Below are 67,473 nucleotides of genomic sequence, written 5' to 3'. Positions count from 1 at the left end.
AATTTTGAATTTGGTTTTGCTCTACCAGATCTTAGAATTCGGGTGTTCCCTGAACAATCCTGGTAAGATGTCAGCAGTGATACTGTCACTTCCTTTTATGTACATAATCTCAAACTCATATGAGTGAGAAAACATTGTCCAACAGGCAAGACAATTGTGTAACAGTTTACGTGAGGCTCGATGATCACTGTAAACTTTAACATTTCTCCCAAACAATTGATAGTAAACTTTTTTTAAAAATCTATATAATAGCCAAAGACTCTAGTTCAGCTCCAGATTATCCCCATTTGCATTCATATAAGGTCTGAATGCCTGACTGTCAAAGCTGATAAGCTGATCATCTTTACTTCATCTTTTTCTTTATTGTGTATAAATTGAAAGAGGCATGCTCCCAGGCCAGAATATAAGGCATCAGAGGCAAGTCAAAAATCTTTCGACATGTCTAGATGATACAATATATTGGAATGTACTAACATATGCTTTATAGCCTCAAAATTTTTCTTACAATGCTCTGTCCAGTTCCATGAACTATTGTTCTGTAAACGGTCTAATAAGGCATTGATATTTCACAACTGATGGAGCACAAATCGCCTAAAAATGAACGTCACCCTACAAAAGCCTTCAGTTGCCATTTCTTCTTTGGAAATGGAAAGTTCTTAACAGCATACAGTTTCTCAGGATCGAGTGTTATACCCTCAGATGAAATTACATGACCAAGGAATTTGATCTGGTTTTGCACAAACTTGAATTTTGATAAATTTGCAGTAACACCAATAAAAAATAAAAAAGATAAAAATTTCTACAATGTTTTTTCTAACAATTCAATAGGTTCTTGCCATGTAGGTGTACAGTTAGGATGTTTTCTCCACATACACAGTTAAGTGACAATTGTTCTGGTAGCAGCAGCAGCAGTGCATCAGAGTACTGCAAGTTGATGCAGCACATCATAAAGAGTGACTTATATCACATTTTGTCAGCGCTCTTTAGCTTCAACTCCTATATTTCGCTCATGTCTGTGTATTTATTAAGACATATTTAGTGTGGATAGAAACTGTGATTGCTATATTCAGATGCGAGCCCAGATGGTAATCCTTCCCCCACAGCTCCAGGTGGTGCTGGCTTCAGCCATGCAGCTTGAGTCTGGTGCCAGTGGGTATCAATACGGGGGGCTGGATGAGGAGATCCAAGGTACATCCAGCATGACCCTGATCAGTCCACTACTGTGGCCACCCTAGGCAATGCCCAGACTGAGTCTGATGTCTCACCCATGGATGAGGTCATTCTTAGGTGTGGCCAGCAGTGAGGGACTTTCAAAGGGGCAGGCTAGAAGACCTCCCAGGTTTTTTTTGATGAACAGCTTTCAGGCAGTATCTGTGACTGACGAAGTCCCTTAGCCAGATGAAGTCGCTCACTCTGTTCCAGAGGAATCCTCTAGGCCTCCAAGGTCTGGGCATTAACAGAGGGTGGGATTACTGGTAGTTGGGAGCTCCAACATAAGGTGCATAATGGGGCCCTTTAGGGATATGTCTACAAAGGAGGGAAAGTAATCTAATATGCACTCTGTGTACATACTGAGAGGAGTCATTCCAGATGTGAAGCTGGTGCTTCCAGATGCCATGAAAGCACAGGGTAGGTGGTGACTCATTTTGGTACTAACGATGTGTGCCCCTCTGGATCAGACGAGATTATCTCTGGTTTTGGGGGCTAACTGAAGTAGTAAAAACTGCCAGTCTTGCTTGTGATATGAAGGAGAAGCTTACTGTCTATAGCATTGTTGACAGAACCATTTGTGGTCCTTTGGTACAGAGTAGAGTGCAATGTCTAAATGAGAGGCTCAGAGGGTTCTGCGACTGTGTAGGCTGTAGGTTCCTTGACCTGTGTCATAGAGTGGTACCAGGGGCTTTGTGGAGGGGACATGGCAGTTTTTTAGGTTAGAGGGTCTCAGGAAAGTGCAAGAAAAAGGCTCAGTTTCAAAAGACTCAGGATGAATACAGGAAGACGGTAGACACAGGAACAATCAATATTGCATTTGTAAATTGTTGCAGCTATGTTGGAAAAGGACCAGAGCTCCAAGCCCTAATAAAAAGTACTGAATCTCAAATCTTTATAGGTATGGAAAGCTGGTTAAATTCAGAAATAAGTTCAGTCGAAATTATTACAAAGGACCTGATGATATTCATGAAGAACCGATTAAATAAAGTTGGTGATGGAGAGAGTGATGCTGTCAGAAGCAGTTTGCCTTGTAATGAAATTAAAGTAGATAGTTTCTGTAATATACTATGGGTAGCTACATTTGACAACAGAAAAAAATTAATAATTGGTTCCTTTTACTGACTCCCGGATTTAGATTACGCAGTTGCTGGACAGTTCAAAGAAAACTTAAGTGTCATTTCAAATAGGTTCCCCACTCATACAATTATAGTTGGTGGTGACTTCAATCTACCCTCGATATGTTGCCAAAACTACACGTTTAAAGTAGGTGGTAGGCACAAAACGTCGCCCGAAATCATACTGAATGACTTCTCAGAAAATTATTTTGAACAGGTAGTTCAGGGGCCCACTCTAAGTGTAAATTGTTGCGAAAACATATTTGACCTCTTAGCAACAAATAATTCTGAGAAAATAAGGAGCATCATGACAGATCCAGGGATTAAAGAACCACTGGGTTGTTGTAGCTAGACAGAATACTAACATCCAAACCCACCAAAAATTAACACAAAATAAATTTATCTAAAAAAGGAGATAAATATTTGCTTGCCACCTTCCTAAGAAACAGTCTCCACTAGCTCCAATCTGACTATGTAAGCTTAAATTCAAAGAAATAGTATTTACAGCAACTGAGAGATATATACCGAATAAATTAATAATGGATGGTCCTGGTATACCATGGTACACAAAAAAGGTCAGAACACTATTACAGAAACAACGAAAATAGATGCAAAGTTTACAAGAATACAATATCCCAAAGACTTGCGAAGTTTTACAGAAGTTCAAAATTTAGTGCGAACTTCAATGCGGGATGCTGTTAACAGTTTCCACGACGAAACTCTGTCCCTAAATCTGGCAGAAAACGCAAAGAGATTCTGGTTGTATATAAAGTACACCAGTGGCAAGACGTAATCAGCATCTTCGCTGCAGGAACAGTGATGTTACTAATGACAGCGCCACTAAAGCAGAGTTACTACATACAGTTTTCTGAAATCTCTTCGCAAAACAAAACAAAGTAAAAATACTCCAGAATTCAGATCAAGAACAACTGCCTACACGAGTAACTTAGAAACAGATATCTTCAGTGTAGCGAAGCTGTTTAAAACACTTGCAAGGCTTCCGGTCCACATCGTATACCAGTCAGGTTCCTTTCAAAGTATGCTGATACAATAGCTCCATACCATATGCAACCACTCGCTCATAGAAAGATCTGTACCCAAGGATTGGAAAGTTGCGCGAGTAACACCAATACCCAAGAAAAGAAATGGGAGTAACCCACTGAATTACATGCCCATAACACTAATGTCTATTTTCAGTAGGATTTTGGAACATATACTGTGCTCAAACATTATGAATCACCTCAAAGAAAACGACTAATTAACAAACAGCCAACATGGCTTGTGAAACACAACTAGTTCTTTATTCTCATAATGTAATGAGTGGTATCAACAGGGAATGTCACATTAATAACATATTTTTGATTTCCAGAATGATTTTGACACTGTTCCTCAAAATGTCTTCTAATTAAATTTTATCCCTACGGAGTATCATCTGTGCTGCATGGCTGGATTCGTGATTTCCTGCCACAAAGGTCACAATTCATAGTAACTGACAGTTACTAGTAAAACAGAAGTAATATCTGGCGTCTCCCAATGAAGTGTTATAGACCCTCTGTAGTTCCTGATCTACATAAACGACTTTAGGAGGCAATCTGAGAAGTCCTCGTAGATTTTTTGCAGTTGATACTGTCATTTAACGTCATGTAAAGTCATCAGACGATCAAAAAGGATTGCCAAATGATTTAAGCAAGATATCTGTATGCTGCAAAAAGTGGCAGTTGACTCTAAATCACGAAAACATGAAGTCATTCACATGAGCACTAAAAAAAATCTTCTAAATTTCAGTTACACGATAAATCACACAAATCTAGCAGCTGTATTGGTTAGAACTTCTAGCACACATGAACACAGTATATTTCCTCGAATATTCTGAGAGAAAAATCTGCCAGTAAGAATACCGTATGACGATGCTAGATAAATACTTAACACTGAAAAACTCCTCTAGTTGATCCTCCAAGTTTTCAGGATGCCTTTGAATAAACATAGTTATGCGATATAGCGTCGAGTATGAGGTATACTTTCCCATCAGGCTTGGCCACAGCAAGAAGCTGACTACAGTAAGAAGAGAAAGAAGGCTCGATGACCCTCCACTCTAACATACGTCATATTTCTAGAATCACATCCTCTCTCTCTTAGACCACGGATTTGAATAGGTGTTTTTACAAAAAGTTTCATGGGGCTGCATCTCCATGCAGTATTCATTGGTTTTACTTACTCATGGCTTTATGTCAAACACCCAAATATACTTTGACAGTAAATCTTTCAACTGCTCCTGTTGTTGGAGAGTAACACTGGTAGACTCTAAGGCTTTACCATGAACTAATTTTTCATCTTCACAATTCAGAGTACTATGATGAAAAAAATCATCAACCAATAGCCATCTCTGTTTGACAAGCTGTAATTGAATGTTTTGACAATACTTACATTATCATTATACCTGAATAGGTGACTATAGAAATCAGTTTCAACCGAAATCCATCCTATAGCCGGAATTGAAGGGTTAAATGTGGCTGACACTAGTTTGTTGAACACTACAGAATGAGTCCCATTTGTGACTTTGTCAATACTCACTGTGCGATTCTGGTTACTCCAGCAGCGGGGCAACAAATCCGACGCAGGTGTCAACTGGTTGGTCGAGGTTGTTCCCATATTGCTGACATGGTGGCGTTCCCTATTCGTTCCATTCCCATTATTATTTCTATTACTATTAGCCCTTGTAAGTTCGTTTATCAAATTGTATTCAGGTACCTGCAATAGCTTCACGATTTACTTCAGGATTTTATTGCAGGTAAGTGTTACTGTTTCCATTGAAGGGTATCTGATTCTGCCACTGGTTGTTTATATTACTTTGTTTTGCAATAAATTATTCCAATGATGTCGTCCATTATTTTGATAAACGAGATGGTGTCTATTATTGTTCTTCCTCCTCCTCTTATGATCTGCGAAGTCAACATTTACATACCCATAGCTGGAGTCACGAATGATGGTAGTTTTTCTGCACACCTATGTCACACATTCTTTGGCTGCCAATGGGTACTCAGTAGTGTTTGGAGTGCTCTGCTGTGAATGTCGCAGCCAAGGCTAGTATAAAACGTGATAGCAGCGAGTTTTACGGTGAATTTCTATTCCATTTGTTGCGAGCTGTCTTCGCTGATGGTGGTGGTAAGTGATAAATTCTTCATACGTATGCGAGTGACATAATTTGCTGGACGCAAGGTTTTTCAGGTGAACTGTCGTTTGGTATCGTCAACAATGTAATCACCATCCGTGCCCCTACATGCGCGAGGCGCTAGCAGCGGGGCAACAAATCCGACGCAGGTGTCAACTGGTTGGTCGAGGTTGTTCCCATATTGCTGACATGGTGGCGTTCCCTATTCATTCCATTCCCATGATTATTTCTATTACTATTAGCCCTTGAAAGTTCGTTTATCAAATTGTATTCAGGTACCTGCAATAGTTTTTCTGTGATGGAATAGGCAGCTTGCCTTTCGAATTACATAACACATCTTTATTGGATGTAGAGTCACCCCATAAGTGAGTTTTGTTCAAATATTTTCAAAATACTTTCTTATGCTTCCTTGTCTAGGATTGTATAATTTCAGATTAAAGAGTTCCGTTCTTATTTTTTCTTGAACGCGTTTTGACTAATACTTTTCCAAAAGGGCATTTTCGAGTTGTTCATACTAGTGACAATGTTCCTCATGGCAGTAGCCCATGGGGCAGCCTAGCTGTGGACAAAGTCTGTGATGAAATGAATCTTTTGTGTGTCATACCTCGTTTTAAACAATACATTTCCATTAGTTTTACGAAAATGAAAGGAACATCTGAAACTATGTTTGAGGAGACATTCCATTCAAATACTAGGTAGGTTCTTCCACAAAACTCCTACTGATAAAACTTTGTGAAAGTCGTCTACCTGAACTTGAGTTAGTTGAGCTTGATCCTCTTGTTGCCAGGTGGGCTGATCTTGAGTCAACGTTTTTCTCACGATACTAAGTTCACCTTTTACAGTTTGCACTACGGTGCCCAGTTCAGTACATACCTCAGTAGAAGTCTGATCTATCGCTTCCTTTAGCTCTACTTCGAATTTTTCAGTAATCTGACTACCGTTTTCTTTTAGAAATTCCTTCATTTTTCTTTCGGGCTTGGCAGATAGGTTTCCTACATACGAAACTATTTATCCCACTGTGATATTCAGATCATATTGACATAGCTACAAAAACTTTTGACAAATCTTTTACCTCATCAGAAAGGCTCTTAATGGGTTAATATAAACTTGAATTTCAGTACCTTAATACTTCTGTTACACAGTTAACCACTTCTACTTTCAAATGTTTGGTTTGATTCTTAAGGTACATTCACACTGAAAACCAGCTCCAACAAAGCCAAACACACAACTGTTGTAAGTTTGGGAAAATTGCAATTGTTGTGAGTTCAGTAAATTTAAATCTGTTATCAATTGTTGGAAAATGTTGACAACAGTTTCAAACTGTTGCAACCACACACATTCTGTGTTTTTTGTTGTTGTTTGTTATTACAGAAAAGAAAATTGAGTCTGTCTCTGAAGATGCATGAGCACTTTGATCTAAAATTCTTAGTATAATTGTTTGTCACAAAAATCAACCCAAAAAGACGCATGTTGTCCAGACCAGAAAGTTTTTCTTACAAAGAGAAACCTATGGGACTTATAATCCCTTCTTGAAGGAGCTCTACATTGAAGACAAGCAATTTTAAGAATTTCGTCAGGATGATATGTGGAAAATTCAAAGTACTCTTAAGGCTAGTAGCTCCAAGTGTTCAACAGAAAGAAACAAGTTTTACAATTATAGTATCATCACCAGAACAACCTCTTGTAATCCTTCGATTTTGCAAAGGTGATAGTTATAAAAGTTTAATGTAGTCTCATCGAATGTCACTTGCCAAGATTAGTGAAGCTGTGCCATGGGCGAGCAGGGTTATTAGAAAACACTCAAGGATTTTGTAAAAGTAACTATTGGTATTTTATTTTCTATACATTGTTAACTCATTAATACATGCACTTATTAGCACATACCACATATTCAATTCCTTCCAAATATTCCACTATCTGAAGGTAAGGGACTGAAAGTTATTATTATGGTCATATAACCATTCTTTGTCAATTTTGATTCATTCATCTCATAAAATACGTATGGTAATTATTTGATTGGACTACAGGAGACACGTCAGAATGTAGTCAATACAATTTCACTAAAATAACGTATAGTCAGTAAGATGGAGTTGTATTTAAACAGTAATGCAACTTTTTTATGGAAAGGTACCTTCACATATTCACATAACAAGATAATTTATGAACAACATCGCGCTTAAATATTCAGATCATTCTCCATAAAATCTTAAACTGAGTAGTAGCATCACTGAAGCAGAGTATCATGTAGCTTTCATTTCTGTGAAACTAGGTTCACACTCAAAATGTTCTTGGCTTTTAATAGTTGTTGGCAGATATTTAAACCTTTAACTAAAAGTAAAAGCGGTCAGAAAGACTTTAAATACATGCACCTATACTCAGGTACACTATATCTTGCTAGCATTTCCCTCTGAAAGGAAGCAACCAAAATAATATTGTAATATCAACAACGAACATAGTAGATGACAATACCTCAAACTTAAAGTAAAGTGATTGTTAAATTGAAATAATTTATTCATAAAAGTATTGAATCAGAAGGATCCCATAGAGGTTTCCTAACTTCAGTTTCTAATAAAAACTGAGTAAACTTCTGTGGATCATTGTGTAAACACAAGACAGAAAAAAGCAGATGACACAGCAATGCACATGAGACCGTAACTCAACATAGTCGCACTTTTGCTCACTCATCATAAACTACAAATTCGAAACAAAACTTCCCTCGACTAATATTTCAAACTCGCGACTTCAAACAACTGTGGACAACACTTGAAAACTAAGTAAAACTTCGAGCTGAAAACAATTGTCAATCAAGTTTGTTGAAGTTGGTTTTCGATATGAAGGCTCTTTTAAGCAGTTTACAAACTTGCTCCACTTGTTGTTTCAAAGCATAAAAATCATTAGACATAGTGTCTTGCTTCATCATCATCATCTTGGACAGTTTCCAGCCACTGGCTGGGTCTGTCGGGAACACAAGCCTCTCCATCGTGTTCTGTCTTTCCACCATTCCCCCTCTTCCACCTTCGTCCAGTTCTCTCCTCTTCTCGTCACACATTCCTTCACTCCCTTCACCCATCTATCTCTTGGTCTTCCCCTGGGCCTCTTCCCCTCCAGTTGCAGATCAAACATCCTCTTTGGAATTCTTCCCTCATCCATTCTCTTCATGTGTCCATACCACTGCAATCTTGATTTTTCTATCCTGTCCTGTACTGGTTCCTCCTTTAGTCTTTCCCTCACATACACATTTCGCAATCTGTCTCGTCTTGTTACACTCAACCTGCTCCTCTGGAACTTCATTTCACTAGCTTGTATTCTACTTTTGTCGCTTTTGTGCATTACCCATGTCTCACTTCCGTATGCCAATATGGGGACAAAGTAGGTTTGGTATATAATTCCCTTGGATTTCTGTGGCACCTCCTTGCTCCAAATAAGCCCCCTAATGCATTTGAAGAACTGCCCTGCTTTTCTGCACCTTTCATTTATTTCAATTGCGTTTCCCCCCTTACTTTCAATCATGCTTCCCAGGTACTTGAAGTTCTCTACCACTTGTAGTTTTTCCCCTCCACAAGTTATATCCACATTTGGCCTATTCTTCTTCCTTGTTGTGACAATTATTTCACTTTTCTTTGCAGAGAAATGCATTCCTTATTGTGTTGCCGTTGCCTCCCATACATCTAACTGCTCTTGCACCTCCTTCTCGCAATTTCCCCATATCATCAGGTCATCGGCAAAAAGCACTGCTTTCATTTTATGATCTCCAATTGCATCTGATACTTGCTGTAGGATTTCATCCATAACAATAATAAACAATAAAGGCGAAAGTGCACTTCCCTGTCGCAGCCCATTTTCCAGCTTGAACCATGCAGTACGTTCCCTCCCCACTTTCACACAACTCTCACTTCCCTCATACATTTTTCTGACTTTTCGTGTTATCTCTTCATCTATCCCTTTTGCGTTCAGCACATCCCAGAGCTTGTCCCTATAGATACTGTCATACACCTTCTCAATATCTAAAAAGGCAATGATTAAGTCCTTCCCGTACTCATAGTGCCTTTCCTGCAGTTGCCTTACCGCAAATATGAGGTCTGTTGTTGATCTTCCCGGTCTGAAACCATACTGCTCCTCTTGCAGTCTTCTTTCAATATTGCTTCTTATTCTCGTCTCCAGGATCTTTTCATAGATTTTTCCACAGTGGCATAGCAGGGTGATTCCTCTGTAGTTCTCACATCTCCTTTTATCCCCTTTCTTGAAGATTGGGACTATAATTCCTTTCTTCCAATCCTCAGGAATTCTGTTCTCCTTCCACATCACCCTCAGCACTCTGTATAGCCACTGGGTTCCTACTTCTCCTGCTGCTCGTATCATATCCACTGTTACTTCGTCCCAACCTGGTGCCTTGCCCCCTTTCATCCTCTTTATGGCTTCTTCCACTTCATTCCAAGTTAGATCATCAATTTCCCCACTATTATAATCGTCTGCTGCCTTAGGCTCTCCATCGCTGTTAGTTGCCCACTTGATGGCATTCAACAGATCTTCAAAGTACTCCTTCCAAATCTTTTTGAGCTCATGCATTTCCTCCACAACTCTTCCATTATTATCCCTGATCCTCAGGCACTCGCTTCTGTCGTTCCTCTTATTTCTTACCATGGTGTAAAGTACTTTTTTGTTCCCTTCACTGTCCTCTTCTAACATTCTTGTCCATTTTTCCATCCACTTCTTCTTCTCCGCCCTTACTATGGTCTGTGCCGCTTTCTTGCTTTCCTTATATTTTACCCTAGCTTCCTCTGTTCGGGTCTGGAACCATTCTCTGAAGGCTTTGTTCTTTCGAAGTACTGCCTCTTTACATATGTTGTTCCACCATGGGGTTTCCTTACTTCTCCTCTTTGTGCTAGTTCTTCCGCACACAGTCTCAGCTGCCTCAACTAGAGCCCTCTTAAAATCTCCCCATTCTTCTTCCACTGTTCTCTGATCTTCCTTTGGCAGCTTCTTCCTGATCAGTGTCTGGTACTGGGTCCTCCGTTCATCCTCTTTCAGCATCCATGTCTTCAACCTTTTCTCCTGTATGTCTGTTGCCCTCCTATCTTTTTTCTCTCTCAGGGTGGCTACCAACAGCCGATGGTCACTGTCTAAGGCCTCAGATGGAATGACCTTAACATCTGTGAGGCTGCTCATCATCTGCCTATCCACTAGTACATAGTCTACTACTGAAGTTTGGGACCAGTCTCCACTGTACCAAGTTATTTTGTGGCTACCTCTCTTCTTGTACCAGGAATTTGCGATCGCCAACCCATTCCTCTTGCAGAATTCCAGCAACAATTTTCCTTCTCTATTTCGGTTCCCCCAGCCCTCTGGTCCCATTATCTCCTCGAATCCTTTCCTGTCTGTGCCAACATATGCATTGAGGTCCCCTATTATAATCTGATTACCTCCATTTAGCTGCTTTTGCATGTCATCTTCAAATTCCTCCTTCTCCTTTTTTGTACACCCCACCTGTGGGGCATATGCTTGGATGATTTCAATGCTTTTTCCTTTCACTTGTACTCTGGCTTTTATCATTCGATCATTGATACCTTCCACCTCCTCCTCCAGACCCTCTCTGACCACTATTGCCACTCCATTTCTTCCCCTCTCATTCCCTATCCAGTACAGTTTACATCCTTTACTTAGTGGTTTTTCACCAACTCCTCTCCACCTAGTCTCAGCAAGTCCCAAGATGCCCAATTTCCTCCTTTCCATCATTTCTACAATTTCTTCTAACTTCACAGTTACAGTCCTTAGGTTTAAGGTGCCCAGTCGTAAACCATCTCGTAATCCTTTTCCATTGCTTGGTCGGTTTCCTTTAAATCCGTTCCGTGATCCGAGGCATGTTCCCTTTTTGAAAGCAGTTGATTTATCCACTACTGGCTTGCTAGGCCTATCGCAGCTTCACCAGAGCCCCATTAGCCGTCACGTTTCAGGGTTCCCATAGGGCCTTCCCAGCTACCGTAGCGGTCCTGGGGCACACGAAGTCCCCGCTGTACATCGCCCCTATAGGCAGTCCCCTACTTTGTGCCGTTGCCCATCTCCCACGACTTGGACGAGGGGATGGACTTATGGGAGTCTTGCTTATTATTTGTAATTCATGGAAGATAGGTAACTATTCATGACTTATTGTTCTTGATTCATGCCTTCTAATTTTTGACAAAACAGTGCAAGTGGATCTTGTGTGGTCGTAATGGATTCAGTTGTGAGGATTGATGTTACATTATCTACTCCAACAATGGGGCTAGAAATCATTACATCTGATCAATTGCTGGATTAACTTCAGCAATAGAACCAGTGGTCATGATATTGGATCCTGCATATATGTCGTTTTCAGCTGGCGATGTAATCCTACTCTCTGCAGCTGGATCGGCAGTTGTGCTTACAATGGCTAACCTGCTGTTAACCATATGAGTATTTTCATTTGCTGTAATAATGTGTGTCATTTTCAGCGATTGCTGCCGTGTTAGCACCATAACAAGGGATAGTCTGCAGCTGGATCAGCAGTTGTGGTTACAATGGCTAACCTGCTGTTAACCATATGAATATTTTCATTTGCTGTAATAATGTGTGTCATTTTCAGCGATTGCTGCCGTGTTAGCACCATAACAAGGGATAGTAACTTTCTAAAACGTTAAAACTTCTACATAATACAACATGTTAATGCACATTGCAAATGTATCTTTGGTAACAGATGTCGATCACACTGGTCAGTGGCACGCTCTTAAGTAAACAATACACTGTCTTGCTAAATTTCTACAGATTGTGATTTCAATTATAAGAAATTCTAAAAATCTAAAAGAAGAAAAAGAACAAGTCTCAACGGCCAGGAAATTTATTTCTACTAAAGTGTACCTACTGAATTCAAAAGCACTGAGTGATTCTGTTTCGTTACCTGGTGCTGTATATGCCAACAATCATTATGATAACAAACTCATCATTACTTAATTTCAGATTATTTTCCTTCTTGCTTTTTACAGAGTTTAATACAAGCTTTCTTTCTCATTTGATCTCTCAGTATATTCAATCAATGGCTCATCGATTTATTTTCATAGTACATTGTATGTAACAGAAAATAATAAAATTATTAATGTATACGGCATAAAATTCAAGTCCTGCTTACAGTGTCACCAGTATAACTCTCGCTTTCAGACCAAGAAAATAAGAATTATATGTGCAAAACAACAGATGTTAATTATTGTGGTTTTGAGACTGAGATATGTAGAACCACTGATCACTGCCGGGATAACACGTTCCACATTTCAAGTCTGCAACCACACGAAATGTAATTATTATAGGCATGCCTATTTGATTCTACTAAGGCATGAAGCTTTATAGAGAATTAATAGCTGCAGGCTCTCTAAAAGTTTGCTACCATTAATAGCGGTCTGCATGAGATGTAAAAAAAGATTGCTAATTGTTCATCAGAAAGTTGTTATTCTGGAAAATATTAGAAGTACGTACAAAAACTCAACACTTGGTCTGTCAGATGTGCAAATGGTGATTATTACTCTTTGAAATAAGCACATGTACACAATTTCTTGTTAGCATGTTTTTTATTTACGAAAATTACAAATGCTTACATAGGCAGTGCCCACAACATGAGAGAGAGAGAGAGAGAGAAAAATGTCTGTCTCTAAATAACAAGAAAGGGAGAGTGTGATAAAAACATGTGATCAGTAACTTACAAAAATTCAGAGATAGCACTTAGTTCATTTTCACTGCAATCACTGATGTACAATAAGTCTGTAGTGTCCAGCCATAGACAATCACTGGATTATGTATTGTAAATGGCATGTACAGGGTGATCAAAAAGTCAGTATAAATTTGAAAACTTAATAAACCACGGAATAATGCAGGTAGAGAGGTAAAAGTTGACACAAATGCTTCGAATGACATGGGGTCATTACCAAAAATAAAACAAAAACAAAGTTCACAAAATGTCCGACAAATGGCGCTGGACAGCAAAACTGCTACAGTTACGGGTGAGAGGTACGCCAATATGTTGCAGAATAGCATCATCCCCAGCCTGGCTGATAAACACCTGCTGGAATGTACGATGTTTATGCAGAGTGGCGCTCCACCCCGTATTGCTAGACGCGCGAAAGATCTCTTACGCGCATCGTTTGGTGATGATCGTGTGCTCAGCCGCCACTTTCGTCATGCTTGGCCTCCCAGGTCCCCAGACCTCAGTCCGTGCGATTATTTGCTTTGGGGTTACCTGAAGTCGCAAGTGTATCGTGATCGACCGACATCTCTAGGGATGCTGAAAGACAACATCCGACGCCAATGCCTCACCATAACTCCGGACATGCTTTACGTGCTGTTCACAGCATTATTCCTCGACTACAGCTACTGCTGAGGAATGATGGTGGACATATTGAGCATTTCCTGTAAAGAACATCATCTTCGCTTTGTCTTACTTTGTTATGCTAATTATTGCTATTCTGATCAGATGAAGCGCCATCTGTCGGACATTTTTTGAACGTTCGTATTTTTTTTTTATCTAATAAAACCCCATGTCATTCCAAGCATGTGTGTCAATTTGTACCTCTCTATCTACATTGTTCCGTGATTTATTCAGTTTTCAAATTTATACTGACTTTTTGATCACCCGTTATAACACAAAATACAGATCACATGATGTATCCTTTCCAAATCACTTTCTTTTTTGGAAAAAAACTATATCAAAGTTACGCTTGAAACGGTTCAAAAAATTTTGCCACCTTTTCGTTTTTCACTGATTAGATAGCTGGCCGCTATGGCCGAGCGGTTCTAGGGGTTTCAGTTCGGAACCGCGCTGCTGCTACAGACGCAGGTTCGAATCCTGCCTCGAGCATGGATGTGTGTGATGTCCTTAGGTTAGTTAGGCTTAGGTAGTTCAAAGTTCTAGGGGACTGATGACCTCAGATGTTAAGTCCCATAGTACTTAGAGCCATGTGAACCATTTGAACTGATTAAATACTGGAAGTTTTCAATATTTTTCTGACTATAGCTTCTTTTATGGGTAACATTTTGCACACTGGTCGAAATGTGAACTACAAGTATGATTAGTAATTGCAGAAGGTGGTCACTGTAGCCAGCATGAGTTTTCTGATGTACACTTGACCATGTTTACACACACCTGGTCAACGAGAGTGACACTATCATCCGTTCATCGTAAGAATAAACCGGATGTAAACATTGCACTATGTATTCTTCCGCATTTGCTGGAACCTCATTGAATTTCTGTTTCACGTGGGACTGCAGCCAAGCTATCTCGAGTACTGTCAGGTACGATAATAAGGGTACGTTTCGTGCTTTGCGTTACGCGCACATCGACTTAGCGATAATACAGGACAACAGCTTTACCAGTGCATTTAGCTTGGAGAGCACTGGGCAGTCAGCTGGTAAAGCTAGCCTGCTGTGACGAGGTCACCTGCAGTTCACACGTAAAAAGAGACGAGCAGAGGAGCAATACGGCTTCGAATGTCATTTCATTTTTAAGCAGAATGAAATAATACACTGCAAATCCCCCACAATACGCTCATTAGACAACTAGCCGAAAACCGCTACACGTTATAGTTTTTAGTTAACGTACTACTGTAATTAAAAACAAGAATGATGAAAATTCCTGACTTAACCACAGGGTAATTTTCCTGCATAAGCTGTGTGTAACGTATGAGAGTATTGAAGGATTTCACCATTAGTTAAATATTGAAGCCACTGAAGGTATTACCTGCAGTCAGTCGTCTGATAATCTCTTAGCTCCTTCTTTATCCGAATCCGAGAAATACATCTCAGTTCTGCAAGTGTCACGTGCTACGTTGATAACGAGCCTATCAACAACAGAATCCACGAAGCCAACCAGGTGCAGCATTTTCTTTTCTTTTATGACGAGCCGTTGTATATCCCGCCAGCGTTCGGCAGTGACGTGTGGAAAATCTGCGTGCGTTAATTCCGGTACGACTAGCAGTGTAACTGTCTTGTTACTTCTCGGGGCAAATCCCGCAGCATGGCTCCAGATCAGTTCTGTTCATATTGTAATGGCACAGTAGCAAATGTAAAAATGCAGCATTAGTATGACGTGCTCGATGGTGTGAAAATGATTGTTTTTCTTGTTTCTACGATACTTATTTACCTCTGTGGTATAAAACAAAATTGTTATATTTTCTTAATTTAAGTAACTTTTATTAACAGTGTTACATAAAGCATCGATGATTAAGAATTTGTATTTGAAATGGAAACAGGAATTTCCCGTCCAATATGTAATTAGAAACAAGAAGACGTGCATTATTCTTTAAAAAACGATTAGTTTTATAATTACGAGATGTAGGTATCTCAAATTGTACAAGAAAAAGGACACCTGAGAGATTTGAACCAACGCACAAATATCCGCCTATTGATGTCTATACGCTACCGAATGCCCTATCCGACCAATCTCAGTGTGGAAACGATTGCCTTGTATATAACTCTGGGAAAACGCCAAAGCCGACTATCTCCATAAATTTATGAAAATCATTAAGAACAGCCTATTTCTCGGCACTTTTTGGCCTTGTGCCACGCTCGTGTTTCACTACGGAACTGAAAGTAGCCTCAGCCGTTTTCATATTGCGCATTAACAGCGCAACAGTCAGAGCACAACGCTGCAGAGGCTGTGACTGTACACGATTTTTGATATAAGAACTACATAGCTAAAGCGTAATTAACAAAAACGTTGATGGCTGTTATAAATTTGAATATCTTAAAGTTTAATTTAATTTAGCTTAGTAATAAGACATCTAATGCATAAGCTTGATCTACTTCCAAGAGCGTGACAACACCAGTGTGCGTGTGCTACGACTCCTGACCAATCATCGCATTTGTGTTTGTTTACATCAGGTTTATTCTTATGATGAACGGATTATACACTACTGGCCATTAAAATTGCTACACCAAGAAGAAACGGAGATGATAAATGGGTATTCATTGGACAAATATATTACACTGGAACTGACATGTGATTACATTTTCACGCAATTTGGGTGCATAGGTCCTGAGAAATCAGTACCCAGAACAACCATCTCTCGCCGTAATAACGGCCTTGATACGCCTGGGCATTGAGTCAAACAGAGCTTGGATGGAATGTATAGGTACAGCTGCCCACGCAGCTTCTACACGATACTACAGTTCATCAAGAGTAGTGACTGGCATATTGTGACGAGCCAGTTGCTCGGCCACCATTGACCAGACGTTTTCAATTGGTGAGAGATCTGGAGAATATGACGGACAGGGCAGCAGTCGAACATTTTCTGTATCCAGAAAGGCCCATATAGGACCTGCAACATGCGGTCGTGCATTATCCTGCTGAAATGTAGGGTTTCGCAGGGATCGAATGAAGGGTAGAGCCACGCGTCGTAACACATCTGAAATGTAACGTCCACTGTTCAAAGTGCCGTCAATGCGAACAAGAGGTGATCGAGATGTGTTACCAATGGCACCCCATACCATCACGCCGGGTGATGCGCCAGTATGGCGATGACGAATACACGCTTCCAATGTGCGTTCACCGTAATGTCGCCAAACACGGATGCGTCCATCATGATGCTGTAAACAGAACCTAGATTAATCCAAAAAAATGACGTTTTGCCATTCGTGCACCCAGGTTCGTCGTTGAGTGCACCGTCGCAGGCGCTCCTGTCTGTGATGCAGTGTCAAGGGTAACCGCAGCTATGGTCTCCGAGCTGGTAGTCCATGCTGCTGTAAACGTCGTCGAACTGTTCGTGCAGATGGTTGTTGTCTTGCAAACGTCCTCATCTGTTGACTCAGGGATCGAGACGTGGCTGCACGATCCGTTACAGATATGCAGATAAGATGTCTGTCATCTCGACTGCTAGTGATGCGAGGCCGTTGGGATCCAGCACGGCGTTCCGTATTACCCTCCTGAACCCACCGATTCTATATTCTGCTAACAGTCATTGGATGTCGACCAACGCGAGCAGCAATGTCGCGATACGATAAACTGCAATCGCGATAGGCTATAATCCGACCTTTATCAAAGTCGGAAACGTGATGATACGCATTTCTCCTCCTTACACGAGGCATCACAACAACGTTTCACCAGGCAACGCCGGTCAACTGCTGTTTGTGAATGAGAAATCGGTTGGAAACTTTCCTCATGTCAGCACGTTGTAGGTGTCGCCACCGGCGCCTACCTTGTGTGAATGCTCTGAAAAGCTTTCTGACGGTTGAATTTCGCGTCTGTAGCACGTCATCTTCGTGGTGTAGCAATTTTAATGGCCAATAGTGTAGTTTCTGTTATATGTGTTGGAGAGCTAACAATTACACACAGATTGTAGGCTTTTATAATGTTTAAGAATTGTTCTGTTTGAGAGATATGGTTCAGAAAATCAGTAGTAAAATCTCCACACAGTATGACTGTTTTCTCAATTATCTTGAGTTTGCCTAAAGCAAGATCCAGTTGCTTGAGGCAAAAACACTTATGTTGCTAATAGGAGATCTGTACAAACGTAAAATAATTTTTTTGGGAGCTCTAACTCAACAGCTGAGATTTCAAAGTCTCTTTCACAAGCTAATTTGCGTGTAGAGGTTACAGGCCGAAAATCTACATTTTCTTTTCCATATATACAAGTTACTCAATGTTTTGATTCCACTCTACAACTACCGAGCTAGCTACTAATGAGTTTGATGGTAGGCTTTATACATCACATAAACTAAAGGACAAAGAATTGAAGTTCGGAGAATAACAAACACATTCGTGAGCGGAAACCGATATCTTAGATACTGAGAGTAGGTGGAATGTAAGGAAATTTAATCTTTATTGCTTACTGGCTCTTATGTGGAATGCTGGCCATAGTGTTGGTGAATCTTCTGGTTGCTGTGTGGTAATAGTGTGGCAGCTGGTTGATGGACGTGGGAAGTAGTAGCTGCAGGTAAGGTCAGTACAGGTGTCTCCAGGCGTGATGAGGCTTGTGTCGTCGGCAAAGATTGGACCCACGTTGGCCTAACTTGCTTGGTAGAAGTCTTTGTGGTTTTCCCATTTTGCATGATCTCCATGGTGTGGTCTTCTCGTTGTAACAGTGGGAAGGGACTGATTTAGAGTAGTAAGAGCCACAATTTGATAAGACTAGTGCCGAGCATTCGAGTATGTTGTGGACGAAAATGGGGTTTTCTCCATGACACGAAACAGGTGGAATCTTGGATACATGTACTTGGCGCTGTTCTACCAGCTGTGGCAGTTCGTGTGTGGAAGGTAAAGCTGCAGTTGTGAAAAACAAGGGGCATTCAATAAGTTATGTAACACATTTTTTCCTCAGCTAATTTCGATAAAAATGCCTAATTTGCTGTGGAACATAGTTGAATATTTCGGCTTCAAACCCCATACATTCATGAAGATCCAACAAGTAGTGGCACTACATGTAGCCTTCAAAATGGCAGTGCATTCCAAGCAGGGAGCTACCATTCTGTTTAATTTGGTGAAAAACTTGAGCATTGCAGACAGTCGAGACGCTTGCAGAATGTTTGCAGAAACCTGGCAGTGGACAAAAGCACAGTGAGTCATTGGGTGGGGCCTCTGTCATCTCACAACAGGGTCACGCAAATCTGTCTGATTTCCCACCTGCCAGCTGGCCACAAACAGCTGTGATTCCCGCGATGTTCGAACGTGTGGATATTCTCATTCGCTGGCCGGAGTGGCCGTGCGGTTCTAGGCGCTACAGTCTGAAACCGCGAGACCGCTATGGTCGCAGGTTCGAATCCTGCCTCGGGCATGGATGTGTGTGATGTCCTTAGGTTAGTTAGGTTTAAGTAGTTCTAAGTTCTAGGGGACTGATAACCTCAGAAGTTAAGTCCCATAGTTCTCAGTGCCATTTGAACCATTTTTGATATTCTCATTCGAGGTGTTCGATACCACAATCTAGCACCTTGTTGCTCAACTGGACGTCTCTGTTGGTAGTGCTGACACACTAGTCCACTAATTGGGGTACTCAAAGGTATGTGCCTGATGGATATATTGCCACCAGCTAACAGAAGATCGTGTAGAGCAAAAAGGACCATTTGTGTCGAGTTGTTTGCGCGTTATGAGACCGATTGTGATAATTTTTTGCCTAACATCGTGAGACGCGATGAAACATTGGTTCATCATTTTGAACCAGAAACAAAATAGCAATCCATGGAATGGCGCCACACCACCCCTCCTCCGAAGAGAAATTCAAAGTCACACCTTCAGCCACTAAACTCCTGGGGACGGACTTCTGGGACTCTGAAGGGATTATTCTGTTTGATGTCCTCTCACACGGTGCAACATTCAACTCCGAAGTGTATTGCACTACCCTCAGGAAATTGAAGAAACGACTTCGGCGTGTTCATGTAAACGAACTTCTTCATCCCGATGATGGTGCAAGGACTGACATAAGCTTGCGCAGTCAAGAGAACTCACAACTGTTTTTCATAATCGACCCTACATGGACTTCCATTTGTTTGGCCCAATGAAGGATGCACGCTGTGGGAAGCAGTACAAGGATGACGGGTCGTTTATTGATTCAGCGAGACGTTGGCTCCAACGTCAATCATTAGAGTGGTACCACATGGGCATTAATGCGTTGTATTGAACAAATGCTGTAGTCATGGATCTGCAGTGTGAGTGGTGTTAAGTTCCTTATAGTCCATGGGATTCGACAAACCACATATTCACGAAATGGAATCAGCCATGATGTTTTCTGTTCCTGTTATGTGACACACATCCATCGTTAACTGGCTGACAAACTCGGTATACGTCTGAGCATCTGTTACTAATATTCTGGGAAGCGAAGACTACAGCGTATTTTGGGTTGGTGTAAATTGCTACAGAACGAACTTCATTCAGTTTGTGAAGGAAATATTTAACAGTTCCGTAAAGTGCAAGCAATTTTCTGCCATATGTGTTCTATCCCTACTGCACTTGTTGCATACTTTTTGAAAAAAAATTAAACTATTGTCAATGTTGATCAAACTGTTGGCATAGAGCTGCATCTGCTGCTGTTCGGCTAGTGTCTACAGCTTTTGTCAGGGGAGCAGAAGGCACTGAGTGTGCAATGAGCACTGCACTAATCAGGTTCACCTGAAACCCATGGAAAGCCTTTTGTATCTGTACAGTCCACTTGAGGAATTGCCGGCCAATGGTGGTACGACTTGCAGTCACCTGCGTAAGAGGCGTTTGTATAGCCATCGTCGCTGGGAGGTGGCTGCGATATATGTTGACTATTCCCAGAAAACGTCGTAATTGCTGGTGGTACTCTGTCAGCTTTGGGATGTCCTGTGGAGCTGCCTATCATCTCTGGTAGCAGACGAATGCCATTTGTTGAATTTGTATGCCCTAGGAAGGTCGCTTCTGCTTCACTGATGACGTATTCTCTTCATTCGGCACTATGCCATAGTTATGCAGCCTCTGACACTTTTCCTACACATGCCATCCATGTACCTTGTTGCTTGGTGGGAACACTACAATGCAATAAACATATGAAAAACAAAACGGAAGTCCGTTTGACACTCCATCAAAAATCGTTGCCATGTTTGAGTGGCATTTTGTAGACCAAATGACAGAAAAGAAATTCAAGTAAGCTGAAGGGTATAATTACAGCTGTCTACAGGATGTCGCAAGGTGCTACAGGTATTTAGTCGTATCCTTTGTATCTGTCTATGAAGTTGAAAACTTTTTCGCCAGTTGATGCACACTTAAAATCTCGTACATTCGATATGGGATGTCTGTATGGCATTTAAAGCTTGATAAGCCCCATCAAATGGCCAAAAGCTATCTTTCTTATGAACAAGGTGCAAAGGTGAAGATCATGGGCAGTCGAAACGATGGATTATCCCAGTTTGGAGCATTTCTTCGAATATGGCTTGTGTTTCTGTTAGGAAATCCAGGGCAGACCTTTGGGAACACTGTAAAACAGGTTGGCAACGTGTGGTACAGTTATGAAACACAATGTTTTGTTTGATGCCGCTAGACTGTGCTGATATCTGTAAATCGGTTAGAGACTTCTTCTGCATGTTGCTTAGGTGTTGCATGTGTACGTATGGTACCACCGCCGTGGACATACCGACTGGTTTGTTGCATTTTGCCTGGGCTGTCTGATGATGTTTTGCCTGTTGTTTTTACCTTGCATCCATTGCTCATGACCCCTGTTCTAACTGTGATTTGTCACCCCTAATCCAGATTGCGATTGTCACTTGTGATCCTTGCAGACCGAAACGTCTATGGTATCACCAAAAATTAATAAAGTTGTCCCCAGATGTTGCCAGCACTGTAGTGTGTCAGAATCTTAGTTGTTTACTAGGTCTTTCCCCCATTGCTGCTCCACTTGATCCTCTCTGGCCTGCCTTTCAACTGTGGCGTTTAAGCTAAGGAGTTCTTCTGAAGCATGTGGCAGGCAGTAGGACATGATAGTGGCACAATTTTATGTGCTGTTGTTGAACTAATGATTACATTTAATTCCAACTTTTCTCCTGCTGCAGATGCACTCAAGTGAATGCAGCAGAACATTCTTACATTACATAAATACATAAATTTTCTCCTTTAAATTAATTTCATTTATGAACCAAAAAATGAAAAAAAATTTAAGACTAAATTCGCCTCAGGTATGTAACTATAACAACAAAACTGTTTGAATCCCAATAATCATCTAACGAAATAAACGAAGGTCTTCTCCATTTGGACACAGAGTATATGAGAAACACTACATTGGTAATAATTCTATGTGTCCTCAATAGAAGGTTAATGAACCACTGTTGAGGTCTGGATTGTAAAGATAACTTAATGTTTGACTTCCATCAATACATTAAACAATATAATTCCCATTGTTAGATACATTACATTTATGTAACTATCTTCACCTTATATAATATGGAGTCACCTGTGAATAAACATATATCTCTCAATGAACATTAAATGACCTGGCAAATTACAGAACATGTAATTATACCTTCATAATACAGCCATTTATTCGATAAAATTCATATATTTGCTGGAATAAAGCTTAACACTATTATATAGTTGGGTATTTTCATTCATAGTTCTATCATGTTGTACTATAATGCTTATTAATACCAAATGTTCAACTGAAAACTCATAATAAGTTAAAGCTTCATTTAAATACTGATTTACATTCATGCTTCTATTACCACAGAGTTTAAAGTAAATAGACTAATTAATATCTTCATTAGCAAGTTCACTTTCTACACCTTTGGTGAAATCCATAACCACTCCTTCCTTCTTATATGCTCAACAATATAAATATTTCTCATACTGAGGTTTACACTCATCTTAGGCTTTAGTAAGCTCTCTGGGACATAGAAATTGTGTTTTAATTGGTGTTACAGATTCTTGTAATTAGAATTCCAAGCTAGTGCTTCCTATTGTAAATGTTTAAGAAGAAATTTAATTTTCGTGGTTCAGCTCGACCCTTCCATCTCATTTGAACTTTATAAATTCTCTCTGGTGTACTATAATATCTTCCAAAGAACTGGTGATAGCGCTAGTGAATTTAAGTTTCTCATGTACATTTGATTTGTCTACTTCTTGTTAGTAGTCCTCCAAATTTATTACAGCATTTTTTCTCACTATTTACATCAGTAAATTCTGTATAATGTCCTAATGTCTCGATATCATCACATATATCTGAGGCTTTTATACTCATACTTCTGAAATTGTGAGCTGAATATTTCTCTAGCTCGGCATATAACTGCTTAGATTAGTTTAATATTAGTATTTGTACAGTAGAATGTTTATCTTCTTGTGTGGATATCTTTTCCACTAATGTTTGTCCATGGTTTATGATCTTGGTTTTTTAATCTTTAACACTATCAGATAATTCCATTGGGAGGTTTCTACTTGAGTTTGAAGTGTAGTTATACTACTTTTTAATTCATCCATTTGTGCCTTATTACTTTTATGTAATTTTTATGTTTGAGTTTTGATATTATTTCATAATTCTTGTAATTTAGTAAATTGTGGCGGTACCATCGTTTAGGATAGGGAAAGTTAGTTTTGTGCGATATTTGGAGCACGAATTACAGCCAGGTATGGACCGGCTTGCAGTAAGTTACTCATATAAGCAGCTGCAAAGCCAAATAGAGGCCATGGGGGCGTAGAACTGCTGGTGAGTGCGCACACAGCAGTTTCCATGGCGCAAGTCACAGGCAGAAGGCACATACAATTGTTGTGTGTACGTGACACAAAGCATTGCGTTATCAAAACAGAGGCGCGCAGCCAAGTATAAATAGGTGTTGTTTTCTAATGAGTGTGATTCAAGTGTGGCAGCTCTCCTGGATGGCAGGGCGCTTCACACCGCCAGGCTACATGCGGCAACAGTTGGGGCGACGGTGTCCCAGTCCACGGCAGGTCTTTGGTTCAACCCTCTGTGGCTGATGCAGGATCCGCAGCCAACCAGCGGCGGACCACTCTTCTGCTCACTACCAAGGGCAGTCGTCGCGGCTCCCGACACATGCCGGAGACTTCCGAGGCGAGGGGCACAGATTCGGACGCCAGATCGCAGGCAGTCGTTGCCACCACGTTCTCAGCTATGACAGCGAGGAAGAAGCAGCAATGGGGCCAGCCTACGGCTCCCAGCAGAGCAGCGCAGCTCACACCGAGCAACGCTGAGTAGGCTGCTGGGGTAGCCATCTTGACGTAATCGGAACTCTGCAGCTGGCATACGAGCCCAACTTAACACAGCGCATTGCACTGGGTCACTGGGGTGATGGCCTCAGCGTTGCTGGGCCCTGTGACGTGGACCGAGATGAACGGAGCATTGTAGTAGAAACAAATGAATCATTTGGAAAGTTTTCGCCGAGTTTCAATGTGCCGCATTTGGCGTCTGATACCACTACAAAATAAAGCCACTATACATTCCTCCATCTTTGGAGTGGTGATGGGGATACAGTAATAACAACAATATGCCTGTTAAATCATTTTGAAGATCGTTACACAATTTTATCCTGCACAACGCTCGAAAGAGGTACAGCTTCAATTATACACACCAAATGTAAAAAAAATTCAGCTTGGGTGACTTTTCACAGGTTATCTAATCAGATGTGCAATACATTATCGACAATTTCAATATAGAAATGGGGATTAGCGATCACTATATCACCATAGCAACTATGATTATGTACGTTCATAAATCAGTCAAGAAGGCTAGGAAGGTGTTTCTGCTGGACAGAGCAGATAAGCAGTAATTATCATCTTACTTAGACAACAAATTAGCATCACTTACTATCAGTAAGATGGATGTAGAGGAATTATGAGCAAAGTTTAAGCAGATTGTTAAATGCTTAGTAAGTGGATAAAGAATGAAAAAGACCCACCAAGGGTTAATAACAAAATTCGTAAATTGCTGAGGAAGCAGAGGCTGTTACACTCTATGTACAAAAGGAGGCACATAAACAATGACAAGCAAAGTTCAGTAGAGATTCGTGTATCTGTGAAAATATCTATGCGTGAAGCATATAACAACTACCAGAGTCACATATTAGCAAATCTGACAGAGAACCTGAGAAATTTCTAGTCATACGTAAAATCGCTAAGTGCGCCTAAGACTTCCATTCAGTCCCTTGTTGACCACTCTGACGTGGCAGTTGAAGATAGCAAAATGAAAGCCGAAGTTTTTAATTTCACGTTCAAGAAATCACTCTCGCAGAAGAACCTTAAAAACATACCCTCCTTTGACGAGAGGGCAGACCCCAATGTGGACGACCTAGAAATAAGTATACCTGGCGTAGAGAGGCAACTTAAGGATTTGATGATAACAAACAAATCACCAGGTCTGGATGAAATCCCAATTCGATTTTACAAAGAGTACCCTACGGTATTGGTTCCTTACCTTATCAAGAATATTTCGTCCAGCACAAAGTCCCAAGCGAGTGGAAAAAAGTGCAGGTTACTCTGGTATATAAGAAGAGTAAAATAATAGACACACAAAATTAAAAACCAATATCCCTAATTTCTGTTTGCAGCAGAATTCTTGAACACATTTTCATTTCGAATATAAAAAACATTCTTGAGGCTAGGCAGCTTATGCCCACGAATCAGCATGGTTTCAGAAAGCATCGCTTGTGCGAAACTCAGTTTGCCTTTTTCTCACATGATATACTGAGAACTATGGATGACGGTAACAGACAGATTCCATATTTATAGATTTCTGGAAAGCATTTGACATGGTGCTCCATTGCAGGCTGTTAACGAAGGTACAAGTGTATGGAATAAGTCAACAAATATGTGAGTGGCTCGAAGACTTCTTAAGTAATGCAACCCAATATTCTGTCCTCGACGACGAGTATTCATCAGAGACAAGGGTATCTTCAGCAGTGCCCCAGGGATAGGACCGCTGTTGTTATGTATATACATAAACGATCTGTTGGACACGGTGGGCAGCAGTCTGCAGTTGTTTGCTGATGATGCTGTGGTGTATGGTAAGGTGTCATACTAGAGTGACTGTAGGAAGATACAGGACGACTTAGACAAAATTTACAGTTGGTGTGATGAATAGCAGCTAGCCCTAAATGTGGAAAAATGTATATTAATAGAGATGAATTGGAAGAACAAACCTGTAATGTTCAGATACAGTATTACTAGTGTCCTGCTTTCCACAGTCACGTCGTTTAAATATCTGGGTAACGTTGCAAAGCGATATAAGGTGAAATAAGCATGTGAAAACTGTGGTAGGGAAGGCAAATGGTCGACTTTGGATTATTGGAAGAATTTTCGAGAAGAGTGGTTCACCTATAAAGAAGATTGCATATAGGACGGTGGTGCGACCTATTCTTGGGTACTGCTCGAGTGTTTGGACTCTGTACCAGGTCAGATTGAAGAAAGACATCAAAGTAATTCAGAGGAGGGCTGCTAGATTTGTTACCAGTAGGTTCAAACAACATATAAGTGTTACGGAGATGCTTAGGTAAGTCAAATGTAACACGTCAACAGTTATTTCAGCACATGATTATTTCTTGTTGTTGACTAGCTTGGTATGACTAACAAATTTTCTTTTTTCTTTTGTTCTGATAATTCATAGTTATTAAGTTTTTACATATCGCGGAATCACTTCTTCTGAAATATAACAGTTATCTTGGGTGACACTACAGTATGTGTTCACCCCTATCTTCTTTGTCATTTACTTCAATTGCCCTAGACTGTGTTGTACATTTCTTCGTTATTTCTTTGCAAATTCCTTCTTATATCCCAAAAGCTTTCTTATTTCAGCTCCTCTTATACTCGTCCTTCACTTTGGGTGTCAAATTGAAAAAAAGTTGCTGGTGGTGTTTTGCAATTGAATTTTCACTTCATGGTGAATTGTTAACCATATGCTTCTCATGATCAACTTCTAGTTTACTTGAATCTTTGAATGTCTTTTTATACTTTCTCAAAGCTGTGAACCTACTACACAGTTCCACTAATTATGCCACGTGGATCTTCATCTACATCTATTCTCTGTAAACCACTGAGAGGTGCACAACAGAGGTTAAGTCACTTGTGCCCATTATTAGGGTTTCTTCCTATTCGATTCACGTATGGAGTATGGGAAGAATGATTGTTTGAATGCCTCTGTGCATGCAGTAATTATTCTAGACTCATCCTCGCGATCCCTATGTGAGCTATAAGTAGTGGGTTGTAGTATATTTCTAGAGTAACCATTTAAAGCCAGTTCTTGAAATTTCTCAGGATAGTTAATATCTATCTTCAAGAGTCTCCCTGTTCAGTTCCTACACTATCCTGTGATACTCTCCCATGGATTAAGCAAACCTGTGGCCATTCGTGCTGCCCTTCTCTGTACATATTAAATATCAGCTGTTAGTCCTATCTGGTATGAGCATCACACAGTTGAGCTATAATCTAGTGATATATGAGTGATTTGTAAGCAGTCTCTTTTATAGTTTGATTGCACTTCCCCGTATTCTACCAATAAACCAAACTCTACCACCTGCTTTACCCACGACTGAATATATGGGATCATTCCATTTCATATCCCTACAAAGTGTTACACCCAGGTATTTGTATGAGTAGGCCGATTACAACAGTTACCCATTGAAAAAAAATGGAAATGTGTGTGAATTTCTAAGGGACCAAACTGCTGAGGTCATCAGTCCCTAGACTTACACACTATTTAAACTAACTTATACTAAGAACAACACACACACGCATGCCCGAGGGAGAACTCGAACCACTGGCGGGAGAGGTCGCGCAGTCAGTGACATGGCGCCTCTAACTGCACAGCCACTCGTCCAACTTATCCATTGATGTTAAAGTCATAGAATACCAAGTTTCTTCGTTTTGTGAAGTGCAAAATTTTACTTTTTGGGACATTTCTTGGCTGTCTACAGCCAAGGCCTCAAAGAGTGCTTACAACTACTCCAAACTGCTATGAAATGATGTAACTGTCTTTTGAAGAACTCTTCTGTATTTTGTTGCTCAAATAAAACAATTATACAGTTGGATGAACAGACCTCACGTTAATTAGAGCAACATATCATAAGTGAATCTTATGACATCACCTCAAATAGTACATTGAATCAAGTCACATTTCAGACTTAAAACAGTTCAACTGTTTTCTTGTAGGCAACGCCTCTTTCTTTCTGCCATAGAAAACACCACCAAGCCACTGCGCCAAAAAAATAAGTGACATCTTTATGGCAAGTCTTCGCACTTTTCCAATGTCCTATGTCCGCACCTATTTTATCGTCCCTGCATGAATGTCAACACGAAGTTTGCACAGTGAAGTGTTCTCTATCTGTTAACTACCTACCACATGTTTTTCAACATTCATGAGCAACTGGAGTCAGAGCCTCTAAGTATTGTATCAGTAAAACCAGCGAAGTAGAGCCCTTGGCAATTAATCTGAACAATCTAGTAGATGCAGGTACTGACGACACTCAGGCAATGACAGATTCAATAGTAGAGTAATTGTCTCTAGAGGTCAACACACATGGGTAAAGTATTCTACTATTGTCACTAACTCCACGTTAGGTTATGATAAGACAGAATTGACAACAGATATGAATAAGGATAATGAAGAGGTGAAATTAAATGTAAAAATAGAGACTGAAAAGTTCACTTCTCGTATCTCAACCCAAATGACAAAGTTAACATCAGATGTAAGGCTCGACATTAAAGATCAGTTTACCCAATGCCAATTACAGTTAGAGCAGCAGATGGATGCAAAGCTGGAAAACATCGTCTCAAAGGTGAATTCAGATATGAGAGAGGTGCACAAGAATTTTGATGTATCCACTAGGGAATCTGAAGGACAGGTAATAACAAGTTTTGGAAGTTAATGAAGCCGTCTATTGCACTTTCACTGAGCAAACAGCACTAAGGTACAAAGAACACAAGGCACAGTGGTGAAAGAACTCAGTATAAGTAATAACATAATGCTGGATCAGCATACCAACTTTAATGTCATGACTGAGATGAGTTGCATGCTGGGTGCTGAGCAAATATCATGAGAGTCGTTTCAAACAGAACAGCTGTCACATATGGAGTAGTTGACGATAAAGTGGTCAAAACTAACAAGAAAGTTTCAGACCTGGCAAGAAATCTATTACAACATTCGCCTGTTACCTCACAAAAAGCAGCATTCTTTCGTTGTAGGAAATTTAATTATTTTGATCTGCACGGAAATGTGCTTCTAAAATTATTCATACAGGATTTTATGGATGTATTAATGGTATCACGATCACCACAAGAACAAATCTCCTTTGTAGCACGACATTTCAGAGGTGACGCCGTTAGGTGGGTGAATGAAGGAAACAAAGATAGTAAGGATTTAAATCAGTTTAGGGAAAAAATTTTTAAATAGCATTGTTCTTCAGAAATTTAGCGAGAATTGCCAGTGGATTTCTCGAACAGAAACAAGTACCAAGCGGATCATGGTACAATGACAGCGTTCTGTGAATACTGGTGGAATACAACTAATTATCTTGACAGACAGGGCTATATAACTGATTGCTGATCTATATCTGGGAAAGTTGGTTTCAGCACCTTGTGGTAGGTAACTACGATAATTGAGTTCTTTTCCTCAAGGGAGTAAAATGCTTGCATGGCCAGGATGGTTGCCAGCAGAATGGATATCAGCATTATTAGAGTGGCATAAGAGCTGCGCCAATTATGCACGGCTGAGGCCATGGACAAAATGCACACAACAGGCAAACGAATGGTATCCATTGTGAAGACAACGCGGAATTCCACATGTACAGTTAAATTAGGCTGTATGTTGGTGTAGGATTGCCCCTAGCCATAGACAATGAGGTCTGGGTCGCAATTTTAGGTAGAAGACTGGCAGATAATATTCTCAAATTGAATGTATATGCGTATCGGAAACTGAGCACTACAGTTGACCTTGGTGGTGTCTGGAAGCGATCAGTGGGGGAAGAACATAAACTGCCAGCCGATGTCGCCAGGCGGTTGTAGGCACTTCAGTCTGGAACCACGTGACTGATACAGTCGCAGGTTCGAATCCTGCCTCGGGCATGTATGTGTGTGATGTCCTTAGGTTAGTTAGGTTTAAGTAGTTCTAAGTTCTAGGGGACTGATGACCTCAGATGTTAAGTCCCATAGTGCTCAGAGCCATTTTTGAACATAAACTGACTAGTCTGTTGGGGTGTTTGCTAGGGTGTTCTAATGACCTTGACCGGAATGGAGAGCCTGGTATCCTTGAACAACGGGGGAGGAGCATGCCTGCAGTGCAGAGAATGAGCGCAGTGCAGCTGACCATGCCAGCAGTGGTTCAAGTCACCATGACCCTCTTAACGAACTTTGCGCCGATGATAGGTTCAGAATTGTGAGGCTGTTTGACGAACCGGACTACAGAAAGAGAAGGAAAGAATGCTCCATAACAGTATATAAAAGAGTGAAAAGGTGACAGCACTTTGAATTGTAAGCGAGAAAACTCGACAAGCAAGTAAAGCAGAAAGTACAAGAGTACTTCTGGTGGGAAGTGACATATTCTGTAAATGCGTATCTGATGGAGATTCTCAGTGTCATCTGCCCTTAAGACTCGGTAACAATGATGTAATGCTTTCAGACTTCCAGGCCAAGTGAGCAAAGTGCAGTACCTTTCTGAACTTTTGCTTCATGATAAGATGCTTAGTGAGTTTAAATATCTGTCTACAGGAAGACTGAAGCTGGAAAATTCGGTAGATATGTCAACAAAGACGCAATAATTAAAGATATGTTATATGAAGGAGAGCCACTGCACAATCCAATTGATGTTAATCGTATTACAACAGTACTCACAGAGAGTTTGGAGAATGAGTTATTATTCAAGAGCAGTTCCAAATTTTGAATATTTCACAAGAATAGTTTACAGCATTGCCAAGCAAAACAGACACGACAGTATTGGCAGAATCCATTGTTATAATCTTGAATGCTGCAAGGAAATTGTCCAAAGCAATCTGGTATGAAGGCACCCTACCTGTGCCAGTTAAGGATGTTGTCATAGAGCATATTTTCTTCTAATTCCGAAGCTGCATGTTAACATGCTTATAGGTGTAGATTTTTTGAATTGTATTGTTGTGAGATATATTATTATCTCAGTTATACAAAAATGTTTGTTCAGGGAAAGACAGTACTGGCACCATTGTTGCAGCAAAATAAACAAGTCATGAAAACCTCTGAGTACAGCCACATTCAGTAATGGAAAAGAAGTATGCAGGGTAAGTTTCAATGGTCTTAGGGTTAAAAGGGAAGTAGAAGGAGGACTATGAGTCAACATGTAGAAAGGGAACTACTTGGAGGTAGACAGATGGATGACAGTGGAGGAGGCATCACTCTAATGAAAAAAATTAGGGGTTTCCCATGTTTGGGAAGCTTCACAGTTGGGCAATTGTGCACACCTGAACTGTCAATTCTTTCTCTCCTTGTTCACTTCGCTTCCTCTCTTCTCTGATCTGTTTCTTACATTTTTCCAGTTTGTATATAAGCATCAGAGAACATTACATGAAATAATTGGTCAGGGAGTAACGAAATAGCAAGAGAATATGTCAAGCGTATAAAAGGTGGATATACATGGTGAGAAGTTAGCATAAGAAAACTAAATTACCACAATCAGACAAATGTGAATAAAGGTTTGAAATATAGGAAGATAAACGAAATGGAGATGAAGTAGAAATTAGGCTCAAGTCTGAATATACCAAGACAATGGAAACAATGCTCTAAGACACTGATGACTGAATAACATTGGATTGGTTCAAGTTAAAATAGTTGAATGAATAAAGGAAAACACAGAGTACGTATGAGGATGAGGATTTTGTCTTAAAAAGATGAGTGTTTTGTTCAATAGACAATTGAATAATCTGTAAATATTATGCAGTAGACTAGGGAAACAGAGACTGAGCGTCACAGAGCGTTAGACTAATATTAAGTGGAAGAAATCACAATATGTCATGTTTTTGGTAAATTCTGAACGGAGATGCATTATATAACAGAATAGTGTTAAGGTTTTTTATTTGTGTAGTTCTAAGGTTTTCAGTAAGAAGTAAAGACTGAGCAGTTACGAGTGCCAAATCAGGTGAAGAAGAAATTGTATATCTTTAGAGAGGTCTAGCAGTTAAGTAAACAAAGCACTTCCAACTGGATAATCAGAATAGGACACGACAGAAACTGTCTGAGACAAGTCGAAGGAGTAGATAGTTGTTGATTTTATTCAGAGTAAAAGACTACACCATTACGTAACAAATTATTATTATGAAACAGGCATAGCCTCATGCACTTATTATAAACGTATTAACTTTAATTCATTGGAAAAAATAGACATTCATAACATAATTTTAAAGTAAATAACTCCACTCATACCTTCAGTGTGACATTTGGGCCTGCTTTAGCTGCACGCAGATGGATGATTCATGGCAAGCCTCATATCTTCATCGATGGATTTGAGTCTCTCTCTCTCTCTCTTTGATGTTTTCATTTTAGTCAAGGCCATGAAGCCCACTTCACACAAATATGATGTCGGAAATTGTAATAACATATTGACTGTCACTTCAGCGACAGTCAGGTAATCACTGCTTATTGACAACCACAATGTGTCCAAAGGCACCAAAAACATTTTGATTTTAAGTTCTGCTTTCAAATCAGCCAGTTCCTCCTGTAAACATGAACTCAAATTATCTGGAAAATATTTGCTTATCCAGATATGGATCATGAAACCAATTAAACTCCTCAGTACTCTCTCCAAAATATTTTAGAAATTCTGCTACAAAAGTGCTAAATGGTATTTAATTAAACCAATTAACACCTCATTACAGTGAGGGGCCTTATTACAGATGAATTAAGTTACTACTACGACTACTACTTATAGCTGGAAACATCTCACAGGGTCCATTTTTCAACTGTCTGTATACAAATTTAATTTACTAATAAATCTTTGAATATTATCCACACTAATCAGAATATTTTCGTTTCTACCTTGCATTATTTTCTGTTTAGTTCATTTAAGTCTACGAAATTATTAGACATCCATTCAACATCCACAAATAAATCCGCACACTCATGCCTTTCAACAGTCAAAAATGCAAGTACCTTATCTCTAAGTTCAAACATTGACTTTAACACTTTATCTTGAGATAACCATAGTGCTTCTGTATCTATAAGAAGTGTAATATGCTGTGATCCCATTTCTAGACACAAAACGTTAAAAAGCAGCCTATTTAGGTGCCACAATTTCGTGGAGTGTTCGGCTTTTACTACTTCATCCATTGCAAGATGTCAAAGACTTAGCAACAATGGTTTCACTGTGAATGAGGTAATTGTCAGTGCCTAAGTTAGAATTTACTTCACCTAATTTACCCATGAATATTACAGTCTGCCTGTCATAGAAGCCGCTCTGTATTTACAAACACTAATGCAGTCCTCACATGTCGATTCATCATGGAACAGATATTCACTAGTACCTCGAAATATTTCTTCACCGTTTACTCTTAAAGTAGTTATTTGCAAAAAAAGTAATTACTTTCAATTACATCCCCATCAACATACCTTATACAGGCAACAAGCTACGTGTGATCGTCAATATCAGTAGACCCATATATATATATATATACACTCCTGGAAATTGAAATAAGAACACCGTGAATTCATTGTCCCAGGAAGGGGAAACTTTATTGACACATTCCTGGGGTCAGATACATCACATGATCACACTGACAGAACCACAGGCACATAGACACAGGCAACAGAGCATGCACAATGTCGGCACTAGTACAGTGTATATCCACCTTTCGCAGCAATGCAGGCTGCTATTCTCCCATGGAGACAATCGTAGAGATGCTGGATGTAGTCCTGTGGAACAGCTTGCCATGCCATTTCCACCTGGCGCCTCAGTTGGACCAGCGTTCGTGCTGGACGTGCAGACCGCGTGAGACGACACTTCATCCAGTCCCAAACATGCTCAATGGGGGACAGATCCGGAGATCTTGCTGGCCAGGGTAGTTGACTTACACCTTCTAGAGCACGTTGGGTGGCACGGGATAGATGCGGACGTGCATTGTCCTGTTGGAACAGCAAGTTCCCTTGCCGGTCTAGGAATGGTAGAACGATGGGTTCGATGACGGTTTGGATGTACCGTGCACTATTCAGTGTCCCCTCGACGATCACCAGTAGTGTACGGCCAGTGTAGGAGATCGCTCCCCACACCATGATGCCGGGTGTTGGCCCTGTGTGCCTCGGTCGTATGCAGTCCTGATTGTGGCGCTCACCTGCACGGCGCCAAACACGCATACGACCATCATTGGCACCAAGGCAGAAGCGACTCTCATCGCTGAAGACGACACGTCTCCATTCGTCCCTCCATTCACGCCTGTCGCGACACCACTGGAGGCGGGCTGCACGATGTTGGGGCGTGAGCGGAAGACGGCCTAACGGTGTGCGGGACCGTAGCCCAGCTTCATGGAGACGGTTGCGAATGGTCCTCGCCGATACCCCAGGAGCAACAGTGTCCCTAATTTGCTGGGAAGTGGCGGTGCGGTCCCCTACGGCACTGCATAGGATCCTGCGGTCTTGACGTGCAATCGTGCGTCGCTGCGGTCCGGTCCCAGGTCGACGGGCACGTGCACCTTCCGCCGACCACTGGCGACAACATCGATGTACTGTGGAGACCTCACGCCCCACGTGTTGAGCAATTCGGCGGTACGTCCACCCGGCCTCCCGCATGCCCACTATACACCCTCGCTCAAAGTCCGTCAACTGCACATACGGTTCACGTCCACGCTGTCGCGCCATGCTACCAGTGTTAAAGACTGCGATGGAGCTCCGTATGCCACGGCAAACTGGCTGACACTGACGGCGGCGGTGCACAAATGCTGCACAGCTAGCGCCATTCGACGGCCAACACCGCGGTTCCTGGTGTGTCCGCTGTGCCGTGCGTGTGATCATTGCTTGTACAGCCCTCTCGCAGTGTCCGGAGCAAGTATGGTGGGTCTGAAACACTGGTGTCAATGTGTTCTTTTTTCCATTTCCAGGAGTGTATATAAAGTGAGAACTTACAACTGACCCGTACTTCCTCCTTCAAAGTGTCTTCGATGTCACTGGAATTGTCAATAACTTGGCAGCTGATTGTATCAGCAGAGAGAGGAATTTCTGAAACCATTACAGCTATTTTTACGATTTCTTCATACACTTGCATTAGCAACGTTTTTACTGTACGTATTGCTTCTTGGTCTTTACAATAATTTCAGCGCTTTTTGCAAAACATGTATCGATGCAGACATGAGCTTCACTTCTTTTTTATTTTGTTACAACAAGCGAAAAAATAATTCAAATCTTTACTTAAAACAGAGTAATGTTTTGTTGACAAATGACATTTCAATTTACTAGGAACCATAGCATCAGTACCGAGCTTTTCACCAGCCACAACACACTTAGTGAGTGAACAGGTTTTGTCATCACATAAAAAAAAGTAAAATAAATATTTATCACTATATTTTTTGAACAACTTCCTGTTTCTTTTTTTGGGGCTTGATGGTTGCACTGAAGGCTGACCATTAACTACAATGAATCTATCCATATTGAAAAAAAAGTTTAATAACGCTGTAATAGAAAATATTGGGCGCAGCAATCACAATATTCACACTAGAGTGTCAAAACCAGATGTACCCGGAGACGACAAAACCAGGAGAAAATGAAGGGAGAAAAAACATGAAGATAATGTTATGGAATGTAGAAGGATTGAAAAACGCAGCATGCATAGCTCCAACATACTTTCTCGAAGGTTATGACATAGCAATATTCACAGAAACTTTTCTCACAGATCATTGGCTACACCCTAAATTCTATAGCATAAATATACTGGCAAAGCAAGGAGAAAGGGGGCGACCCCAAGGGGGAATAACAGTCCTACTGAAACCGTGGGTAACACCAATTATAGCGACAACAGAACTAAATCACTCTATTCTAATAGAAGTAAAACACATCACAATATTAGCAACCTACTTCCAGCCAAGCGAATCGGCCATAGACATAATCGATGAACTAGGCCAACAAATAAGACGGAGCAAGAAAGACATCCCTTTACTTATCACAGGGGATTTAAACTGTTGGTTGGATGTACAGAATCACAAAACAAAATTAGTAATCGAATCACTACAAGAAGAAGGCCTCATCCTGCTAAACGACACTAACGTCCCTACGTACTTCTGCCATAATGGCAAAAGTGCTATTGATATCGCCCTCATAAGAGGAAACATAAAAGGGGACATAAGCCCACTTTGGAATGCAAACCACACGCCTATGAGAAAACACATCCCAATGAACATAGTCATACAAAGTGATTGGAAGGCAAGAGAGAACCAAGAGAAGAGACTGATCTCAAGGAGACTGGATCCAAGGAAAGTGGAAAAATACCACGACCAGATAGAACAAGTAGAGTCCTTAATCGACAACTCAAAAGTAGAGGAGGCAGCACTTGAACTGGAGAAACTCTTAAAACAAGCAACTACCCCCACGAAAGTGAGAAGATCTAAACCATGGTTCGATCAAGAGTGTTATCAGCAAAGAAAAGAAGTACTCCAAGCTTTACACCGACTAAAAACGGACACAGATAATCACTCACTACTACAAACATACGCTGAGAAAAGAAGATCCTACAAAACACTAACAAGGGAGAAGAGAATGGCACACAGGGAAGAAGACTAGCTGAAGAAGCCAGGAGAGACCCATTCATTGCAATCTGATCCCAAAAGCAGGCACATTCACACTATATAAGCATGGAAGGATGGACGAGACATTTCAAAGACATTCTCAACAAAGATGGTAGAGAAGGAGCACAGGTAGCAAGTCAAAAGCTCACACCACAAGAGATGGCAGCCTGGTCCCCACTCACTCCGAATGAGGTCCGAAACATCATTGAATCAACAAAAAGGAAGAAAGCAGCGGGACCCGACATGCTTTACAACGAATACCTTAAAAACACAGCCCATCTGCTAGCACCAACCTGGACAAAACTTTATAACAAATGCATTGAAACAGCAAAAATCCCAGGCCAGTGGAGAAAATCAATAGTAAGGGTAATGTACCAAGGGAAGGGCGATCCAAAGGACACAAACAAATACAGAGGAATAGCCTTGGAAAACAACCCTTTTAAAGTATTCACAAAACTAATCACAGGAAGAATTAGACACACTTTGGAAGACCACCTCCCAGAATCTCAATTCGGGTTCAGGGAAAAAAGATCCACTATCACAGCAGTGGAGCTGCTTTTAAAAAACATATGGGAAACCATCGATAAGAAGCAAAAATATTATGCTGTATTCATAGACTTCACAAAGGCCTTCGACCTCCTCGATCGATCATTAGTAAAAAGGATGCTCGACGAAACCCTGGGAAGAGACAGCGTCTGGACGAGGATCATAAACTCCATAAATGAATGGAATGAGATAAGGATCTCGGACAACCTCGACCTGTCTGAACCAATAAGGCAAACAAACGGAGTACTCCAAGGAGACCCACTAAGCCGCTCCTGTTCATTCTGGCAGCAAAGGACATTATGGAAATCGCTCATGACGAAGATGTTGAAGCGTAAGCCTACGCGGACGACATTGTGATAGGCTCAAAAAACTTAAAGAAACTACAGGAGACTATAGAAGACGTGGAAAAATGGTGCACAAAACACAAGTTTGTAATCAACACCGACAAAACGGAAATGATGGTACTCAGACCAGGCGGGCAAATCCCAAAAACGACAAGAATTGCACTACAAGGAAAGCAAATATCTATCACAAAAGATTACAAATATCTAGGGATAACATTCCAGCCGTCCGCAAAGTGCTTCACTAAACACACAACAGAGAAAGCGACACAGGCCATCAGAGCGATAAACGAAATAAGTTCCATCAGAACACTAAATCTAGACACAGCTATGGCACTCTTCAAATCAAAAATAATACCGATACTGGCTTATGGGATAGAAATCATATGGATACACCTAAATGAAAAGAATTTAGAAACATTGGAAAGAGTAAAAACAACCTATATCAAAAGAGCATTAGGGGTAGCAAAAACCACAAGATCAAGATTAGTCTACCTTCTCGCCCGAGAATTTTTCCTCATCGAGGATCTAAGGACAAAGTTCTTACTTCCCAACACATCAGCATTGGAGAACCTACCAAGATCACTACTCAAGAAAAGAGAGGAAGTACCAACGGAATTCTATGGATCCGGGGCCATGATCGACCGCACTTGGACAGCAGCAAATTTTGAGATGAGACACGTACTTACAAGACTCGCAGTACACGGATTCCACCATGAAATTTGCGCAAATACAATATACCACGAACCGTCAAACCCTTTGCAAGTGTACACTATGTGGACAGCCTTGTGAGAGTTATCATATAGAAATATGCAACAAGAGGACCAGATCAATTAGAGACTATGCAATAAATGGTTCAAATGATAATCTGTTATAATACATGCACTGAATGTAATCTACTAAGAACTATGCAGACACTCAATACATCCTGGTAACGCACTCTCAAATGATTGTAATCTAATGTATAACTATAATGGCTATTTTGCTGCAGTAAATCGTTTACAATATTCACACTACTGTAGAGCAAACATATGAGAAAAGTGAACTCCAATGCTTCAACAATGGAAAGTCCAAGGTGGAAAACAACAATACTGTTCAGCTGAAAATCTGTATTGTTGTCTGACAATGTTAGGGTCCTCTGGCAGCGAACAAAAAGAGTAATAAAGTTTAAGAAGCAGCAGAAAACTGTAAAAATACATAAAAATGCAGTGAAATAATAAGAGAGGGACAATTTTGGTGATTCAAAAAATTTTAGGAAAATGCATGTACAGCCAGCTGTACACAGAGGATGCGGTATTACAAAGTGTTCTCATCCTTGTGGCGTAGTCAATGCAGTGGTACCGGCGAGGATACAAGTAAAGCACAACAACAATACTGAATAAATATATTAAATATAATTTCTTTAAAAATATAACTGTTACCAGTGTGTATTAGCTAATTAAAGAATAAACAAGTACCTTCCATTTAAAATTGAAAAAAATAAATTTCATATACTTTCTTTAAAAACATCAAAATTTGCAGTATTACTAAAATCGAAAACTCTTAATTTCTACAATAAGATATAAAACAAGTTCTTTTATTTTAATCTTAAGTTAAGTTTAAATCGCCAAGAGATGTAATTGTCATTTCCATGACGATCATCTGATAAAAGTTCGAATTGTGACTTGCAGTTTTCCTAATTAACTGTTGAATAATTAAAGTCTCTACAAATGATTACAGTATGATTGGGAAACTTACCTAGAAGTAACCTATGGTTTTCTCTAAAGGTTTCGGTTACAACAGGAGATGAGTCTGGTGGGCGATAGAAGGCTCCAATAATCTTATTACGCCCACCCCTGATACTGAGTCCTCCTCAAACAATCTCATATGCAGTTTTAGTTTCTACCTCGGTGCATTTGTGTGTCTTGTCTACAGTGACAAATAGACCACCTCCCATATGCCTAACCTTTAGATACGCACTTAAATTTTCCCAAAACTCTCACTGCTATCAATTTTAGGTTTCAACCAGCTTTCTACACCTAGTATTTTGTGAATTTCACTGCTTTTCAAGAGCGCTTGAAACTCTAGCATTTTTTGCGAATTCTTCGGCAGTTTGTCGTTAGGATTTTAATACTCTCATCTTTGGGAGGGATTTCTTTCAATTTTACACTGATACTTCATGTTTCCTAAAGCTATCGTTGTCTGGATTGGATGGGGAGGGGCCTAATCTAAAAAAAAATCCTTGTGTGCATCTCACACATAGTCAGCCACTTAAGTAGTAGCCTCCGATGTGTAGTGCACATTTGACCTATTTAGGGGGACCCTACAGTTCTCAACCATGTAGAGCAAGCCCAGTAAGTCATTGAACGTCTAAAGTCTCTGTTTCAGTCCTTCCACTCAACTGAGAATCAAAGGATCACGATCAGTTCTGGGGAGAATGCTACAGATTCTGAGCTTCATTGAAACTCCATGCACTAGGCTGGTCTTCTGAACCTTCTCTGCAGTTGGTTTACCCTGTTCCCTCAATGGCTGCTGTAACACTCTCTTCAACATGTTGAATGAGGCCCTCAGGCATACACACTGAGTGCACCTGGTGTCCTTTCCTGTCCCTTGCTGCCATTTACCTACATGCTTAAATTTCCGACAAATAGTGGAGCCCAGTCCCTTTGCATATGCTTCCTCCTGACACTAGCCAAAACAGGTTTCCCCAAAATAGGTGAAGTTAGTGCCATTGGCTCAGTTTCAGTTTCCATTTCAATGAAAGATAGCACCTCAAACTTGTCAGTTAGGGGGATCAGTGCAACATCCTGAGTCCTCCTTTGTCTCTTTTAAATATTATTTTTTCTAGAAAGTGAGGTTTGAAAACTGTTAATTGTTGTGTCAGATTGTCATTAAAAATCGCAATGAAACAACTTTTGTCTATTTTTGTTTTACCACACAAGTAATAATGAAAGTATTTGCTGTCTAAGCTCAGTTATGTAGCGTTTAGAATATTATGTGTTACAAATTTTATGTAAGGTGGAGCGAGGTATAAAGATTTGCACTTGTGTGAAAAACTTATTTAGCATCTATATTAATACTGACTGAGAGAGAAATACTTCACTGTTATATTAGTTAATGCTTCATTAGCTATATGTATAGCAAAACAATTTACTGTTAACAACAATATTATAGAATGAGATTCTCACTCTGCAGCGGAGTGTGCGCTGATATGAAACTTCCTGGCAGATTAAAACTGTGTGCCCGACCGAGACTCGAACTCGGGACCTTTGCCTTTCGCGGGCAAGTGCTCTACCATCTGAGCTACCGAAGCACGACTCACGCCCGGTACTCACAGCTTTACTTCTGCCAGTACCTCGTCTCCTACCTTCCAAACTTTACAGAAGCTCTCCTGCGAACCTTGCAGAACTAGCACTCCTGAAAGAAAGGATATTGCGGAGACATGGCTTAGCCACAGCCTGGGGGATGTTTCCAGAATGAGATTCTTACTCTGCAGCGGAGTGTGCGCTGATATGAAACTTCCTGGCAGATTAAAACTGTGTGCCCGACCGAGACTCGAACTCGGGACCTTTGCCTTTCGCGGGCAAGTGCTCTACCGTCTGAGCTACAAAAGCACGACTCACGCCCGGTACTCACAGCTTTACTTCTGCCAGTACCTCGTCTCCTACCTTCCAAACTTTACAGAAGCTCTCCTGCGAACGTTGCAGAACTAGCACTCCTGAAAGAAAGGATATTGCGGAGACATGGCTTAGCCACAGCCTGGGGGATGTTTCCAGAATGAGATTCTCACTCTGCAGCGGAGTGTGCGCTGATATGAAACTTCCTGGCACACTCCGCTGCAGAGTAAGAATCTCATTCTGGAAACATCCCCCAGGCTGTGGCTAAGCCATGTCTCCGCAATATCCTTTCTTTCAGGAGTGCTAGTTCTGCAACGTTCGCAGGAGAGCTTCTGTAAAGTTTGGAAGGTAGGAGACGAGGTACTGGCAGAAGTAAAGCTGTGAGTACCGGGCGTGAGTCGTGCTTCGGTAGCTCAGATGGTAGAGCACTTGCCCGCGAAAGGCAAAGGTCCCGAGTTCGAGTCTCGGTCGGGCACACAGTTTTAATCTGCCGGGAAGTTTCATATCAGCGCACACTCCGCTGCAGAGTGAGAATCTCATTCTGGAAACATCCCCCAGGCTGTGGCTAAGCCATGTCTCCGCAATATCCTTTCTTTCAGGAGTGCTAGTTCTGCAAGGTTCGCAGGAGAGCTTCTGTAAAGTTTGGAAGGTAGGAGATGAGGTACTGGCAGAAGTAAAGCTGTGAGTACCGGGCGTGAGTCGTGCTTCGGTAGCTCAGATGGTAGAGCACTTGCCCGCGAAAGGCAAAGGTCCCGAGTTCGAGTCTCGGTCGGGCACACAGTTTTAATCTGCCAGGAAGTTTCATATCAGCGCACACTCCGCTGCAGAGTGAGAATCTCATTCTGGAAACATCCCCCAGGCTGTGGCTAAGCCATGTCTCCGCAATATCCTTTCTTTCAGGAGTGCTAGTTCTGCAAGGTTCGCAGGAGAGCTTCTGTAAAGTTTGGAAGCTAGGAGACGAGGTACTGGCAGAAGTAAAGCTGTGAGTACCAGGCGTGAGTCGTGCTTCGGTAGCTCAGATGGTAGAGCACTTGCCCGCGAAAGGCAAAGGTCCCGAGTTCGAGTCTCGGTCGGGCACACAGTTTTAATCTGCCAGGAAGTTTCATATCAGCGCACACTCCGCTGCAGAGTGAGAATCTCATTCTGGAAACATCCCCCAGGCTGTGGCTAAGCCATGTCTCCGCAATATCCTTTCTTTCAGGAGTGCTAGTTCTGCAAGGTTCGCAGGAGAGCTTCTGTAAAGTTTGGAAGGTAGGAGATGAGGTACTGGCAGAAGTAAAGCTGTGAGTACCGGGCGTGAGTCGTGCTTCGGTAGCTCAGATGGTAGAGCACTTGCCCGCGAAAGGCAAAGGTCCCGAGTTCGAGTCTCGGTCGGGCACACAGTTTTAATCTGCCAGGAAGTTTCATATCAGCGCACACTCCGCTGCAGAGTGAGAATCTCATTCTGGAAACATCCCCCAGGCTGTGGCTAAGCCATGTCTCCGCAATATCCTTTCTTTCAGGAGTGCTAGTTCTGCAAGGTTCGCAGGAGAGCTTCTGTAAAGTTTGGAAGCTAGGAGACGAGGTACTGGCAGAAGTAAAGCTGTGAGTACCAGGCGTGAGTCGTGCTTCGGTAGCTCAGATGGTAGAGCACTTGCCCGCGAAAGGCAAAGGTCCCGAGTTCGAGTCTCGGTCGGGCACACAGTTTTAATCTGCCAGGAAGTTTCATATCAGCGCACACTCCGCTGCAGAGTGAGAATCTCATTCTGGAAACATCCCCCAGGCTGTGGCTAAGCCATGTCTCCGCAATATCCTTTCTTTCAGGAGTGCTAGTTCTGCAAGGTTCGCAGGAGAGCTTCTGTAAAGTTTGGAAGGTAGGAGACGAGGTACTGGCAGAAGTAAAGCTGTGAGTACCGGGCGTGAGTCGTGCTTCGGTAGCTCAGATGGTAGAGCACTTGCCCGCGAAAGGCAAAGGTCCCGAGTTCGAGTCTCGGTCGGGCACACAGTTTTAATCTGCCAGGAAGTTTCATAACAATATTATAAGTGCCTACATTAGTCCAGGACAAGTCTTGAGTTGGGCTTCAAGTCAAAATTGAATAAGAACATGTTTATAAATTGTACTGCTCAGCTTCCCTGCTCTTCTGAAAAAAGAAACAACTTAACTTAAATGGGTGCAGGTCATGCGCCTTTTGCATGGTTACTTTAAATTCATATTTGCCGTGTAATGGTGGCGGCTGCGGCTCATTGATAATGATGCTGGAACAGCCAAAAATATTAAATGATGTAAAATATTGATGAACGAAAAATTAATATGACCTTGGATATCATTATAATGTAACTCTAAGACATACCTTATTTAACGTATAGTTATTCTTTGATGAATACATTCATTACAAAAACAATTTTTGATGACTAAAATACATATTACATTTTCAACACACAATGATTCTTAGCGTTTTGTGTATGTTTGTTAGAAAAAGGCTTACGTCATTGTTTATTACTTATAATTTGTAAGGGCATATCACGTTATCCCCTGGTATGCTATGAGCACACTTCTTCAAACTTTGTGAGTAGCATGCCACAACATTTTTTAATGCACAGTTTATAAGTTCGTTGCACACGTTTGTTGTATGACTTTACATAAATTGTCTTCTGATGTGAGTACATGCATAACAAAAAACACTGAATACAGACTGACATTCATGAGTAAATAGATGCATGGCTTTCTGTCGCAAGTACTTGGTCATATATTGTGTTATTTCGGGATCGACACAATATTTGGGATGATCCGTATTATTCAGTCCTTAAAAATTTAACTTCTGCTACTTCATCGGAGCAAAGGTCATTGGGAAACCAAGGAAAACAAGTACAGAGTCTTGGATTATCCTGTTTCAAAGTCAGTTTAAAATGTTTGTGATACACAGCATGTTAAACGGCATTTGTAGGATACAGCGTTATTTTCGTATAAAATCGTGTCCATAGTGAAATTTGAGCTTCTGTTCATGTTTCACTTCATATCAAATTCGTAATACACTTTCCAAACGTTTGTGTTACATTTTCAGCTTCATATGAGTTTTTAAAATATTTTTGTTGTTGTTGTTGTGGTCTTCAGTCCTGAGACTGGTTTGATGCAGCTCTCCATGCTACTCTATCCTGTGCAAGCTTCTTCATCTCCCAGTACCTACTGCAACCCACATCCTTTTGAATCTGCTTGGTGTATTCATCTCTCGGTCTCCCTCTACGATTTTTACCCTCCACGCTGCCCTCCAGTACTAAATTGGTGATCCCTTGATGCCTCAGAACATGTCCTACCAACCGATCCCATTTTATAGTCAAGTTGTGCCACAAACTTCTCTTCTCCCCAATCCTATTCAATACTTCCTCATTAGAGGAACCGAAATCGGTCTTGTGAATAAACATTTTTGCAATCAAGACGAATTATAAGTAACATTGTAGAACCAGTGATTGCGGTATCCCTTCAGACATTATGTCTATTTTTGCAAAAACTACTAATTTCCTAAAATGTTTTGAGGTTAATTATAGTTGTAAGCAAACTCGAAACAGAGTTAATTTACCATATATATGGAGCTACTCCTCTTTAATGGAGAACCAGCTGGAACACAATATGTTAGTTAGAAAATCTGCTACAGTAACTAAATCAAAAACGTCGATTTGCTACAGATTTCTTCTAGATTATGCAAATGTCAGTGGTAGCTTCCGAAAATTCTCAAAAACGCACGCTTCTTTGCGATAGTATACAATGAAGTGCAGGGATGATGTATTCTTTGGCAGAACTGTGAATAACAGATGGTGATTTGCTACGAAGTAAATTACCGTACTTATCAAAAACCTTCGTAACGGTAACTTACGAAAATATAGTTTTGTAAGCGTCCAAAAACTATCAAAATACCCATTTCTAACGTAGCTGTAAGCTGAATTTAGAGAACGATTTTCTGAACGAGGATAGGCCTACTGTTCTCGTAATTTTTAAAAGAGCCCAATTAAGTTAAGTCTGCAGTTCATGTTAAGTCGCCAATGTTCAAAATTGCAGAATACAAACTGGTGTTGATGCTGTCAATGAAAGACTACACACAAACAACGCGAACGGTAAAATGTGAGAATCTAGAGAGCAGGAATCCTGCACGTGTGCGGTGCACTTGCACGTGTGCAGTTAACAGGTATTCTGCGTGCACACAGGGGGCAAGCTGGCCAACTGCTTCTCAACCCTCCCCACCATACTGTCTCTCCGCGCCATCCTCTGTAATGCGTTTTGTTTCCTAGCTTGCTTTATTGAATGAAGCAATAAGGTTAGTAGGAGTGGTTGAAAGAAATTATGGTCTGAAAGAGTACCTATTACCTACAATACGTTTTATGTAATTATTACAGGTGGAGTTTACAATAAGTTTAATGTCTGGAACAAAATTTCTACATACAGACAAACGCAAACAGTTACGTAAATTTTCATCACTGATGTTTGCTCTTAACCGAGACTTCCTAATTTTCATAACAGAAAAAAATCTCTCACAAACTTATGTCGAGTCAAACATTGACATTATCTTCGCGGCTTCACAATGGGGACGAGGAAACTCTTGCTGTGGAAAGTCGTGATAATAGTCTATCACACGTCTTGCCAAAAGGAACTTGTCTCTCAGACGAGAATTACACTATAGATCTATTAATTCCATTTGCAAATTGGGATGAATATCATATACAGAAACAGCAAATGGTCTCGAGAACCATTCAAAAGCTTGGGATAAATATGATATATTCCTAAATCGCTTGAGAAATTCCTCTTTTATTGCACTAAGTACGGAAACGTATTCTTTGCAATTGTGTTCTAGCACAGTAGACAGAGTAGAAAATGCAATGCGTTCCTGACGAGAGCTGTCGTTCCCACAGCTAAAGCTTGCACCTTTTCAGCCATTTCACAAATTAGCTGATTTTCTCCTTGCAAACTTGTGTTCAATGCATTCAGGTGTCTGGTAATGTCCACTAAAAAAGCAAGGTCGGCAACCCACTCTGGATCTTCTAAGTTGGGGTCGTACCTTCCTTTGTCCTTTAAACACTGATTTATTGGTATTCTCAGCTCAAAAAATATTTTGAGTACATTATCACGGCTGAGCCAGCGGACTTCACTGTGGTATGGTATGTCACCATACTCTTCCCCGATTTCAGCTAAATATGTGTGAAACTGTGTATGTGTAAGCCCATGGGATCTCAAATAATTAACTGTCCGAATAACCACTTGCATGACGTCCCCCAGTTTTGACGTTTTTGCACATAGTACTTCTTGGCGCAAAATGCAGTGGATGCTGTTCAATGAGTTTTCTGTACGCTGTACATTTTTTTCTTAGTAATCCAACAAATCCCATTTTTTCTCTTTTCATTGAAGGTGCTCCGTCTGTTGTCACTGACACCAAACGTTCCTAGTTTAAGCCAACTGAATCGAGAGCTTCTTCAACGGCTTTTAGGATGTCCGCGTCAGTGGTCGTGCTTTTTAAAGATATCATATCTAAAAAAATTCCTCTGTTATGTGCATAGCAGTGTCCACTAATTGCGCGGTCTCTGAAATATCTGTGGGCCCATCAAGTGAGATGGAAAATGCAATAAAATCCTGCACTGCACTCCTTAATTGACGGCAAACGTCACCAGCGATGGCACTTATACGACGACTTACAGTCCGCCGAGAAAGACTGATAGCTCCAAACAAAATTTTATTCAGTGGGCAAAGTACACTCCTGGAAATGGAAAAAAGAACACATTGACACCGGTGTGTCAGACCCACCATACTTGCTCCGGACACTGCGAGAGGGCTGTACAAGCAATGATCACACGCACGGCACAGCGGACACACCAGGAACCGCGGTGTTGGCCGTCGAATGGCGCTAGCTGCACAGCATTTGTGCACCGCCGCCGTCAGTGTCAGCCAGTTTGCCGTGGCATACGGAGCTCCATCGCAGTCTTTAACACTGGTAGCATGCCGCGACAGCGTGGACGTGAACCGTATGTGCAGTTGACGGACTTTGAGCGAGGGCGTATAGTAGGCATGAGGGAGGCCGGGTGGACGTACCGCCGAATTGCTCAACACGTGGGGCGTGAGGTCTCCACAGTACATCGATGTTGTCGCCAGTGGTCGGCGGAAGGTGCACGTGCCCGTCGACCTGGGACCGGACCGCAGCGACGCACGGATGCACGCCAAGACCGTAGGATCCTACGCAGTGCCGTAGGGGACCACACCGCCACTTCCCAGCAAGTTAGGGACACTGTTGCTCCTGGGGTATCGGCGAGGACCATTCGCAACCGTCTCCATGAAGCTGGGCTACGGTCCCGCACACCGTTAGGCCGTCTTCCGCTCACGCCCCAACATCGTGCAGCCCGCCTCCAGTGGTGTCGCGACAGGCGTGAATGGAGGGACGAATGGAGACGTGTCGTCTTCAGCGATGAGAGTCGCTTCTGCCTTGGTGCCAATGATGGTCGTATGCGTGTTTGGCGCCGTGCAGGTGAGCGCCACAATCAGGACTGCATACGACCGAGGCACACAGGGCCAACACCCGGCATCATGGTGTGGGGAGCGATCTCCTACACTGGCCGTACACTACTGGTGATCGTCGAGGGGACACTGAATAGTGCACGGTACATCCAAACCGTCATCGAACCCATCGTTCTACCATTCCTAGACCGGCAAGGGAACTTGCTGTTCCAACAGGACAATGCACGTCCGCATCTATCCCGTGCCACCCAACGTGCTCTAGAAGGTGTAAGTCAACTACCCTGGCCAGCAAGATCTCCGGATCTGTCCCCCATTGAGCATGTTTGGGACTGGATGAAGCGTCGTCTCACGCGGTCTGCACGTCCAGCACGAACGCTGGTCCAACTGAGGCGCCAGGTGGAAATGGCATGGCAAGCCGTTCCACAGGACTACATCCAGCATCTCTACGATCGTGTCCATGGGAGAATAGCAGCCTGCATTGCTGCGAAAGGTGGATATACACTGTACTAGTGCCGACATTGTGCATGCTCTGTTGCCTGTGTCTATGTGCCTGTGGTTCTGTCAGTGTGATCATGTGATGTATCTGACCCCAGGAATGTGTCAATAAAGTTTCCCCTTCCTGGGACAATGAATTCACGGTGTTCTTATTTCAATTTCCAGGAGTGTAAATCAGCAGCGTCATTGATGCACTCCTTTATAAACTCACCTTCAGCAAATGGTTTTCCAGCTCTCGCTATGTTAAGAGCTATCTTATAACTTGGACATACCGCTGGGCTATCATTGTTGTCGTCCTGTAAAATTGAAAACAGTGCTCCATAAAATGTTACATCAGTTGGATTTGAGACATGATGAAAGAAAGTCGCAGATCTCTCGTGACAACAGCAACTTACGTTGGATTCATCTAGTATCGTCAGGTCGCTCTTCTTAAGCTCAGTCAATTTCCCCATCCCCTCAAAATCCGACAATAAATTGTACTCGTCCTTGGAAAATTTATTATAGTGGCGTTCAATACTAAACTTCCACTGACCAGCGAGAATACTGCCTCATATTAAACATTTCGAATTTTCACGTTTTTGCACAAAGAAAAAACGATTCTCCCATTCAGTTTTAAAAGATAGCAAATCTCCACGTCTCCATTTCCTTGATTTACTCTACATTTTCCGGTTCTTGAAATACAACGTTCACTACGTAGTGGTCTCTTCGCATCAACGTCCGCAACCTGCCGGCTGTCGCCACTGCCCCGGTCGACGATTGAACGCGGGCAGCACACGTGCAGCGCTGTGCGGTCATGAGCCGCGGGCAACGTTTGCCCGCCCCTGATCTAGAGCTTTACATCGGCAGACGATCTTGTACACGCAGAGGAATATTCCTAAGTCAGCTTTTATATTCAACTAAGTTGAATGTTTTGTGGCATGACAAAAATCGACTCTCTAAGTTGCACCACTGAAAATTGGGAGTTCAAACATGCAACTGCAGTAAGCGACTAGCTGTGACCACAATTTTTTTGCTTATGCGTGAAACGCGCGTTTTTCTGTTAATTTATGGATGTCTTTGCTTGTTTATATGTTAAATAATTTGACTGTAAATTACAAACAACAAACGCGAATAGAAAAAAATTCAGCTGCATTTGAAATCGGAATAAATTTGTACCATACATTTGCTGGCAGCGTAGTAATGAACATCTTTGGTATGTTTATCTACCTGATGATAAACATGGATGAAGTTTTGTTTTTATTTGCGGCAATAGCTAAACTTCGACCTCTAGTAGATATTTGGAGTCAGAGTTTCGTAACAGTGAGGCGGTAGAAAATGACACGTGTTTTGGGAGGTATTTCACAGACTGTCAACGTCTGTAATACAATTCCGTTCCTAGTAAGTTTATGTATAATTAATGTTGTCATTCTTTGTGGTTTCTGCTGAAACTAAGAGTTTCTCTCAGCCATAGAAACGTTGACGTTGCTTGCTGTGCAAAATAGTCACCCCCCCAGTAGTATTTTAGACGCGTTTTGTTACATGTTTACAGCCACCTACGTTATTGTAACAACAGCAAGCCAAGCAGTCCACTACCCGAACGTACACCACAGTGCCCATTTTGCGTGGTCCTATTTTGAGTTGTTATGCCCCTTTGCCTTCATACGACCTAGAACTGTTCATACAGCCAGTAATGGGTGGGATGGGTGTGGGGAGGTTGGTTACCTGCAGTTGTATGCACATTGTGGACCACAGCGCATCTTGATACTGTTCACAATATAAAATTGTTGCCATAGTGGAAAGAAGCAATGAGAGACAGAAAAAAAGTCCTGGGGATGACTGGGTACCAGATCCTGGATATTTGGATTTGTAGTCTAACACACGTTCATTTGACCATTAACTACACTTTGTTTTTAGGCCGTCAAGTGGAAGTGAATTACTTTGAACACTAAATTTGAAACCATTAAGTATTCTTTGCAATTATGTTAGATCATGGAAGGTTGCTTTGAAATGCCATTGCCACAGCTTCTATATTTTTTCTACTTTTTTTGGGATTAAAGCTGTAGTGACAAACTAATACATAGCACAGCAAGAAGAACTGATCTTTAGCGTAGCCAGAGGTCGGCACAAGTTGGTAGGTGAAAAGTTTGCTTGACAGTAAAGCCAACAAATGTCTTATTTTAATAAAAGGCCACCTATATTATTGACCATTTGCGTTTGTAAATCATGAGCTGCAAACATATTTTTATTGTTATGTCCAGGAATATACTGTTATCTTCTGGGATTATGGTATTGTTTTTCCAAGCACATTAAGCACAACTTAGTTATATTCATACAATCAAATCTCCAGGCAGGAAAATCAACAATGTTAGGAAAAAAGATGGTCCATTGAGTTGCAGATAGGCACAGTGAAAAGACTATTACACATTATTGCTTTTGGGCAAAGCATTCTTCAGCAAAGAAAATGCACACACAGTCACACAAGTAAAAACACTTCATGCACACATGACCACTACATCTGCCAGCCCTGACCGGAATATGACTGTCATATGAATAGCTGCCTGGAGTGGAACAGGGAAAGGAGAAGGATAGCAAGGTATGGATGGGGCTCGAGACTGCCAGACACAGCTCCAGGAGGTGGGGTGTGGAGGGAACAAGTAGAGGAGCAGGGAGGGGGAAAGGACGGGTGGGTAAATTGGCAGAGGGCAGCATACACAGAGGATGAGGGAATGTGAAAAGGGAGGTGGTGATAGGACAAGGGGGCAGAAACTATTGGGTGGGGGGCAGTAGGTTACTGTAGGTTGAGGCCAAGATAATTTTGGGAGTGTTATAAGGAGAAGTACCATCTGTGCAGCTCAGAAAAGCTTTTGGTGGAGGGGAGGATTCAGATGTCCCAGGTTGTGAAGTAACCATTGATATTGAGCATGTTATACTCAGATGCATGTTGAGCCAGGGTGGTCTACTTCACTCTTGGCCGCAGGTTGGTGGTGGCCATTCATCCTGGTAAACAGCTAGTTGATAGTCAAACTAATATAAAAAGCTTGCAATGGTTGCAGCAGAGGTGGTATAGAACATGGCTGCTTTCACTGGTGACCAGGCCTTTTAGTCATATTCATGCCAAAAACTGGCATAATTACTTCATTAATCAAATTTGTTGTCTTTTGAGGATTTTTAACTAGCTGTTGACAAAACCCTTGCATTCCTGTTGCCCTTCAGGATGAGCACTGTAACATTCTGTTGCAAAACACATAAGTAATGGCACTGCACTTTACTTACCCTTCCTCTGATAAGATTAGCAGTAAATTTAGTTTGTTGCGTTGGAGCATCTCAGTTTTGAGAATCACCCCTTGCAATTACTCATGCAAGCATTTGGTGACTATTAACTTGTATTGCTGCCCACTCCTTGCGAAATGTAGGTCGAATGTCCTCTCCACAGTGCAGTGACTATTCTGAAACTACAATTTTCCCATGAACTAGTAACATTCTCTCCAGCCTGATAACTAAATCTCCAGGAAAGACAAATTTCAATGTGACTGAACAGAGCTTGTACTGGAATTTCCAGCAATTTAAGATTGCATCTTTACATTACCTAGTGACACACATGATCCATTATCCAACCCCTGATGTGAACTTGTTGCTGTTACGGTTTTCAACCTTAGCCCTGGGCTGGAGTTCCAGTGTGCGCTGCAGAAACGGATACATGTCATACTCATATTCTTTTACCTACAATATGGTGCCTTCATCTTTGCAGATAAAGAGTAATATTCGATACTAGCCACCAGCTTTGACCAATGATGTATGAAACATGCGACTGAACAACATTGTGATTTATAATGTGATATCAGTGGCGATTTTTTCAAACGGTTTACGCTACTCATAAGTGTGTCACTGCAACCAGGTTTCAGATTTATTGGCTTCACCAGTTGACAACCAAACTGTGAATACTTGCACCATAAGGTTATATCACACTACCCATTAACATTACGTCACTGGCCAAACCTGACAAATAGTATCAAAAATTCGTCTTGACCCATCTTTGCTACTACGATGTGCTGGATATGAATTACTACAGTATAGGCCTATATCAGAGAAGAAGACGTCCCTCTACATTTCTGGGTTAATGGCTTTCTATACTTCAAAATCAGTGGCTCTTGTTTATAGTGCATGATTGCATCAGAAATTAAGCATATTGCCCCCCCCCCCTCTCTCTCTCTCTCTCTCTCTCTCTCTCTCTCTCTCTCTCTCTCTCTCACTATTTTAATAACTACACAGAAGGTAAGAAAGCGGATATTTTCAAATATATATCAAGTTTCTGTCCTGTTGATTATATTGTGTTGTAGTATGTGTGGAAAACTATAATCTTCTTCTCCTTAGGTAAGGTGTCTCAGCAGAGACATAAAACCAGCAGTGAAGAATATTAAAAATGATTTGATTGGGCCACCTAATCAGCTGTCTAATCTGCGCCCCATTGTTTTTCACATACCAGAAAATGAGTCTGCCATTGAAAAGAAGTTTCGTCTGGAACGAGAAGAAACACAGAAGTGGAATGAAGCTTTCTGGGCTACACACAACAAGAGATTTTTTAAGGTAATATTTTAACATGCAGAGGTTTCAACATTATTTGCTGCTCCAGTATTTCTTTTAACAGTGTGTGATGCTGTATATAGCATTGCTTGACCTAGGGCCTAATGTTTTTTTAAATCCTTTCTTCTGAATTTCACATCAATTCATGTTTGAACCTGCAAAAGAATAAGTTTTCACTTTGTTTTGTGACTGTACCAATATGTATGAAAGGCATGCCGAAAGTGAAATTGTCTGTAATCATATGGCATTTTTCATAACGTCATCAGTAAACGATTATTAACTATTTGGCTTTGGCAAGACAGGCATAAATGGTTTACTATTGAAAACAGACTTGTCAAGAGCTTTTTCTGTCAAAACAGAAGTTACCTTGAGAAAACTATAACATTACAGAGAGATTGAGTGTTTGTCCAGTAATTACCTTCAGGAGATGAAATTCCAGATTGTCGACACTATATAGTATTTTCGCTTTTATGTATGTGTCTGTTGGTGGTACTGGAATTCCAACTGCTGTTGGTAAGTACTGACCATCAATCTTGTCTCTTTAAAATGTTAGTGATACTTCTTGTAGCTCTGTGCTAATACTTGCAAACATATAATAAAAATAGTATATTGTACAACAGGTTCAGGCAGCCCTTGATAAGATTTCAAAGTGGTGCAGTGATTGGCAGCTTGCTTTAAATGTTCAGGAGTGTAAAACTGTGCACTTCACAAAACAAGGAAAACATTTTATCATATGAATATAATATCAGTGGGTCACAGCTGTACTCTGTAAACTCATACAGATATTTAGGTGTAACAGTAAGGACAGGAAGTGGAACGATCACTTAGGCTCACTAATGGGTAAAGCAGGTAGAAGACTTCAGTGTATTGGTAGAATACTAGGGACATGCAGTCTGTATACAAATCACTCTTGCTACTCCTTCTAGAACATTGCCCTTGAACACACACTTGACAGTGTGTGGGACCCATACAAAATGGGGACTAGTAGCGGGTATTGAACATATACAGGGAAGAGCAGCACAAATGGTCCCAGGTTCATTTGACCCACAGGAGTGAGTCACTGAGATGTTGAAAGAACTGAGCTGGCAGACCATTGAAGGTAGACAGAAACTATCCCAAGAAAGTCTACTGACAAAGTTTCAAGAACCAGCTGTAAATGATGACTCTGGGAATACACTACAACCCCCTACATATCATTCCCATAGGGATTGTGAGGATAAGATTAGATTAAATACAGCACAAGTAAAGGCATTTAAACAGTCATTTTTCCCGTGCGCCATATGTGAATGGAGTAAGGAAAAGCTCTAATAGCTGGTACAGTGGAGAATAGATATGGATGTAGATTCTGTTTTACAGTAGCTTACCATGTACTGTACTAGCATAGCCTTACAAAAAGTGTTGATAAAATTATAAAAACGGTAGGATTGCCTGTTAGTACATAGTTTCAGGAGGCAAAATGTGTAGTACTGCTGAGAGACTCCAATACAAGTAAAAGAGGCAAAATATACCTCTCCTCCCTGAGGAAAGAAATATTAGTTCTGAAAAAGGATAAACCATGGCATTTGATACCATCCACTGGCTTTGATAATGATGTCATACAAAGCCACAAAATGCAACACAAACATGATTTCAAGATGGCGACCAGTAACCCTAAACATTTCCATGGTGCAAAAATATAAACATCCATTACAGAATCGTACAAATTCTTAACAATAAATATTGAAGCTAATGGGACTGCCACGGGAAAGTAGGGATTTTGGGCAAGGACAATCTTAAAGCTAAAATGACTGCAAAATTACTTTAGGAGTAAAATATATAAAATGCAACAATGACGGAAACAAAACAATAGTTTTAAAAAAGCAAAAAACTCACAAAAGAGCAAATAAACTGTAACTGGTTTTGAAAACCTCGATTGAGCTATATAGCTCAACTTCAAACACCAACACCGCTACACAAATACTAAAACAGATCACACTACAAAATGCCAAATAGCAATGGTGATATACAGACTGAAAATTTCCAAAATCTAGCATAAGGTGGTGTTGACATTGTCAATCATTCTTCCTGTGCTCCATACATGAATGGAACAGGAAGAAACCATAATAACTGGTGCAATGGGACGTGCTCTCTGGCGTGTGCCTCATAATGGATTGCAGAGCATAGATGTAGATGTAGTTGTCAATTTGATAGACCAACACCACTACAGGAGTCCTTAAAAAGATTACATGCCGAAAAGGAAGAACAGATACACAAACCAAAAAAATGCGAAAACTAAAAATGACGATATCTACAAAGGCAGTCACTATACAGTTCAACTTGAAAGACCAGCACAAAAATTGCACAGCATGTAACTCTACAAAAACCTAAAAGACAAGACAAATACATGTTTGACATCAGTTTCAGTATACAGGAAACACAATAATTCACATGAACACACAAACTGCTTAAAAAAAAAAGCCACACACACAAACAACAACAACCACCACCTTACCAACCAAAGTTAGGTGACACATAAATGTAGCAAAGGGTGGATGGGTCATAAACACTATTGCTTGAATATCAAGTCCAGACTTCTAAAACTAAAAACCACTCTGACAGAATGCAATACATTGTCTCTCCAGCAATACCATGTATGCTGGTCCCTGGTCTGGGATGCAGTGACTTTGTTCAGTCTCACACTTTCTCCACAAACGTAACACTTCACACACTTGGCAGTTAAATCAAATAACTATAAGAATTTAATTACGAGTAGCTTCTCCCCCCCCCCCCCCCCAGCTTTCAGTTGTGACCTGCAGGGACATACTCATGAACTTTGTTGTCATATTAACAATAAAACTAAACTCTTTGCCTTTACAAATGTCTGCTTGTGTCTGTGTATGTGTGGATGGATATGTGTGTGTATGCGAGTGTATACCTGTCCTTTTTTCCCCCTAAGGTAAGTCTTTCCGCTCCCAGGATTGGAGTGACTCCTTACCCTCTCCCTAAAACCCACATCCTTTCGTCTTTCCCTCTCCTTCTCTCTTTCCTGATGAAGCAGCCGTTGGTTGCGAAAGCTAGAATTTTGTGTGTATGTTTGTGTTTGTTTGTGTGTCTATCAACCTGCCAGCGCTTTCGTTTGGTAAGTCACATCTTCTTTCCAGAATGAGATTTTCACTCTGCAGCGGAGTGTGCGCTGATATGAAACTTCCTGGCAGATTAAAACTGTGTGCCGGACCGAGACTCGAACTCGGGACCTTTGCCTTTCGTGAGCAAGTGCTCTACCAACTGAGCTACCCAAGCACGACTCACGCCCCGTCCCCACAGCTTTACTTCTGCCAGTACCTTGTCTCCTACCTTCCAAACTTTACAGAAGCTCTCCTGCGTAACTTTCAGAACTAGCACTCCTGAAAGAAGGGATATTGCGGAGACATGGCTTAGCCACAGCCTGGGGGATGTTTCCAGAATGTTCAAGGCAAAGGTCCCGAGTTCGAGTCTCGGTCCGGCACACAGTTTTAATCTGCCAGGAAGTTTCACATCTTCTTTGTTTTTAGATATAACAATAAAATTATATTTTTATCAGCAAACAACACACTGCACTAATAATATCTGTGTGCTATTGTGTCAAACTTTGTCATAGTATATAAGTGTTTAATTCTCATTGTAACAGGGTTTCACAATCTTTGGTTTAGATAAATTAGCTGACTCAGATGCAATTCAGAGGCGTCTCATTTCCATAGTCCTGTAGCTGATTTTCTAGTTGTTGTGCCAGTTGGATAATATGCTGCTTTCTTTAGGACTCAAACACATCCAAACATTTCTCATTCAAACCAAAACGAATCCAATTAGAATGAATTTTTATTTCTTGCTTCCCTCTTCCAACATGTGTATGGAAAGATACAAAAATAATTGCAACAGTAATTAAAGTAACAGGAACAGGGAATGATTGTCATTCCTTTTTAACTGCAAATGTGTGGACAGAAAGCAATGATACATGCATGAAGAAAAAGGGGGAGGTTGGGTTAGTCTGATGTTTTAAATAAATAGAGTCACTTGAAGTGTGCTCAGATTTATGTATGCCATTTCTAGTCTGATATGAAGCACAATGTTCAGGAATTGCGGCACAAAGATAGCAGGTGCACAAAAAGTTTTGCTTTAGACCTAAAGTACAGTATTAGCTTGAAATATGAAGCAAAGTCTTCCCACATTCAAGGACATAGATAGTCCCAGAACAGAACAGTCATCCATTCCAGTATTTAGAAAAGTGTTCCATAAATCCCAACAGGAAGAGGAGCCATCAAGGATGTGGAATGAGTAAAATGCTAATCTACTCAAACTGCTATTTGCTTCTAAATTATGTATATTAAGAGAAAAACAGCAAGTTTGAAAAATGCTACTGTTCCTCCTCCTATACTGCTCAGCTGATGTTATTATCTAATACTTCAAACAAAAGCATGTACACAACTTTACGCAGACAGCTATCAGACGTCTGTATACTGACAAAATTAGGATATATGTAATACAAATATTAAAAGTTAGACAAAATTTACATTCTTGGTTCCGAGTATTCTGATAAATTATAGGAGTGGCTAAAGAGGTGTTCTTTTACTTTGAACATTTCCAAATACAGGGCTATTACAAATGATTGAAGCGATTTCATAAATTCACTGTAGCTCCATTCATTGACATATGGTCACAACACACTACAGATACGTAGAAAAACTCATAAAGTTTTGTTCGGCTGAAGCCGCACTTCAGATTTTTGCCGCCAGAGCGCTCGAGAGCGCAGTGAGACAAAATGGCGACAGGAGCCGAGAAAGCGTATGTCGTGCTTGAAATGCACTCACATCAGTCAGTCTCAGTCATAACAGTGCAACGACACTTCAGGACGAAGTTCAACAAAGATCCACCAACTGCTAACTCCATTCGACGATGGTATGCGCAGTTTAAAGCTTCTGGATGCCTCTGTAAGGAGAAATCAACGGGTTGGCCTGCAGTGAGCGAAGAAATGGTTGAACACGTGCGGGCAGGTTTCACGCGTAGCCCGCAGAAGTCGACGAATAAAGAAAGCAGGGAGCTAAACGTACCACAGCCGACGGTTTGGAAAATCTTACGGAAAAGGCTAAAGCAGAAGCCTTACCGTTTACAATTGCTACAAGCCCTGACACCCGATGACAAAGTCAAACGCTTTGAATTTTCGGCGCGGTTGCAACAGCTCATGGAAGAGGATGCGTTCAGTGCGAAGCTTGTTTTCAGTGATGAAGCAACGTTTTTTCTTAATGGTGAAGTGAACAGACAATGTGCGAATCTGGGCGGTAGAGAATCCTCACGCATTCGTGCAGCAAATTCGCAATTCACCAAAAGTTAACGTGTTTTGTGCAATCTCACAGTTTAAAGTTTACGGCCCCTTTTTCTTCTGCGAAAAAAACATTACAGGACACGTGTATCTGGACATGCTGGAAAATTGGCTCATGCCACAACTGGAGACCGACAGCGCCGACTTTATCTTTCAACAGGATGGTGCTCCACCGCACTTCTATCATGATGTTCGGCATTACTTAAACAGGAGATTGGAAAATCGATGGATCGGTCGTGGTGGAGATCATGATCAGCAATTCATGTCATGGCCTCCATGCCCTCCCGACTTAACCCCATGCGATTTCTTTCTGTGGGGTTATGTGAAAGATTCAGTGTTTAAACCTCCTCTACCAAGAAACGTGTCAGAACTGCGAGCTCGCATCAATGATGCTTTCGAACTCATTGATGGGGACATGCTGCGCCGAGTGTGGGAGGAACTTGATTATCGGCTTGATGTCTGCCGAATCACTAAAGGGGCACATATCGAACATTTGTGAATGCCTAAAAAAACTTTTTGAGTTTTTGTATGTGTGTGCAAAGCATTGTGAAAATATCTCAAATAATGAAGTTATTGTAGAGCTGTGAAATCGCTTCAGTCATTTGTAATAACCCTGTATTTAAGAACAATTTTCTGCCACGTGTCCATTGACAAGCTCTTTAGCAACAGGAGATAAAACTCCATTCTGAATCCTATAATGGGATGCACAACATATATGGAAAATATTTCTACTTCAAGTATTGTGGTTGTAAATTGCTGAGTTCATTCTAAATTCTCTCTTATTATTAACCATATATACCATTATGGAGTACATGTATTGACACGTAAGTGTAAGAATCCTTAGGTCCCGAGAAAGACTTCCGCAAGATATTTGGTTTATTACAGACCCATTTCATACATTGCAGTCTTTTAAAAAGTGTTTTTGAGAAATTGATGTATGACAGAATAGTAATGCATTTTTCTTAACAGATCTTGTTGATTGCATCTCACAAGGGGAGGCCGCCAATTGCAAAATTCAGATTCGATTCATACTGCGCATAATAAAAGCTCATGGCCAGAGGTGTAATGTGGCAAAGCACCAAGATGCACTTCTCAGCCGTTGTCGAGAAAATCGACAGTTAAAAGAAACCGTTGCAGTGAAATCAGTTGCAACAATTATGCATATAATAAGTTGTTGAAAGTCGTTTGTCGTGGAAAAACTGGCGACTTCGAACATCATTATGTTTTCCGCAAACAAAGTTGTATTTCGCAAATGTTATTAATTGTCTTCATAATGTTAAGCACGCATAGTTAACGGAAGACGTAGAAACGATATTCCGAAACGAATACGTATAGCGTAAGTCAAACGTTCGAATTAGAATAGAGACCCCACGAACACAAATTTGCTGTGGCAGGTATGAAATATAAACTCCGTTACTCGCTCGTTACACTTGAATGACAGATGTTGAATGGGCCGAAACAAGCCGCCGCATAACAGCGTAGTTGCCTGCTAACTTCGAAAGAAGGTAGATGCGGTCCCTAGCGCAACTTATAACATTGTCGAAAATCAGTGCGGACGGGAGAGCTTTGGTACACCCTGTTAAAAAAAACGGAAAAATGGATATATATATATATATATATATATCCATTTTTCCGTTTTTTTTAACAGGGTGTACCAAAGCTCTCCCGTATATATATATATATATATATATATATATATATATATATATATATGAATTACAAAAAACTAATAATAAAAAAAAACTGCATGGCGCGAGTTTCGATCCGGCGACCTTCGGATTACGAACCCGAGCGCTTACCGCTGCGCCACGACGCTGTAGAAAATTACTAATCGTCGAGAGTATTTCACGGCAACGGTTTCTTTTAACTGTCGAGTTTCTAGACAACGGCTGAGAAGTGCATCTTGGTGCTTTGCCACATTACACCTCTGGCCATGAGCTTTTATTATGCGCAGTATGAATCGAATCTGAATTTCACAATTGGCGGCCTCCCCTTGTCAGTTTGACTTTTGTGAAAAGTTTCTGCACAGAGAAGACCTCATAAATAAAATATTGGTAGACCTAAACAAGACACATTATCACTTTGGCATATTTTGTGACATTGTCTAAGCCTTTCATTCTGGATGCCACAAAATTCTACTTGTCATGGGAATGTTCTAACATCCTTCTTGCAAGGATGAAATCTTACTATCACACCAAAAAGCATTGGATCCCATTGACAGACAGGGCCACCGGGATAAAACTAACCACACAATGGAACATAACATGTGGGGCAGCACAAAGATCAGAGCTATGTCCACTCTCATACATAACCTACCAGATTGATCTTCCAGTGACTCTGGAGGAGGGATCAAATGCTGTAATGTTTGCTTATGACATAAGCTTAATAGTCAAGAGCTAAATGCAACCTTGCCAGGCACGGCTCAGATGATAGCTGAACAGGCCTTCAGCTACCGGTAGTTCACAACAAATAACTTAAGTCTTAATCTAAAAAAGGCTCATATTATGCAATTTCAAACAAGCACCAGAAGTAATGGTCAACAAAGTTTAAAATTTCTTGATGTGCAACTAAATAACAAGTTAAAACAGAGTAAGTACAAACATTAAATGATAAAGGAATGCAGTACAGCATGTTTTGCTGTTGGAAATATATCTCTTTGTGTTCAGCTGAACACAAGGGGTTAGTTTGCGCATTTTCACTATTGCGTAAATTGCAAGAAATGTGGTTTTCATAGACCTTTTTAAGGATATTTGAATTCTTATATTCACTTTTCACTCATTTATTCATTAATAGATTCTGTTGCAGATAGTAAAACTTAGTTTCAGTTGAGCTGTGATTTGTACAATCACAACACAAGACAAAAATAATTTTCATGCAGACTTTGCCTTCTTGTCCAGGGTTCAGAGTGGAAGTTAAAGTATTCAACATGCTCTCATCCAACACTAGCAAGAAATTGGAAATAACTACCAATTAAAATTATACCTCATTAGCCAACCCCACAAATTATCTGATCATTTGGTTTCAAGAGTTGAAATTTTCTGTTTCCTACAAGGCTAGTGGTAGAGTACTTTACGGTCCTCTGTTGTTAAGTGTGTAGATAATAATTTTTCTTTGAAAAATGCCAGTGTGTTATGTTGTAAATATGAAGCCACCAATCAATAGAAGGTACACAGTATTTAATATAACTGAGGAAGCAGCAGCTTTAGCCCCTCGTGCCCCCCCCCCCCCCCTCCCCCCAAGTTTTCAGCTTTCCTACTGATTTACTGGATTAAAATTAACTGGTGGCAACACAAATAGCCTTAAGCAGGATAGTGATAGTTTATAGTTAGTTGAGTGTACACATTACTTTAATACAATATTCATTCTTTCTTTATTGTTATTATTATTATTATTATTATTGTACATTTACTCATTCCCCATCCCTGTAATTTCTCCTTCTTGATGGATGCTGTACACAACCTCTTGTAGCACAAAAACAATGATAGATTGTTACCTGATATTCATTTCTATATAGAGTTTAATGAAGGGACATGTAGCACTGTTCAGCTGTTATAGTATTGCTAGAGAATTAAGAATTGAGTGTGATGTAGATACTTTAGCAACCCTGTACCTTGTTCAGTTAACTAACAAAAAACACCATTTCATAAGAACTATTACTAATTTGCCCTACCTGCTTTTTCTCTTTATCACAGGAGCGAGATGAGTACATTACTGCAAATAGTGACCAAAAAGTACCTCTAACAGCAGATGAAATGTCTGTCTTTTACAAGTCATTCCTTGATGAACACTGGAAGATACACATGCGTTACAATGCTGAATGGTACAGAAGAAATGTGTCATTACTTTTTCTAGCCATTCGAGTAAAATTGCATAAAATAAGAAAAATATTGAAATTTTCAAAACCATGAAGTGTGATAAGGATCAATAAAAATGTCAGAAAAAAAGTTTTTTTTACACACACATCTGTGCTCTACTTTATTTGTACTTGATACCTACTTATTAAATATGAGTTGGTTGGATGTAACATTGTCTGATATGATAGTAAATTTATGTCACCTGTCATAAACAGAACATTACATGTTATCTGTTATTGTGAAGTACAGCAGAGTAATCAACTGCACTATAGTAATAGGCATGACCTTATAAGTGGTATTATGCTCTTGTAGCCTCTGACATGACAACTGCCTCACCCAGGAAATTGTTGTTGTTTTTTTAATAAAAAAATCAAAATTTAAGAATTGTTTCTCTCTCTAAATACACCTGTCTCAATAGTTACCTCCTCATATGAGCAGAATGGTTTTTCGTGTGTGAGGCTGAGAAGAAATCACAGGGAGCTTGGTTGGGTGAATAAGTAGCAATTCAAGCAGTTTGGCAGCAACAACTTCAGTGAATATGCTGGCACATTGTGACGAAACAGCACTTTCTCCTTTGCCAAATGGGGCCAAGTTTCCTTCCACTTATTCAAAGCAGATTCAACATTAACAACTCATTGGTTTGACTGTTGTTTGGTTTCAGGAGTATATTGATGAATCCATGTCATACTGACAGAAGTCCTTTGGATTTGTCTTATATTGCTCCAAACACTCTGTTGAAAGTTGCATGTTGCACCCACTTCTTGTCCACCATCAGCAATTTTGGCATCTATTGGGCAGACAATTTTTTTATCACCAACATATCATATAAAATATTAATTGCCGTTACCAGTGACAGATCTATGTCTTTCAACTGCATGCCCTTTATTCGGCAGTCAAGAAAACTGCATTTATTGCTTTTAAAATAACTAACTTCATCTACTGGGTGTCTTAGGAAAGCTTTATCAGAAACAGATGTTTAAGCATGTGTACATTTGTTGATATGGTATCTAAAGATTGTTGTTGGTGATGAAGAGTCACTTGCTTTTGTATCATCACACATTTTCCCAGCTAAAAGTTAATCACTGAATGCTACAACACTTTTTGTATCTTAGTGAAATCCACTGTGCCAGTTCAGTGTCATTTTTGTTTTATCATCATCTAATAGATAACAGTGCACAATAGTAACACCAAATTGCATTCACAACGACATCTACTTTCAAACACAGGTACTTAATTCAGCCATGCTCGCAGTCTTAGCATGGAATCAAGACCATGGTACAACATATTGTGTTACTTTTAAACAGCATGTTGTCAGCTGTGAAAGGCACACTAAGTTCGTAAATAAAATTTGTGACCAGGTGGGCAAACCCCAACTATGGGACTTATTTGCAACTCCTCACCCATTGATGTTTGTTGGAATGAATGTGCAAAACAATAGTAGTAGGGACGAAAGACATGAGGAAGAAAGAATAGATTCTTATTCTTAGTCAAACCATTTAAGTAGCTTTGTTGATTAACTTGGAAGCCGAAAAGCCACATTTATATTAAGCTGGACACTTATCGGCAAATATAATGTTCCATCAGTTTGGGGCATGCTCTGGGCTATTAGTAATTCTTATGTGGTATTTTGGCTGACAACCTTCCAGAAATTCTCAAGGTGAGTCACGTGCAAGATTTTAAAATCACTTTACATAGTACTGTGTAGTAAACATACATTCATCAAAAGATAACATAACTTTGACGCATGCATGTTTATTTAGTAACCAAGGATGATTCGAATTTCCCAATTAGCCCGACTACTGACAGAGAAAATATATCAGAGATACCTGGGCTCTAAGCCACAGCCAGGCAATTGCAGTCAGTGTCTCACTAGTCACTGAAGTCTTACGTACATCCCATTGAATAGTAATTTTGACCTTGCCTGATTAATGTTTTGTGATTTGGACTTTTCCCTGGTTTGTGGTATTTGCTTAGATGACTCAGCTATGCTGTGGACTTGTGTTGGTTGTTAATTCACCTCATGATATCTGCTGTCGGTCACTATTGGAACCACTTGTTTCTTTCCATTGGTCCCCTTATTGCAATCAGTGTGAGTAATCATAAACTGTGTTTCTACCTACGCAGAGTAGGATAGAGAAATTTGTTGCACACTGTTGTGTAAAGTGACTGAAAAATATTGCAAGTGTCTCACCTGGAGAATGTCTGAAAGGTTGTCAGCCAAAATACCAGAACATGAACTAATAGCATCCCGGATGCTACACTGAAAAATGATGGAATATTTGATCTGCAATGAAAACTTTAAGAAACACAACTACAATGTTGTTTCTTTGAATACCTTGCCTAGATATTGTAATTGCTAAGCAATACAAATTTAGCACATAACGTTCACTGAGAACGTAGCTCAAATGAGTTGCCTGGACATTTATATATTTTCAGTTCACACAGTTTGTCTTATATTGATAGTACAGGAATTAATCTACGACGTTTTAGAGAGACATAATCTGTATGCCACTAAAATAAAATATAATTCTTGTTTGTTGGTTTTGTTTAGTAAAATGTTACACTTTGTATTGTACAGTAAGCCTTGAGCAGCCGCTGGTGAAGTATCAGAGCAGCAGCAGTGTAGTAGCGAGTTGCATATTTACCTTTCATATTTGTTTTGTAGTTTGATTCTTAATTTCTTTCCAAGTGTTTGTGCCCTCACATATTTAATTACATAAAATCCTTTCGTATTCTCGTATTTGAGAGGAGTAATATTGCTTATTGATAGCTGTAGAGTATAAATTCGCGGCGTTGTTAGATATTAGCAGTAGGATGGATAGGGTGTGTGTGTGCGGGCGCAGGAGGAACTGGCCGCAGTTCGCGAGCAGCTGAGCGTGCTGTTGGCCACGGTCAGCCACCTTCAGGCTGCTGCCTTGAGGTGCAGGGACGGCGGAGGGTCTGGTGCGTCGCTTGAGACACCCCAGTTGTCGCTTGCTGCGTCCACTGACTCAGCCGCTGAGGCACCTTCTAGTGTACCCGGCGCGTTGGGGCCGCCCTCACCTCAGGGTGAGTGGCAGACTGCAATGCGTTCGTGTCGCTCGAGGCGGAGGGCCAATGTGGAGGCTGGCCGGCTGGCCTCGCCCATTCATCCTGTCAGTGGGCAGGTGGCCGCTCCTTCAGCAGGGCCCGAGCAGACACACGGGGGCAAAGGCTTGCTGGTTATTGGGAGCTCCAACCTTAGGCGGGTGATGGCGCCCCTTAGGGAAATAGTGTACAGGGCTGGAAATAAATCCAACGTGCACTCGGTTTGTCTGCCAGGGGGCCTCATCCAAGATGTGGAGGAGGCCTTGCCTGTGGCTATCGAGCGTACGGGGTGCAGTCGTCTGCAAGTAGTTGCTCACGTTGGCACCAATGATGCCTGTCGCTTGGGTTCTGAGGCGATCCTCAGTTCGTACAGGTGGCTGGCGGATTTAGTGAAGACCGTTGGCCTCACACGCGGGGTGCAAGCAGAGCTCTCTATTTGCAGCATCGTTCCCAGGGTGGATCGGAGTCCTTTGGTTTGGAGCCGAGTGGAGGGTCTCAACCAGAGGCTTCGTCGACTCTGTGACGGTCTTGGCTGCAGATTTCTAGACTTGCGCTATTGGGTGGGGAATTGTAGGACACCCCTAGATAGGTCAGGGGTGCACTACACAAAGGAAGCGGCTACTCGGGTAGCAGAGTACTTGTGGCGTACACATGGGGGTCTTTTAGGCTAGGCAGTAGTGCAAGGTGTCCTGATGAACATTCACCAGTTGACGTGCAGGCAGGGAAATCAGGACGCGCTCAGTGTAAAGACACTTCAGCTATCAAGATATTAGCAGTAAATTTTCAGAGTGTTTGGAATAAAGTTCCTGAATTTATTGCCCTCCAGGAAGCGTGTGGCGCGCGAATTATTCTCGGGACTGAGACCTGGCTGAACCCTGAGATAGTAAGTTCTGAAATATTTAGTGAGGGTTGGAATATGTATCGGAAAGACAGATTAGGCACTGTAGGAGGTGGTGTCTTCATTGCAGTTGACAAAAATAGTGTGTCTACTGAGGTTGAAGTAGAGTGTGATTGTGAACTTATCTGGACACGTTTAACAGGGCTAGGGGAAATAAAGTTAATTGTGGGGTGTTACTACCGGCCACCAGGTTCCACTGTGACAGTTCTAGAATCATTCAAAAGTAGTCTACATTCTCTATTGCAGAAGTAACCTACCTAGTACAGACTGGGATGTCTATGGATTCATTACAGGTGGTACAGACAAGCCGTCATGTGAATTACTTTTGAACACATTATCCAAAAACTGTCTTGAGCAGCTAAATCGACAGCCAACGCATAATGGAAATATTTTAGATCTGGTAGCCACGAACAGACCAGACTTCATCGACAGTGTCAGTGTTGAGGCAGGGATTAATGATCACGATGTTGTCATTACGACTATGGTTACAAAAGTTAAAAAGTCGGTCAAAAAGGCTAGATAAGTATTCTTACTAGAAAGAGCAGATAAGCGGTTGTTAGCATCCCACTTAGTAAATGAATCGACTTCATTTACTACCGGTACGATGAATGTGGAAGAATTATGGGCAAATTTTAAACACATTGTAAATCACACATTGGACAAGTATGTGCCGAAAAAGTGGGTTACGGACAGAAAAGACCCACCGTGGTTTAACAGCGCAATTCAGAGAATGCTCAGGAAGCAAAGGCAGTTGCACTCGCGCTACAAGAATGATCGGGAGCACGAGGACAGGCAAAAGTTAGTAGAGATTCGTGCTGCTGTAAAAAGAGTGATGCGCGAAGCATTCAACCACTACCACCGTCATACCTTAGTAAAAGATCTTGCTGAAAACCCAAGGAAATTCTGGTTTTACGTAAAATCGGTAAGTGGGTCGAAGGCTTCCATCCAGTCACTCACTGATCAGTCTGGCCTGGCAACAGAAGACAGCAAAACGAAAGCTGAAATTTTAAATTTAGCATTTGAGAAATCTTTCACGCAGGAGGATTGTACAAACATACTGCTGTTTGAGTCTCGTACAGATTCCTGTATGGAGGACATAGTGATAGACATCCCTGGGGTTGTGAAGCAGCTGAATGGATTGAAAATAAATAAATCACCAGGTCCTGATGGGATTCCAATTCGGTTTTACAGAGAGTGCTCTACTGCATTGGCTCCTTACTTAGCTTGCATTTATCGCGAATCTCTTGCCCAACTTTAAGTCCCGAGCGACTGGAAAAAAGTGTAGGTGACGCCTGTATATAGGAAGGGTAGAAGAACGGATCGTCAAAATTACAGATCAATATCCTTAACATCGGTTTGTTGCAGGATTCTCGAACATATTCTCAGTTTGAATATAATGAATTTCCTTGAGACAGAGAAGTTGCTGTCCATGCATCAGCATGGCTTTAGAAAGCATCACTCCTGTGAAACGCAACTCGCCCTTTTTTCACATGATATCTTGCGAACCATGGATGGAGGGTATCAGATGGATGCCATATTCCTTGACTTCCAGAAAGCGTTTGACTCTGTGCCCCACTGCAGACTCCTAACTAAGGTACGAGCATATGGGATTGGTTCCCAAGTATGTGAGTGGCTCGAAGACTTCTTAAGTTGTTCTCGATGGTG

At 41.0% G+C, this 67,473-nt stretch overlaps 1 protein-coding gene across 1 annotated transcript; it reads left to right on the top strand.

Moving 5' to 3' along the window:
• Positions 1-49,279: 49,279 nt before the first annotated feature.
• On the top strand, positions 49,280-62,209 carry LOC126480727 (COA8 family protein CG14806, mitochondrial). Its single transcript, XM_050103996.1, has 3 exons — positions 49,280-49,475; positions 52,449-52,661; positions 61,683-62,209. The coding sequence occupies exons 1-3, from the start codon at positions 49,413-49,415 to the stop codon at positions 61,896-61,898; spliced, it is 492 nt and encodes a 163-aa protein (XP_049959953.1). The 5' UTR covers positions 49,280-49,412; the 3' UTR covers positions 61,899-62,209.
• Positions 62,210-67,473: the final 5,264 nt, after the last annotated feature.

This window comes from Schistocerca serialis, chromosome 5, assembly GCF_023864345.2.
Source record: "Schistocerca serialis cubense isolate TAMUIC-IGC-003099 chromosome 5, iqSchSeri2.2, whole genome shotgun sequence".
Lineage (NCBI taxonomy): Eukaryota > Metazoa > Arthropoda > Insecta > Orthoptera > Acrididae > Schistocerca > Schistocerca serialis.
The sequence above is the reverse complement of the archived record's forward strand: the minus strand, read 5'-3'. Positions and strand labels throughout refer to the sequence as shown.

Bases quoted from the DNA above. Each gene is read 5' to 3' on its own strand.
- LOC126480727 (XM_050103996.1), top strand. From the start codon at position 49,413: ATGACACGTGTTTTGGGAGGTATTTCACAGACTGTCAACGTCTGTAAT. The intron at 49,476-52,448 runs GTAAGTTTATGT...TCTTCTCCTTAG, and splicing joins GTAATACAATTCCGTTCCTA to GTAAGGTGTCTCAGCAGAGA. The intron at 52,662-61,682 runs GTAATATTTTAA...TCTTTATCACAG, and splicing joins ACAACAAGAGATTTTTTAAG to GAGCGAGATGAGTACATTAC.